Source organism: Myotis myotis, unplaced genomic scaffold, assembly GCF_014108235.1.
Source record: "Myotis myotis isolate mMyoMyo1 unplaced genomic scaffold, mMyoMyo1.p scaffold_m19_p_10, whole genome shotgun sequence".
Classification (NCBI taxonomy): Eukaryota; Metazoa; Chordata; class Mammalia; order Chiroptera; family Vespertilionidae; genus Myotis; species Myotis myotis.
The window spans coordinates 3,692,446-3,762,443 of record NW_023416314.1 but is presented as its reverse complement, the minus strand read 5'-3'; the positions used below and the strand labels follow the sequence as shown (position 1 = coordinate 3,762,443).

At 52.0% G+C, this 69,998-nt stretch overlaps 1 protein-coding gene, 1 long non-coding RNA gene and 1 other non-coding gene across 9 annotated transcripts; all 3 read right to left on the bottom strand.

The window, feature by feature from the left end:
- Positions 1 to 8,843: 8,843 nt before the first annotated feature.
- LOC118662614 lies at positions 8,844 to 18,005 on the bottom strand. Its single transcript, XR_004969809.1, has 3 exons — positions 17,628 to 18,005; positions 12,266 to 12,424; positions 8,844 to 9,931 (listed from the first exon to the last, which is right to left on the bottom strand). It is a non-coding gene; the product is annotated as an uncharacterized LOC118662614 (long non-coding RNA).
- Positions 18,006 to 26,863: 8,858 nt separating this feature from the next.
- LOC118664294 lies at positions 26,864 to 65,674 on the bottom strand. 7 transcript variants are annotated; one of them, XR_004970288.1, is made up of 4 exons: positions 65,450 to 65,674; positions 57,729 to 58,136; positions 55,301 to 57,232; positions 54,348 to 55,129 (listed from the first exon to the last, which is right to left on the bottom strand). XR_004970288.1 is itself a non-coding variant. In XM_036324265.1 (3 exons), exons 1-3 carry the CDS (start codon positions 65,474 to 65,476, stop codon positions 54,767 to 54,769), a joined length of 798 nt encoding a protein of 265 aa, XP_036180158.1. In that variant the 5' UTR covers positions 65,477 to 65,674; the 3' UTR covers positions 54,348 to 54,766. The 7 variants fall into 7 exon arrangements, 3 of the variants coding, with proteins under 3 accessions (XP_036180158.1, XP_036180157.1, XP_036180159.1); XR_004970287.1 differs by having other exon boundaries at positions 55,301 to 55,414; XR_004970289.1 differs by lacking the exons at positions 54,348 to 55,129; positions 55,301 to 57,232 and adding an exon at positions 26,864 to 30,365.
- On the bottom strand, positions 53,652 to 53,792 carry LOC118665552. The gene has a single exon (XR_004970661.1). It is a non-coding gene; the product is annotated as a small nucleolar RNA SNORA67 (small nucleolar RNA).
- Positions 65,675 to 69,998: the final 4,324 nt, after the last annotated feature.

The window sequence follows — 69,998 nt, the reverse complement described above, 5'->3', positions numbered from 1 at the left end:
TATTAGTGAACAAATTAAGCATGATGCAAAATTTGCATTGCTTATGTGTGATTCCACTTTCAGAAACGCTGGGAGAGCACAGAGCACCCAGCCCAGGGGACTGAGCTGCATGGGACACAGGAAGTGAGGGCGCTGGGGGAGGAGCAGCACTTTCCTTTGGGCATGACAGAGACGTGGGCATTTTTACAACCGGCCTCCTGTTCTTTCCTTCCTTTGCCCAGTAGATGGGGACAGAGAGGACTGGAGCTCATTGGAGGCGGGAGACTGGGTGGAGTTGAGTTTGAGGATAGAAAGTCTCTGGATTGTTAGGGGCCCAGAGTAAAGTGACGGAGGAGATGGTAGGTAGTAAAAATAGATGATTTGAACCAAAGGGTGGAAGTGATACAGAAGACAGTTAAGTCCACCTGGGAAGGATTTTCTAACCATTAGGGCAACAATGGAATGGACGGCTTGGGATGGAATGAGTTCCTCATTCCTGGATGAATTCAGAGGGCGAGTGTTGTAGAAAGGAGAACAGCAAGTAGGAATGTTGACGCAAAGACCCCCAGGGTTTCTCCTGACTTTAAGATTCCACATCTTGTGAAAGGTGCTGCAGGTAATGGGAACTGAACAGAGTGAGTTCCTGGAACTGGTGTCTTAGGAAGAGGAGTTTGGAAGGTCTGAGAGGTCCTTTAGCAAGAGGAGCCAGCAGGGTTTGGGGATTGACCTGATTTGGGGCAACTGTAGAGAAGATGGACAAACAATAGGCAAGCCCCCCAACTGTTATAAACATGGATGACTAAAATGATTGTCAGCCATGGGGGGAGAAGATGGCAGGGTTGTATGCTGTGCTATGCTTGATGATGGGTGGTAGCAGTCATCATTGTATCTCAAGAAGCATTGGCACAGTGATAGGCACAGAGCGGGCACCAAATGAGGATTTGTTGACTCTTAGTTGAAAGGTGCTGGTATTAAAATGTAGGTCCTGCTAACCCTCTATAGATATAGGTATACAGAAACATCTGTATAGCTAGACATAGATATATGGATCTCCATCTCAGCTGATGCATTTGGTGGGATAAGCAAGCTCATGTGACTTTCTGATAGAGAGCAGGCTACTTGGGGGTGTGAAAAATGCAAGAGGTATTTAATAGTTTTTCGTGCTATTTACAGCTCATATTATACAAAAGGAGCAGTCAGGGGGTCGAGAATGAATGCTACGTTACAGCGAGGTGTCCAAGTAGAATGTCCAGAGGCGGTTGGAAACACTCAACTGCAGCTAAGGAAAGAAGTCGGGCTGGAGCTTGAGATACAGGAGACAAGGTGGAGTGTGAAGGCTGGAGAGTCCAGGGCCACACCTGAGCTTCAGGCAGGCCCAGGGGAGAGAGGGGTGGGGGAGGGGGGAAAGGGAAGGAAAGGTACACCATTTAGGAAGCCACAGGAGGGAAGTGAGAGTATCTAGGACAGTCATTCTCAACCTTCCTAATGCCGCGACCCTTTAATACAGTTCCTCATGTTGTGGTGACCCCCAACCATAAAATTATTTTTGTTGCTACTTCATAACTGTAATGTTGCTACTGTTATGAATCATAATGTAAATATCTGATATGCAGGATGTATTTTCATTGTTATAAATTGAACATAATGAAAGCATAGTGATTAATCACAAAAACAATATGTAATTATATATGTGTTTTCTGATGGTCTTAGGCGACCCCTGTGAAAGGGTCGTTAGACCCCCAAAGGGGCCGCGACCCACAGGTTGAGAACCGCTGGTCTAGGAGGACAGAGTCAGTGCTGTCAAGTGCCAAATGCTGTGGAGGATGCGGGAATGGCGCTCCCAAAGATGTACTTGCCCTGGCCCAGAGGTAGGGCTGCAGTAACGCCAGAGAATAGAAGGCTAATGGAGAGGCGAGGATTGCAGGATGTCAGAAACTCAGTGGGCAGTAAGGAGATGGAAGCAGGGGGAGACACCGACAATTTTGTCTGTGAGTGGAAGGCAAAATGTAGAGGCGTGCGGTTAAAATAAAGAGTCCCGAATATAAGGCTTCGAAGATTACAGAAACGGGCTGTTGAAGAGGATGCCTTACAGGAGCCCGGATTTATGTTGGTTCTAGAAGTGAGACGTGGCTGGGCGCAGAGCAGTGGGTGGAAACTAGGGTGTGCACAGTTGCCTCGGCAAAACCTGAAGCCCCCAGGTTAGTAACTTGGTTTGAAAAGCAAAGCACTCTGAGCACAGGCAGGGCCAGTCAGGAAGCTGTTCTTAGAGTGGGACCTAGTGCTTTGTGCCTCCAGTTTCCTTTGAAAGTTGAAAGAAACTTAAACACTGCAATTAGTAGCAATATCAGCTCACACATGCACATTGCTGAGATGATTGACAGCTAGGCTCTGGGGGGCGGTGGTGTCAGAGAGACAGACAGAGCCTTGAGCTCCCTCACCTGTGGACTGCGCAATGATACGCTTGCGGAGGGCTGGCGTAGGGCTAGGCTAATGTCTGTAAAATCATTCAGCACTAGTGACCAGCACAAGGTGACCACTCTGCTACTGTCTTTAATACAACGATCAAACCACCGGCTGCGTATTCCCTTTTGGGAGGGAGAAAACTAAAGTAATTACCCAAGGCTGCCCAGTCAGAATGGAGAGGATGAGATTCCAAACTAGTTCTTCAGGTGCCACAGTCTGTCTTCTTCACTGGTTTTCCCTCCTCCCTCCTTTTAGTGGGGAATGTTAAATGTTCCCTCCCACCTTTGTTAACGACTACTTATGGGTTGGCCAGTAAGCCCTGCATAGTCCTAGCTCTCTCTCTCTCTCTCTCTCTCTCTCTCTCTCTCTCTCCCTCTCTCTGCACTTGTTCAGTGGCATCAGTGGGAGTGGGGTGGAGAGAAGGGTATGAAGATGAATAAGGCATAGATTCTGTCCCCAAAGTGTCCACGGCCCAGGATAGTGGGGAAGTACTCTGTCGACAGGTAATTAAAGTAAAATGTGATAAGCACCAGAATAGACTATGAACAGAATGTGGTGGCAGCCTAGCTGAGGGAGAAACTCCCTCTGGAAAAGCTGGGCACGGCTTCACAAGAAGAGGTGACGTTCACCTTGGATCCTGAATGCCGGGGTCCAACCCCAGCGGGTCCAGGGGTCCCCAAAGGTGTGGACGGAGTCGGCGAAGAAGGAAGGACACGGAGACAGCGTTCAGTTGATCAGCAGCCTAGCCAGGATCTCTAGCCAGGATCTCCAGCCAAGTTCTGGTCTGGATCTCCAGCGAAGTTCTGCTGCTTATTGTCTTGTTACATCCGTATTTATACCAGTTGATTTTAATCCTGTCAATTTCTATTACAAAGGTTAGGGCGTTTCTTATCTCCATTCCAGGGAGTAAAGATTATGTAGCTTAAGCATGATTGTTTGTAGTGATTAACTACCCGCCTGGCACTTAGTTAAGGAGTTTCATCCCCTCCCTGACTTCAGGGAAAAATTCCTACCTGGGGAAACAACCTTTCTAGGAGAGGCATCCCCTCCCTGACTTCAGGGAAAAATTCCTACCTGGGGAAACAACCTTTCTTGGAGAGGTGACCTTGGTTAAAACACACAGCGTTAAGGGGAGCAAACATATTAAGAACAGTATGCTATATACGCCAGGTCCCTTGAAACATATGCTGTGCAGATGTTTCTTTCCTGCAGCGACTGTGTCAAGCAGCAAGGATGGACCGGCTTCCGGCACCTGAAGAAGAACCAACAGTAGTCAGGTGGACTCAGAGAGCAGGCACTGGGGCAGCGACAGGACGCTGAGCCAGGTCCTGCGGCAGCAGCATGATGCTCCAGGGCCGGAGCAGCCTCGGGGCTTGGGCTCAGCTGCTCGGCAAGGAAAGTGCAAAGTGAGGCTGAAAACCAGGGCAGAACCAAGTCGTCACAGTGGCGTTTCTGTGGTGGCCAGGGCTGGGCTTCACTGATGGGTGATGGAAACCAGCAGATGTCTTTGTTGGGGATAGGAGCAGATTTAAAATAATTTTCCTCTATTTTTTGGTAACAGGTCTATTGAGATATAATTCACATACCATGCAATTCATCTATTTAAAGTGTACAATGCAATATTTAAAAAACATATATACTTTCCCATTGATTTCAGAGAGGAAGGGAGAGGGAGAGACAGAAACATCGATGATGAGAGCGAACCATGGATTGGCTGCCTCCTCCATGCCCCACACTGGTTACTGAGCCTGCAACCCGGGCCTGGTCCCCAACCTGGAATTAAACCATGACCCCCTGGTTCGTGGGTCGATGCTAAACCACTGAGCCATGCCAGCCGCGCCTGCAATGTTTTTTTGTGTACTCCCCAAGTTGCTCAACCAACCATCCCACAATCAGTTTTAGAACATTTTCATCACCCCCAAAAGAAGTCTCATGCCCTTTAGCACTAACATCCACCCGGGCCCCCACATTCTGCCAATGTCCCCCCAGCCCTAGGTTACCACTAATCTGCTTGTTGTGTTTATAGCTTTGCCTATTCTGAACATTTCATATAAATGGACTTATTTACTATGTAGCCTTTTGTGACTGGCTTCTTTCATTACCATAATGCTTTCAAGATCCCTCCACGTTGCTGAATAATAGTCTATTGCGTGGATATACTACATTTTATTTATTTATTCATACTTTAATAGACATTTGGGCTGTTTCTACCTTTTGGCTATTATGAACAATGCTGCTTTGTGCAGGTCTTAGTGTGAGCATATGTTTTCATATTTCTTGGGTATACACCTAGGAGTAAAATAGTTGGGTCATATGGTAACTCTACATTTCACCTTTGAGCCTTTTCCAAAACAGCCGCACTATTTTACGTCCCCTCCAGTAATGTACAAGGGTTTCCGTTCCTCCACGTCCTCCCCACACTGGCTACTCCCTGCCAGCTGTGTTTTTCGGGAGGCTTACTGGGGAGCAGTTGAGAAGGCAGCGCAGGGAGAGAGCGTTAGGAGGACTTGACCATGGCCCGCATGAAAGACGATGGCAGAATCGGCTGCCTGTCTTGCTAATATCGTTACCGACTATGAACTTCTTGACTTAGTCTCTTATCAATCTGCAAACGGGGAGGTGACCATCCTGCTTATGAAGAAGTCTCCACTACCCTTCCATGGTTGGCGACATGTGCCTTCGGGGGCCCTGGTAAGCCAACAGGAATGGCTTTCAATCTAAGACCAGCATTGGTGATGACCTTGGTAGTCTCCGGGGCCAGATGGCTGGGCGAGAACTTCCCTAGGTCATTAGGTGGCCAGCGGTTACCTTGTCTTGTCCTTGCCGGGAGGGGCTCCACGGGGACAGCAAGCTCTGGGCAGAGAGGGAGGAGAAGGCTCCGAGCAAGGTGCTGTCTGACCTGAATGTGAAGAAGGTCGCTCCCCAGTTCAGTCCTTGCTGCCTCCAAGGCTCTGGGTTAGCGGGTCCGGCCCGCAGCAGGGTCCAAGTGGGGGCTTTCTTCCTCCACAAGGGCTGAAGCTCACCCACAGTCCTTTCTCTGCGCTCAGCCGGGCTCGGGACAGGGCGCCACCACTGAGTCTCAGCTGGGCGTCCGCTCATTCGCCCAACACTGACTGGTCCCAGCCACGCGCTGGGCCTGTGCTAAGCCTCCAGGGTGCACAGAAGGGGCAGAGCTCCCGCCCCCGGGGAGCCGCATTGCATGGAACCTCCGTGAGGGAGGGAGGGTGCGAGCGAGCGCCTGTGAGTGTGTGTGTGTGAGTGTGTGGCTGCCGCTGTGAGTACAGCGAGGTGCTTGCTGTTGAGTCAGGTAGAGCTGTGCTCTTGATAACCTGCGCTCTTATCCACATCAGAGGGCAGAGAGCACTTTCCTCCCTGAAACAAAACGGAAGGGAGTGTGCGATTCCTCCAGACACAAAACCCCTGGGGTCTGAAGCCATCTTCCTTCTATCTCCATCCCCCCAGATACCTCCTCTGCTACACGACAAAGGGAACGGAAATTGTGGGTCAGCAAAACCCGAAGTTTAGACAAATAAAACACACAGCCGTGCAATAAAGTCTTTGTGTAAGACGAAGACCCGCCGCCAAAGCAGGAGGCAGAGAGGGCCAGATCACACAGCAGGGAAGCGGTGCTCTCACCCAATTACAGCGCGCTCTGCGGTTTGTGTTGACCTCGCTGATTTTGTCAGCTTCAGCACATCTGCCTCACCGCCAGGAATCAACACCCTGCGGCTCTGTGCTCCCTGCGCAGAGACCCCCTGATAAGGCTGTTGCGGGTGCGAGGCCCAGCGGGTTGGGCTGGGGGCTTTCTTGGGCTGGCATGGATGCAAAGCGGTGAGGAAGCGATGGAGCCACGCACAGGGTCGGCAGAGGGGCCCTGAGGGGTGGGGTATGACTTGGGGAGACTTGGACACTCGCCCCTGTTTGTCGCGCGCACGCTGTGACACAAGGGTAGCTGCTGGGAGGACAGACAGCAGGTCCGCCTCGCGGAGCTTCTCCTGTGAAGCTCCGCGGGGACTGAGGTTTCCCTGAGGGAGGCCCTGGCCGATGGCTCTGCCACTCCTGGTCTCTTGGGCAGAACGGAATCTGCATGAGAGCAGGTGGCTTTTCTCTGCTGTGTTCACTGGTCTGTTCTCATGTCTAGAAATGTGCCTGGTACAGAAGGGACACAATACCTGTTTTTAGAATGAATAAAGCCAGGCACCCTCTTTTTCAGAGGTTCCGCCCTGTTGGGGGTGCACAGAGTGTTAGGCCATCTCTTCCTGGCGCGGGTGATATGAGGGACTATTCTGGGCTCCCGGCTGCCCTAATAGCTGGGGGTGGGGGAGTGGTGGGGGTGTGAGTGGGAAGACAGATGGTGGAGGAGCATCAGGTGGGTCAATTAGCTTGTACCGGAAAATGCAGATGCTCGTATACACTTCACCCCGTAACCCTCCACTGTTCCCAGGGGCAGGAATGGAACCCTCCCTTTGCAGTTTCTTCCATGGGTGAGCTCGCAGGTATGAGTCTTAAATGCCTTTCCTTCTTTGAGGAGGCTACCCATAACACTTCTTTATTCCTATCTAGATGCTGGCGATTTGTAAAATTCTTGGTTTTAATCTCTAATATATCAGTTTCCTCATTTGCAAAATGGGGCTCATACAGTTGCTCTCATAAAGAAGATGGGAAGAATGAATGGCATATGTGCATAGAGTCACCAGCACATGGGACATGCTCTATGGATGTCACTGTCACCACTCCCACAGCTACAGCTGCAGCTGCGGCGCTGGAACTGATTACTGCTTCTAAGTACAAACACGAGTCTAGCTTCGCCCTTTGCGACTCAGGCCTGAGGCCTGAGGAGGCAGTTGAAAGGGCGGGTAGTCGTTGCCCATGGCTGGGACCAGGACGCGTCCTGCGCTGGGCTGGCACCTCCTGATAACAGAGAGGTTCCCTTCCAATCCCTCGGCAGGCCCAGATCCAGCCGCGGGTCTCCTTAGGTGGCGGTGCCATAGCCTGGGCTGTTCTCAGTCCCCTGCCGTGAAATTGCTTCTCCTTGGAAACCAGGTTCCACCACCTTACTGCTTCCTCAACTTGCGTGGGGTCGGTCCCCTTGTAGAGAGGCAGTGGAATGAGGCGGGGAAACGCAGGCTGTGCTGGGCAGGGTCTGGCAGGCAGTGACAGAGTTAGGTTGCCTGGGTTATCATTCCCGTCAATCCCTCACTAGCTGTGTGATGTAGGACGTGCTCTGAAATATCCCTCCGTGTTATATTTCTAGTCTAGAAAACAGTGTGGTGATTCATTCGATAAATATTTATTGATCAGCTCTGTGCCAGGTACTGTTAATATAGCACCTACATCCTGGGTATTTGCAAGGATTAGATGAGCTAGTGGCTGGGTCAACCTTAGAATTTGCTCATACAGAGCATGAAACAATATTAGCTATTGTTGTTGTTTTAAATGGTTCAGATGCCAAAAGTATGAAACTTCTAGTACCTGTCACTGATTCTCTTTTGTTAAAGAGAATATTTAGAATTGGAATTGTCCAGAACAGTCTAAGCTATTGGGTCAGTGGATCTGTCTACATTAGTTTAGCACCCAGCAACTTGAAGGTCCTCAGTAATGACTTGTGGCTTGGGGCTTCCATTGTTCCGTCCCTAATGTATTCCTAATGCCTCTCAACCGAGTCATCACCTCTGCATTTTTAGGTAAAACCTCGCTATTTCAGCTGCAGTATTGATGACACCACCTTGTAAGTATGCTGTGCTGAAATCTCACCATTTTTAAAATGCTTTTGAGATACTGTACCACTCTTGCTCCATGGCGGGGGGCTCGGGCCTGCTGGGAGTGTGTCTAACGGTGATGCTAAACCCCTGCGACTTTATATAACCATGTTCTGTTTCAAAATTTGGAGGGTGATCATCTAGCCCATGTCTCTGACAGTCGGATCTGGGCTCTTTGCCCAGAAGAGCTGTTAAAAACTCACCCAGCCACCCACCCACTGCAGACTGTGAATGAATTTGGGGATTCCAGGTCTACCACTTGAAAGGGAAAAGGCCAAGTAGATGACTGACTTCAGTTTTTTCTGAGAGAAAAAGTGGCAACAACATATATTCCAAAGAGAAGCATGAGGGTGGCACAAGTGCCTAGTGAAATATGTGAGCGTCTCAATAAATACCAGTACAGGCGCAGGCAAAAGTAGGCTTACAGTTGTTCGTATGGAAAAAGACACGCAGACTACAATGATTACAAGAGCTTTATTAACTCGGAAGAATGTCATGCACAACTGTAAACCTATTTTTGCCCACCCCGGCATTACTTCTCTTCCTTCTCACCTTCACCCTCCCCATCACACTGCCTTCCCTGGGCGCCCGCTCATGCTCCCTGGGCTGGATCATTACCCGCCACCGGGCCTGAGCTGTGTGTGTGTGTGTGTGTGTGTGTGTGCGCGCGTGTTAGCGGAAGGGAGTGTGTAGGGACGACATGGAGCCCAGCTCCTCTCTGATGTGTCCTGCGGGAGGAGCCCGGCCCGCAGCCCACCTGGCTCACAGGGCACCACGAGTGAAACACAAACAAAGCAGAGGCTGTTCTGCTTGTCAGCCTCCGGGACCTCACGGAGCTGGGACGGGACTGCGTTGCCGCTGCTGGGCCGCAGTCGGGCTCAACGGAACAGCCACAGGGAACTACGCTGGGCGGTCCCCAGGCTCCGCACACGGAGCACAAGCAGATCAACAGGAGGGTGGCTGCTCTGCTTGTTTTTAAAAGGAAGGAGCAGCAGAGAGAAACGAGGGAGGGAGGGTGGGAAAAATGGAGGCAAAAGAAAAAGGAAAAAGAGAACGGGAGAGAGAGGAGAGAGCCACGGTGCAGGGCCGCTTCGGTGGAACGGCCGCCGCGGCCGGGCTTTGGTTCTGAAAGGGCTCGTGCCCTTTGGGGATCCATGGCTTCCCCAGGTGGAGGTAAAAGCCAGCGGTAATTGGCTCTTCACGGTGTGTGCCTATGTTTGTGAGGGAGCTAGGCGTCCCAAGGAGGACATGCAAAATGGCACGCGGGGCTACGTGGAGCAGCTTCAATTCCCTCATCACACCTCTCTTCTCTCCCCCTCATGCCTCTCACCCTCACGATTCCAGTCCAACAGGCTGATGAGACCCATGTCTTCTGACACTGACCAGGACTTTCTCCTCCTCACACGGCTGGGGCAAAGTGCTCAGGGAGTCTGTGTGTGTGTGACAGCACAGGAGTGAAGTAGGTGGGTGCAGGGGTACATGGTTCAGATAGAACAGCGGTTCTCAACGACCCTTTCACAGGGGTCGCTTAAGAACATCCTGCTTATCAGATATTTACATGACGATTCATAACAGTAGCAACATTACAGTGATGAAGTAGCAATGAAAATAATTTTATGGTTGGGTCACAACATGAGGACCTGTATTTAAAGGGCCAGAAGGTTGAGAACCACTGAGATAGAAGCTCCATTGCTTGGGCAGGCTGTAGGCACACTGGAAGTCTTCCAAGACTAAGGGGAGAAAGGTAGAGAAAATAAATAAATCACAGAAGAAAACCACCCACACCCACCAGATGTTGCTTCTGAGCAAAGCCTCACAGGAGGGAGGAAGGATGCCCGGAGTGGCAAAGGAGGCATGTCTGCGAGGCTGTTTGAGGTTAAAGATAACTCCCTGCGTGCATGCTGTGTTCCAGGTGTGAAGAGCAGAGCCAACACTCACACTCGGAGAAGTGTCGTCTGTTTGGAAAGTGTGTGCAAGTGTAGAGTTCAAACGCAATTCGACCATCAGCAGTAACTACCAGGCAGCAGCTTCCTCCTGCTCAGATTCATAGCGACTCTCTGGAATGCCTACTTACAGAAGCCGTGTGGCACGGCAGCGGTGGTGGTGGTGGTGGTGGTGGTGGGGGTGGCGTTTGAGGCCTGACCCCTGCTGGGGGCCTTTGGGAATCCAGTCTAGGAAGATGGCCAAAGCAAAGTTCTGGGGCAGCAGCGCTGCCCCTGGCTGGAGGGGGAAAGCCCAGATGGGCGTGGCGGGCTGGAGGATTACTGATCAGTATAAATATTTGGAAAACTTTTGCTGGGTGACCCAACAGTTGGAACATTTGTAGGGGGGAGAGAAAGAGTAGTTGGTTCATTTAAAACAGCATTTTTTAAAAATCATGTGTGCATAAACTCCAGGAAAACAACATGTTATGGTACAGTGCCTGCTCAGCTGGGAACGGTACTTATGAAGAGCACTCCAAACTGCCTAAAAGAACTTAGCAGAGGACCTGCTCCGGGCAGGGAGCTCCCATGGCAGACCGCCATAGTTTAATCTGAACTAGTGACTGTCAGGAAGGAGCCCAGCGAAGGCCATGTGATGAAAGTCCTCCCATGCCCAGTGTTGGAGATGGCCCAGCAAACATTTAGTTCCCAAGCGTTTGCACCCATCTCCATACGAATTGCCTTCTGTCCTGGAAGTCCTAAACCACTCCCTCCTCCTCCCTTCTCCTCAGCTCGAGATGGTGGATAAGCCTCAACTGCCGGATCTGTCCTCTGGCCCCATACTCTTATGGACCCCCATATGTACCTACGTGACACATTTGGTTATTTTTCTCCTGTTCATTGGGCTCTTGTCAATTTGATTCTTCGAGCAGCCAGAAGAACTCTGAGGGGAAAAGTGTTCCTCCCTCCCATACTCAGAGTCTATCACAGACTGTTACTTTCACCGCAGATACTTACACTGGGAGGATGGGGAGAGGTAGCAGGGAGAAGGTGGCAGTGTAGCAGAGAGCAAAACCCTCAGCTGCAATCATGGGGATTTAGTAGAAACTGTCTGACACTGAAAGCGCGGGAAACAGCAGCACGACCGTGCTCTTTAAGAGTGGAGGGAAAAGCCAGTGGGAAGTACTAAGAGTTGCGAGAGGTTCCCTCTGTGGGACTGACGAGGTGAGGAGGGTGAATCGGGGGCTGCTGTTGCTGGATGTGAGTCTGTTAGTACAGTTTATTTTTTAAAACTGGTGCACAGATTACTTTGATAAATGATTAGTAAGTGTTAGCTATCATTATAGAACTGGAATGGGTATGAAAGGTTTATCTTGTCTGTTCTCTTGCCTCTAGCCAGCATAGTATCTAAACTCCCACCCAGGGTTGGCCATATCACAGGGCGAACCCGGTGACTCTGCGGTCCCAGGAGCTGTGTGACACTGGCCAAGGCAGTCTCCCCTATTCCACAATGACCACAGCGATGGCGAATGTCAGGGCCAATCCTGGATACAACTGTCAATAGGAAAAGTGGCTGTAATAGTCTTTCTATCCCCGTGAAAGGCTGAATAGTGCCTCCCAAATAGGTCCAGGTGCGAAGCCCTGAAACCTGGAAGTCCTATATAAAAAAGAGCTAGTATGCTAATTAGACCGAACAGCAGATGACTGTCCAGACGACCTTCCAGACGAAGCCAGGGCTGCGAGGGCCAAGCCCCTTGCACAAATTTCGTGCATCGGGCCTCTAGTGTTGTATAACAGAAGGATTTCACAGATGTGATTAAATTCAGGTTCTTGAGATGGAGAGAGTATCTTGAGGGGCCAGATGTAATCACAACAGTCCTTATAAGAGGGAAATGGGATGTGTCAGAGTCAGAGATAGGAGATGTGATAACAGAAGGAGGGGACTGTAATGACGAACTTTGATGATGGAGGAAGGGGCTACAAGCCAAGGAATGCTAGCAGCCACTGGAATGTGAAAACGTTAAGGAAAAGGATTCTCCCCTTGGAACCTACGGAAGAAATCAGTCCTACTAACGTCTTGACTTTAGCCCAGTGTAACTGGCTTTAGCCCTCTCGCCCCCAGGAGGGTAAGATAATGCATACCTGTTGTTTTAAGCCACTTGAAGTTTGTGGTAATTCGTTACAGCAGCAATAGGAAACCAGTGGGATCCTAAAGCATAAACATTTCTGTAGTAGTCTGGGTTCCCAGGCCTTGCTCTTCAGCCTCTACCACGTAAATCAAGTCTGGTAACCAGGGCCTCCCTGGGAAATGTAAAAATGTATTTGCATTAAGGTGTTATAAACTGTTATATATTTTTCCAAGAAATTTTGCATCTTGAAAAGAGATTCCAGGAAGAAGGTCTCAAGGGCAGAGTTATTTCTTCCTCATATTTATATTTCTAGGACCTAGCACAGGGCCTGGTAGATAAACAAATGCTGAAAGAATAAGTGGTTAAACGCATAAACAAATAAATGACTGAGTAGATAGAGACCCTAGATACAAAGGAAGACTCCATCACCCTTTATTTGTCAAATATATTTAATACTCTGTCCTGTTAAGAGAGGCTTCTTGTTGCCTAATAGAAGTCCCCCAAGATGAATCTTTTATCCTTGGTGGATTTAGTGAACATTTGGTCATCAAACAAAATCTATTAAGTTACTCTTAGATTTTTTGTTTTGTTTTGTTTTTTGTTTTTTCAGGCTTAATAATCCCAATTCAATGAACTGTTCATATAAGTGTTCTCTCTGTCATGGTCAGAGCAAGCCAGTTTCCTTGATGGGCTTTGCTTGGGCTCCCACCACATGGGCCTGTGTTGGGGCAGAGCTTCTGCTATATCTAGTTCTCTAATCTGTGGAAATTTGCTTCGGGACTGTGGACAGTGGGACCCCTGGCTTTGCTGTCAGGGGTGTGCTGGGAGAGACTGAAACCTGAGCCTGGTGGGGATGGGCCTGCGGCCTTGGCCTGTCTCTGTGACCTGTGGAGACTACACAGTGCACCGTTCAAAGCATGGGTTTTAGCCTCTGATGAACCTGCACGCTAAGCCTGGGTCTCTCACTGACTACGTCTGTCACCAAACCTCTCTAAACTTTACTGTCGTGATTTCTAACTCAAGGCCATAGATCAGTAGTTCTCAACCTTGGCTGCACATTAGAATCACCTTGGAATCTTTAAAATCCTGATTTCTGGGCCTCATCCTCCAAAAATTCTGTTTCTTTGTGACTAATGTTGTGGCCCCACCCCATAACAAAGAAACATCCTCCGAGGATGAGGCCCAGACATCAGGATTTTAAAAAGATTCCCAGGTGATTCTAATGTGCAGCCAAGGTTGAGAACCACTGCCGTAGACTATTGCTTGGAGGATTCAATCAGGTGATGTAAATAGCATCCTTAATTGTGCCTGGTACAGGTTAATGCTTGCCGCACGGCCACTATTATAGTGCAGACGCTGGGAAGGGTGTGGCAAAACTTGTTTTTCTCCTTCCATGACATCCAGAGCCATTTGTGAGGTGGGGGATCAGGTCAGGCCGTCTTGGGCAAGGAGTTGCAGCATTCATTCATTCATTCATTCATTCATTCATTCATTCAGCCTAGAGGCACTAATCTCGTTCCTCTAAAGGAGTTCTCAGTGTAGCAGGAAAGCATATAGATAATTCCAGCATTTATCTTCGAGATGGGGAGGTATTTGAATGATGAATAGCCTCTCTCTGGGAAGAGATAATGGCATTCCAAGCAGAAGAAACAGACTGTACAAAGCCACTAAATGTGAACAGCATGATGGGTCCAAGGAAGGGGGAGCCATGTGTTACTTCTGTTCTCCGCATTCTAAACATGCGGTTTGATTGCTTTTCTTGAGCTCCGTAGAGTTGGGTGTGACTGTGTGACCATGTGACAATGAGTTGGGAGCAGAAGTCATGAGAGCCACTCCTAAGCCAGAGCATTTCATATTGATGCCAAACACTCCCAAACTGTCTTTTCCTTTATTACAGTGACTGGTAATATTTGAAATGGTGGCTGCTCTGTTAGTCCAAATTCTAAGGTGAGGAAAAACAGAACAAAGTCCCCAGCTCTATTCTATATTCTTTTATTGTTCTCAGAATAATAGTCTTTGTTGTTCTAAGTCACTAGGACCTTAAGGTTGTTTGTTACTGAAGCGTAACCTAGCCTATCCTGGTTGATAGAATAAATAGAGTCTGGGGAAATACCTTTTCCTCCTCTTCTCCAAAGACTCTCCAAAGACACAGAGATAGAGTTGAAGAGATAAGAGATAAGGTTAAATAAATTTCAAGGGTGGCTTTGAATGGGAAATAGAAAAAATGAAGCCTATTGATGTGTGTAAAGTCACAGTTTCCATACAACTCTTTGCCTTTGGGGTCGGAAGGCATTGTTCAGGCTTTGGCTTTAAGTATAGGTGCCTGTGTTTCCCTTGAATCGCTGCCTCTCTGAGTCATTGCCCAGCACCAGTAGTCTGGATTCCCAGGACTGAGGTTCAAGGTCATTCTTTATAATAAGGTGGTCTCCCCTCTTTGCACGGTTCTCTGCCCAGGGTGACGTGCTTTCACATATCTTATTTCTTTGATACATCACAACAACCCGGTGAGGCTGGTGCTATGATTAGTCTCATTTTACAAATGATGAAATGGGAGGTCAAGGTCAGAAAGGTCACATGACTTGTGAAGGATCACACAATCAGTGCATTTTAGACACAGGTTTCAATGTGGTGTGTGCTCACACCAACTTATGAATTCTTTCTGCTCAACTGCTTGCCTCCACCTCCTCCTTTTCTCACCCAGGGGTTGGTTTAGTCTGCCATTCTAAATACACTCAGAAACACAGAGTTTTCAATTCATAATAGTGATGGCTTCAGGAACAAAGCTTGAAAAATACCAATTCATAGGAAGTTTTCCCCAGCCATCAGCCAGAATGTGTGGAGTATTGTTATAACCATCAAAATGGTTATATATCCATTTTTAATATATCCACATCTACTGCTTCATACCCACACAGACCTGGACTTTAGCTTTGATGAACTTAGTCTTTTCTACTCTAGAGCTTTCACTCATCCTGGAATACCCTGGACTGTAGCATACTTGCACCACATCTCTTTGGTCCAGCTCAAATGCCTCCTTTTCCATGAAGCCTTCCCTGATTACCTGGAATCTCCATGTCCCTGCAGCACATACTTCTGCTTTGGTTCTTATCTGACAGTGCTCTCTATTGTGGTTAGTTGTGTACATGTCTAACTTCCTCACTAAAATGTAAGCTCTTGGATAATAGAGAGTGTGGCTTACTCATTTTCTTGGTGTAGCAGGTAAAAGGCACTGGGTTCTAGTCTGGGTTACCACGAGCTAAACTCTGTAGCCTTTGACAAATCGTATAACTTCTCTGGGCCTAAACCTTCTCTTCTGGAAAATATGAGAGTTGAGATACAGATTTCAAAAAAGGTCTATGACCTCCCCCTCCCCCAATATATGCAAACATTTATATCTATAGGAAATACCTTTAGAGAGAGATGGACCACAATATTCATCAGATTCTTAAAGGGCTCTGTTATCCAAGAAAGATTACAAACTGATACATTAAGGACTTTCTAAGTTTCCTTCAAAATCTAACATTTTAAGAATTTGTTTTTAAAAATCCATCAATTCGTAGAGCAGAACAGAGAGCCCAAAACAGACCTACACCGACAGTCATTGGATTTTTGACAAAATTGCAAAAGCCACCTAACGAAGAAAATAAAGTCTTTCAACAACTTTTTTTTTTCCTGAGACAACTGGTTACTTATATAAAAAAATAATCTATCTTGACCCCTGACTCATACCACACACAAAAATTAATTTGAGATTGACCACAGACATGCATGTAAAAGCTAAAACTCAAAAGCGTCTAGAAGAAAACCCAGGACAGCTTCATGCCTTGGGAGTGGGTAAAGGCATCTTAGAGCACTGACAACAATGACCATAGGAAATAATTATTATAAGTTAGAATTTGTCAAAATCAAAACATTTTGCTCAACAAAAGACATAATTATGAAAACAAGCCACCCACAGACTGAAAGAAAATATTTACAAAACATAATCTGACAAAGAACTAGATCCAGGATCTATAAAGAATTGCTACAACTCAATCATGAAAAACAAACAGGATAACCAAAACACTGGGAAAATATCTGACAATTTCACTAAGGAAAGTTCACAAATGGCCAATAAGCACATTTAAAAAAAAAAGGCTTGAGATACAAGTCCACGTCCATTAGAATGACTAAAATTAAAAAGGCTGAAAACATCAAATGTTGGCAAAGACGGGGAGTAACTGTAATTCTTGTACATTGTTGGTGGCAGAGTGTAACCACTTTGAAGAAAGACCTGTTAGTTTGTGTGTGTGTTTTTTTTTTTTCAAAAACTAAAGATAAATCTATTTTATGATCAGCAATACGACGCTTGGTTATTTATCCAAGAGAAGTAAAAGCATATATCTACAAAGCATCTTGTAGAGGAATTCATAGCAGCTTTATTGATTACAGACCCCAACCTGGAGACAGGCCAAGATGTCCATCAACAGCAGGAGCATGGACACACAGAGAGCTAGCGCTCAGCAACAAAAAGGAACAATCCGCTGAGACGGGCGTCAACATGGATGAATCTCAAAAGCGTTCGCCTTGCACTGTGAAAGAAGCCTTATACAGAAGGTACATCCTGTACCGGTCCATGTAGATGAACTTCTGTAACAGGCAAAACTAATACACAGTGAGAAAAATCACAACCGTGGTTGTTTCTGTACGATGGTGGATTACACAGGTGTAGGAACTTATAGAACTCATTGAATGATACCCTTAAGATTTGTGCATTTCGTGGCATGTAAATCTTACTTCTCCCCCAAAATGAGCCAACCATGAACAAATATTGCACTCTAATGATATGCATGCTAAAGTGTTTGAGGGTGAAGTGCACTGATGTCGGAAATGCATCCGAAAACATCAGATAGATTGATGGAGGGTGTAAGAGAAGGCTGTATGGACAGGTACATAATAAACGAATACAGCAAAATATTGTAGAATCTAAGTGGTGGCATCTGGGTATTTGCTATGCAATTATTTCAACTTTTCTGCTATGTTTGAAAATTTTCTTAATGAAATATTGGGGGAAAAATTCTATCAGTAACAAAGCCACCAACCAACCAACCAACCAACTAACCAACTAACCAATCAATTAGTAAATTAGCTAATACAGTGCTTCCCAAACTTTACTCATTTGGATACTCCCTGTACCATTACTTTCAAAAACAATTTACCTAAACTTGACTCACTTTAAAATTTATAGTCTACCTTCACCTCATTGTGAGTAATAATATCTGTGAAATGATGTATAATGTATTAGTTATATTTTTTACTATATACATTCATATAAATATCTAAACATTAACTTTAAATGTTCACTAATCCACCCATTGTAAAGGTTTTGCACTCACCCCAAAGTGTGGATTTCACACGTTAGAAGCTCGGATCTCGTCATGTGCTGGGGGGACTTGAAGCAGAACGGTGGTCCCTGGTCTGGAGGAGCCTTGGTGGCAGCCCCATAAATCTGCAGAAGATGGGAGGACGGACTGGGCCACGGGAGCAGCAGCCCCAGTGGGACACGAGAGCTGCGAGATGTCAGCAGCAGGCCTGGCCCCGTGAAAAGCAAGGACAGGAATCACGGGTGACCCCCAGGCCAGTGGCCCGTCTCCTTGCTCTAGACAAGTGGGGAAGAGGCTCTTCGAAGCCTCAGGAGCTCAGTTGGATAGGCCCTCGGATTTGAAGCTTAGCCACAAGCTTTTGAAGAGGAGAAAACACACCAGCCACCTATTCACAGGCCCCCCCGTGGCGCCCACCCACCCTCCACCCTCCACCTATTCCACTCCTCTTGATTGTCAATTAAAATAAACAGCCTGGTGTTCTGAGGCCCGGCTTCAATCTCTCTTCTCTGGGAGGAACGCACAGATCCCTGCCAGCGCCCGAAAGTCCTTGCTCAACCTTTTTAATATCTGCACAAAGCAATCAAACCCGATAAGATCTCGCAAAGGCGAGATCACTCTTCTGTCCCTGGGATGAAGCTTATTAGTCTGTGGCCCCGTCATCAGAGTTATTGTGCCATGTTAAATTTATTGGTACTATCTCACCTCATTAAATACTTAAATAGACCTGACAGGACAGAAAAACGGGCTTTTTAATTTTTTCCCCTGGCCAGAGGGAGCTGTGTTTCCCGCGTCCCAGTTCACCTCTGCTACAGCTGCTGGCCAAGAAACAAGACAGGCCCCCAGCTCCTCCCCCAGGCCGGGCTCAGGCTGCAGGTGAGAGCAGCACCCTGAGGTGTCACAGCTCTGTTCACGCTCTTGCTGTGTCCCCCACCCTGTCTGACCACATTTCCTAGGAGGAGCTTGTGGGCCAATGAGCCAGGACACTGGCTAGAAATAAAGGTCAGGGTGACTCTGGAGAGGGTATGAAGGGTATGTGCTTGTATGTGTGTTGGGGGGCACGTGAGCAGCAAAACAGCCCATCCTCAGAGCCAGGCCTGGGGCCTTTGGTTAGCAGGTAGCCCCGGTGTCCAGGGCTGGACAGTGGCCAAGGTGAGGATTCCCCAGATCAGAGCCGGAGAACTTGGCAGGCGGGCCGCGCCCTGTGGGGACCCTCTAGCCTGAAGGCCTCAAGCAAGTAAACGTGATGAGAGGGGGCTGACTCGGTCCCATGCCTCCCCCAGCCGCCAGTTGCTTGTATGTGTATGGTTTGGGGATAAGGCGGATGTTGGAATGGAAATGAAGGACCTGCAACCTAGAAAATGTTCCTTAAAGAGTTCCATCAAGAGGCTGATGATTTTATCTCATTCATCAACCAGTTTCCTCCCCAGCCAAGGTGATTTGGGACACAGCCTCACGGCATCCCAGCTCGCCTCATAGCTCCACCTGCAGAGCAGGCCTCTCCTCCAGCTGTTTCCCTCGCCCAGCACAGGTCCTTGTTTGCACCTTGTTAATAAGGTGGGCAAGGGGCCAGGCAGCCGCTCTCGGGCGCCTTCCGTTCCTAATGCCCTAAATGGCCATGACAGCGCACTTAATTTCCGTTTTAGTGCAGCTGCTGGGGAGACATGGCAGGCCGAGACCAGGGTCCTGTGCTGGTATCTTCAGCTGTGGCCATCAGCCTCCCTGCAATTAGACACGACCTGGAGCCTGTGGTCCCGCAGTGCCAAAGCTCCTCGGACTTACATAACTGTCCCCCATTCAGAGCTCCAGGCTCTTTACAAGCTCTGTGTCTCCCAGCGTTAAAACAGCGACAATCCCGGGCCCACCTGGGAGGGAAGGCCGGCCCAGAAGGGCTGGGTAATCTGTGTTATCAGCCTAGACCAGTGTGGGACACCAAACACCCAGGGCGTGTGCAGAAAACGTAGGTGATTGACTTTTCCCCCCTGGGAGCATGGCCCTTCGTCTCATTTGGAATGTCCCCTAGTAGACAGGGAAGTGAGGTGGTCCTCAGCCTCAGACGGACGGGGCTTCTGCTGCCTGCGGTGCACGCGGGAGCCATGTGGGATGCTAAGTGGGCCGAACTGTGGCTGGGCTGTGGTGGAGTTAGAGAATGTCACCTGGGAGGAGGTTTGGAGGGGGCGGGGAGTCTGCTGTGGATGGGATATAAAGGCCCGGTTTGGTCTGAAGCACATGCTGGTGGGGGAGAGGAGGGCAGAGAGGTGATTAATTGCCGCCTGGGTGGTAGCAAGTCTTCTTTTGGAAGCTGCAGCCTCAATATCTTTAGTGGCTCCTCCCATGGCCTTAAATCAAGGGCGAGCACAGAATGGGGGTCAGCAGCTGAGGGACCAGCCCTAGGTGGGCTGGCCGAAGACGGGTGAGGGTTGGAGAGTCATCTGGGCATGCGTGGTGCCGGTTCAGATCAGCCTTTCTTCAAAGCCTGAATGATGAACGGATGATCATTCAAATAGGAATCAATGATAGAGCGCCTTCAGAGGAGCCCCGCCTTTTCTGACCCATTGACTTGGTTAGTCACTGGCTCATGGGGAGGGTGGAAGCCCATAGCGGGGACTCTTTCCCATGGTACAGGCCAGCGGCACTCAGCCCTACACCCCCGTGTGCCTGTGGGAGGTGAGCTTCCCTGATTCTCCCCTGATTGGTCTGTCATGCTCTCCTGCAGCGAGGGGCTGCAAGCCCAGTGGCTAGGACTCGCCTGAGGTGTGGGGAAACCGCAGGTTCCTACAGAGGTGTGGAGTCAGAGCTTCAGGGCAAGTTACCTGCACTTTTGCCAGGCTCTCCAGGTGCTCCTCAGGTGACCTGCGTTTGGGAACCCTCCCCAGGCTTACTGTCCTTCTAAGTGGGGCCTGCTCAGCCCTTGCCCGCCCCGCCCCCCCACCCCCCCCCAGTCCCCGCCTTCCAGTTTTCAAACTTCCAGGGTTGGTGACTGCATATTCAAGTTCCAGAACTTGTTGGGAAGGTGGTAGAAAAAAAGCAGAAAATGGTCTGAGGTGTGTTGTGTTTTACTGGGACATCAGTCACTCCTTTGGGGAGGATGGCATGCAGGTAGGAGTCACGGAGTTCTGTGGGAGACGAGGGGTTTCAGGCAAATAGAGCCTCCCCTCCCTAAGTAGGAGTCTCCTCACCTGCCAGGGAGGGGCCGGGGGAGAGGATGATTCATATCCCTTCCCTCCTTGACACTCAGGGATTCTTTCATCTTCAGGGCAACTGTCTCCACCCCACATGGCCTGACACCAGGGAAGGTATTTCTGCTTCTAGGCAAGGGGTCACGCTCACATGTGTAGCCTGTGGCTTCTCTCTCTCCCAATGAGCCAGAGGTAGAGTCTTGAAGCAGGTCACCTCCCCTCTGCCCAGGGAAGCCACAACAAAGGTCTGCTCTGGGCTGCTGGGGCCTCTGGCTCGCTTTCATGTGGTCTTTTCTTGTCAGGCTGGAGAACTTCTTTGGCTTCCTGCTCCATGGCTGACCCCCAGGTGGTCCTTCTCAACTTATTGATTATAAGTCTTGCTCTCAGAGGCAAATATTTCTACCCCTTTTATTCCTTATGATCTTATTGCCCTCAGATCAAAGTACAGGACATGCTACCTTTTAAAAATATATATTTTTATTAATTTCAGAGAGGAAGGGAAAGGAAGAGAGAGATAGAAACATCAATGATGAGAGGGATTCATCGATTGGCTGCCTCCTGCATGCCCCCCACTGGGGATCAAGCCGACAACCTGGGCATGTGCCCTTGACCAGAATAGACCCAGGGACCCTTCAGTCCGCAGGCCAATGCTCTATCAACTGAGCCAAACCAGCCAGGGCAGGGCACTCTCTTAACAGATCTTATGTGCCTGAGTTCTCAGCTACTGTAAGGTATTAGGAAGAGCTGATCGCCAAGTTTCTGTGTCTTACGCTGGTTCCCAGGGCCAGTGGGTTTATGAGTGACATCTCACTGAGAAGTCCAGGATGCCTCAGGGTAATTGCCCTTAAACAACAAATTGCTATTTACAAATGACCATGGACGATGACATCTGTCATTGTCTAAGAAACATGGTCTTCGGGAGAAAAGCTGAAACTCTGGACATGACCACACTGAGTCCAATTCCAGAATCATCTGCCGATGGGCACCGTGCTCCCGCCATGGTGCTGGCACTGGGGATGCTGGGAGACACCCAGAGGAAGGAGATCTAGATCTGTCCCCAGAGGAGTTCGCCTTGAAGAAGGGCAGGCCCCATCCATCAGTCAGCCATGGGAGGCTGGAAGGGAGTCGTACCTGAAACCGGCTAAGGAGGGAAGCGTACTTAAAAGAACCTTCAAAACTTGGACTCTAAAATCTAACCCTGTGCGCCCTGGCCTGGTGGCTCGGTGGGTTGGAGCATCCTCCTACACATCAAAGGGTTGGAGGTTCAATTCTGGTCAGAGCACATACCTAGGTTTCCGGTTCAACCCCTGGTTGGAGCAAGTACAGGAGGCATGGACAGGAGGCAATGTTTCTCTCTCACATTGATGTTTCTCTCCCTCTCCCTCTCCCTTCCTCTCTTTCTAAAAATCAATAAAAACATATCCTCGGTGAGGATAAGAAGTTAACTCTGCCCTGTGGCTGAGTGAGGCTACAGGTTTGAGCTCAGTATATTGGAAACTATTTGCTTCCCTTCCTTTAAAAATGTTGTTTCTATCACCTAGTACTTATGTACAAAGGGTAGGGGTCTTTTCAGTATTTTTATGAGGACATAGCTTGATGCAAGCCTTGCATGGCACAGGCCTTTGATGGTGGTAAATTCCATGGCTTTTGTTTGTTTGGGGTGTTTTGTTTGTTTGTTTGTTTTTAATATCAACTTTGTCAATAGCCAAAAATAAAGAGGTTTGTATTTGGGCGCAGGAGGTTAAAAAATCTGAGTGTTTATGCCAAATTTGCTGATCCCCTAAATCATTCCTTGAGTCAAGTATTGGTACTTTGATATAGTGGCTGATAGACTAATGATTAATTCATTTATTTATTCAATAAACACTAAATGGATTTCCTTATCTAAATTCTTAATTCAAAAAAAATCAAGATGGATGTTTTTCTTCCTTCTAGTTCCTCTTTTCTTGGTTTCCTTCCAATGTAATTAAGAGGAGGCAGAGAGAGCCGGGGGAGCGAGGTCTGGCGGGCCTCCCCTGGGACGCATGCTCTTCCCAAGGCCGCTCCCCAGGGACGAGGCCTTGAACGTGGGGAGAGAGGGCAGCGGCCTCTTGGAATCCGACTTTCTCTCCGTTTTTGTCCTCTTCCTCTCTGCTCCTTTGGTCTCCCCTGGCTTCTTTGTTCTCTGAGGCGTTCAGCCTGGGGTGGGTGGCAGGTGGGTTCCCCGACCTGGTATCTGAGCCGCCTCCTCCCCCGTAACCCAGGGAGCTGAGAGCTTCTGCTACTCCCGTCTCCTGAGATCCCTTTTAATATTATTTCATTTCTTTTAACCTTTATTAAGACAAACATTGAGCAGAGAATAGTCTACACTCCCCCCAGAGACACTCTCCATTTTGATATTAAAAAACAACACAAAAGAAAACCTAAACCCACCAACCTGAGGCCCGGAGGAGAGAGAGAGGAGAGGAAAAAAAGAAAAAGGAGAAGAATATCCTAGAGATATTTTTACCTTCAAAGATCCATCACTCCTTATTGCATATCACAGACATGCCTGCAATCTCATCTTCCTACAATTCTCCGTGAAATAAGTGTAAATGGAAAATAATACCCATTTTGAAAGTTCAACAAAATGTCTTTATCCACCAAATGTAGCCCCAGCTGTCTCATTTTCAGAAACAAAGCGAGGTTTTAAATAGCAGCTCACTACCCAAATAAACAGCGGCAGCTCCACCCAGCCCGCATCGAGCTGCTGGGGACCCTTGTGATGGCCCTTCTCTCAGGACAGAGTTCTGTGGAGGCCAGCACCCCAGCCCAGCAGCCCATGGGGAGGGAGAAATGGCGGAAGTCTGCAAACATTTAAAGCACCACCCGCGCCCCGCCCGCCCCCCCCCCCCCCCACCTGGGAGAGTCATCTGGGAGAGCCACCTGGGTTACCAGCTCCCTCTGGACCAAGCCGGCAACACTGTCCCCCTCGTCCAGCACCTCATTCCCCTGTGAAGTACAGATGGTGTGACAGTGGCCTGGCTCCCCGACCCCCCATCCCCCCTTCCCCACCCCGAGAATGGAAATGTGCTGAGCAGGGCAAAGATGGGGGAAAGCTCATGAGTGAACGGTTTAACCCTTTCACTAATTAGCTCCATGACACTGAGCAAATCCTTGAGACTCAGTTTCTGCCAGGCTCATCTCTCCTACATCTCGATGTCTGATAGGAACCCCGCGGAGCATGGCCCCTGCCCCTGCTTGACCTCCTCCTTCCAGTTTCTCTGCCTCAGTTAAAAGCAACTCCATCTGTCCAGCTGCTCACGTGAAAACAAAAGTGTGACTCCTCTCTTTGCTTCCACCCACAGCTCATCCGACAATAATACCCGTTGGTTCCACCTTCAGATACAGCCAGAATGGGGTCCGCTCTCCCCGCAACACCATCACCCCCGTGCTGACGCAGGCCGGGGAAATGACCGAACCGGGAGCCACCTGCCTGCACTCACAACCTGGCTCTGTACTTGCGAGCTGCGTGCACTAGGCGAGTTCCTTATCAGGCCTCTGTGCCTTGGTTTTTCAGCAGGAAAGTGGGAGCAGTAATAGACTGGACTTTGTCGGGCTCTTGTGAAGACTAGTCTAGATGGACAAGGAACTTAAAATGGTGCCTGGCCCATCGTAAGTGCTATGTAAGCACACATTGTTATTGTTGGTATTATTCTCAATACAGCACCAGAACGATCCTGTTAAAATCCAGATCACACCACATCACTCCTCTGTTCACGATCTCCTCGCGGCTCCCTCAGGAGACAATCCCAAGCGCTTTCCTGCAGGAGCTGCTCGTGGGTCTCCGCACCTCTCCCAGCCACACGGAACCTGCACTTCCCGTGCACACGGGGACATTCCTGCCTCGGGGTCTGCCCCGTTTCCTCTGCCGGAACCCACTTTCCCCAGGGAGCCTCGCGGCTTGCTCCCTCGCTTCACTCAAATATCATCTTCTCCGTCTTCAAATATCACGTTCTCCATGAGGTCATCCCTAACTACCCTACTTAAAGTTAAGTCCAAATTTTCTCCATTCCTTTCTTTCTGCTTTGTTTTGCTCCCTAGCACTTATCACACCTAATATGCTATATATTGTACTTATTTATTTTGTTTACTATCTGTCTCTTTCCATTAGACTGTAAGCCCCAGGAGTATAGATTTTTTTTTTTTTTTGGTCTGTTTGCTCACTGATATATTCCCCAACACTAGCACATAATGGACGTTCAATAAATATTTGTTCAATGGATGAATATAAATACAGTTAAACCTGACGATCTTGAAAACCTCCCTCCCCTTTTCGGTTAACATTCTCTGATTGTTTAATGTGTCTTCTTACCGGTGGACAGAGATGTCTGCAGTTACAGCATCAAAAAGAGGTTCGGTGCCTCTTTAAGAGCCGCAGGAAGGTTGGTGGAGGGCCAGCCTGGGACGCAGGCCTCTGACAGGGACTTCAGAGCTCCTCCTCCCCTTGTCTCGGCCAGCAGCACTCATGTCTGGCCATGAGTCACCCTGGTGATCAGGAGCTGGGAGGCATCTAGGGAATGTGGGATGGAATTGATGTATCCAGGTGTCACTCTCTCCGAGTTGTTTATCGGAAGTGACACTGGGGGAGATTGACAGGTTGTCATTGGCCAAATAGGCAAATCACAGGTTCACAGACGCATGGCAGCCCCTGCTGCGTGGAGACTGGAGGAGAGCCTCTGAGGAGGCCTCCACAGAGCTAGTCCGACATGTGACCGCCAGGCAAGCGGAGCGCTGGGACACGTAGTGACCCCTTCTCAGCCTCATGGGTCACTTAAGTTGGGGGTGTTCCTCATTTTTCTCAGATCTATCTATCATCTATCTATCTATCATCTATATCTATTATCTATATCTGTTTATATCGATCTATCTATCATCTATCTATCTATCTATCTATCTATCTATCTATCTATCTATCATCTATCTATCATCATCTATCTTGCTCTTATGCCTTTTCAGAGAACCAACTGCACCACCCGGGTCAGCCCTTATGAAGTCCCCATGAGCAGAGCCCATAAGCTATTCAGAGAGCATGGATTGGCCAGAACCCAGCCTGCCATTGGACCAAGGATGTGGGGACCATTACATCTTCTTAGACCCGCACCAACCTCTCTTTACCTCCTTTCAGCATAAGAATGATGCCTAATCGTTACTGAGCATTTACTTCTGCTGAGCCCTTAACACACTTTAGCTTATTGTATCTTCACAGCAGTTGGAGAAATGAGACTCTAAAGGTCAAATCACCTGTTTGGGTCCTGAGGCCAGAGCTGGTGGCCAAACCAGATTGCAATCCAGGCATCTGTGACCCAAGCACTCATCCCTGGACTGATGTCACTCCAGGGCGGTCAGAACCAGCCCGTCTCCTTACCACTTAGCCAGGTCTTCGAAGGCCGTCACTCAGGCACTTCTCCACTACTTCACATTCTCCCAGCACAGATGCTCTGCTGAACCCAAAGCCACGTCCCTTCTAATTCCATTCTGATGAGTGTCTCAAAGATCTTGTCTTTATACCTCAGAGCTGAGCACAGTGCCTGTCCCAGTCATGGTTAACAACTGTTCATTGAATAAAGGAATGACTTGTTTAGACTCCATCTTAGTGCCGCATACTTGCTTTCCTCCTGCAAAGCTGTCTCCATGCCTAGTGTTCAATCCACATTTCTCTCTACTTTCAAAGCCGAATCTAACACTTGATAATTTTTCTGTTGGTTATGAGTGTACTTTGGTGCAAAATGTAAGAGGGGATAAATGCCTTAGAAACATGTTAACCCCTAAACTCAGTAATTTTTTTCTAGGAGTTTAGCCTAAAGCCACAATCACATGTACATAAAAAGGCGACTGCCAGGGTGCCACACAGCAATGTTTGAGGTGGCACAGAGCCGGCGCTCTCTGGATGTCCAATATTAGAGGACCAGAAACAAAATGACACATTTTCTTTTATATTTGTATAGTAGAATACTTTCTAGTCATTAAAAATAATGAAGATATATATATAAATAAAATTAAGTTTAAAAAGTAGGTTATAAAATAATACTCCAAGAATAATTTGATTTTTATTAGAATTGCATGAATATAAATACATGCATCAAAAACGTCTCCAAGGACATATATCAACCTGTAGACAGTGGTTATCTTCAGATAGAAATTATAGGTAATTTTTTCTTCTTCATTTCACTTATCAATTTTCTTATTTTCTGCAAAACACAGGTTTTAAAAAAAATTGACACTCTCTAAGAAATATTCACTGATTCCGTTAATCGTCTCCCGATTTGAGGCCCGTCTGCGTGGCTCTGTTTTAGCACGAGCTGGACAGGAGTGTAGGGTCTAGCATTGTTCCCATGGGTGAGCGTTTCCATTCTTAACAGCTCCTTCAAGGCGGGAGACCTCTCTTCAATCTATAGTAGTTTTTAACTGCAGAATTTAGTATACAGCACAGTATAGCAGTGCTGCAATTTGTTCTCCCTCCCCATCATTTATTCCTGTGAGGTAGAAAAGGAAGAGTCCCGGGGGAGAAGAGGTGAAGCCATTTGCCCAGGGCTGGGCAAAGGCCCAAATGAGCCCATGACGCCAGAGGCAGTAAATAACTCAGGGAGCTCTGAGGTCGGGCCGGGCCTCCTCCCCTGACACCCTGACCTGCATGATGGGCCACACGCCGTTAGGGTTCATGCAGCCACTGATGGGGCTCCCGCCAGCCCATCCAGAAGGGGCTCCACAGTTGGGACTGGATAGGCCTGAAAGTATGGCCCCTGAGGGGCAGCCCAGGCCACCCCAGGGGAGCTGGGTGGGCCAGAGCCCTGTGGGCTCTGAGAATCAAGAATGAAGACACGTGGCTGCCTCAGCCTCCTCTGTGCAACTGCAGCCCCAGGGAGAAATCTACAGCATCGCCCAACCAGGCAGAGTGAAAGGGGATGAGTCAAAAACACCAGAAGGAGGACTTAGATAATAACATGGTGAATGGCTTGGACAGCAACTGTTGCAGTGATGTTACCTCCCATTTGTACAGGGCTTTCCTGTGTAAAAATGCTTTCATGGCTCTGGCTGGCGTGGCTCAGTGGATAGAGCGTTGGCGGTGGACTGAAGGGCCCCAGCTTCAATTCCCATCAAGGGTACATGCTTAGGTTGTGGGCTCGATCCCCAGTGGGGGCATGCAGGAGGCAGCCAATCAATGATTCTCTCTCATCATGGATGTTTCTGTCTCTCCCTCTTCCTTCCTTTCTGAAATCAATAAAAATATATTTTAAAAGAATGCTTTCATGTATATTATAGTATTTGACCCGACAGCAGCCTTGTGAAATAGACAGGGAGAAAGCTGGGCCTCAGAGAGAGCCATCAATTGGCCAGAACCACACTGCCAGTAAGAGGCCGGTCTTCTGACGCCACTGTGCTAAGAGGATCCGCCCGAGTGAGCGGGGCACACGGCTCCGTGTTGAAGGAAGCTCACAGGTGTGTTTCAGGCATAGAGGGCTCCGCACCAGGTTTGGCTGAAGTTTAGACAGAATCCGGCTTGGGGTGGGGGTGGGGGATGAAAGGATCACAAGGGCCCCACACCGTGCCAGGGCAGCGGGGAAGGCAGAAAGGCCATCGCCATGAGCCCGGGAGTGTGCCCTCCGGCCTCAGACGCACACCCGGCGGCACAGGGATAACGGAGACCCTGCTTCCACTTTCAGCCGCCAGTGGATGGGATGAGGCCAGCAACAGAACTCTCTGCCCAGGCTTCAGGCAGGACCCCACGGAGCAGCGGGTGAGCTCAGTGGGTATAAAGCAGGGATACAAGGAGCCAGTGTGGGGGAGTCAGACTGGCACTTGAGAGATCTCTGGAAATTAGAAAGAAAAAATCTCTGAGTGTGTCCCTGTGAGTGCCACAGTGTGTGTGTGTGTGTGTGTGGGGGGGTGACAGCTGGGAAAAGCCAGCAAGGAAAACAGCTGCTCTGTCCGTTCTATAAACAAAGATACATTCCAGTGGCCATTTCCTTGTCCCCAAGGGCTCCAAGAGCAAAGGACTGACTGGATTTATCCCTGCCACATCTTAAAGGTGCAGGCCATGCCCTCCTGAGTGCGGTGTGAGGCTCTGCAGTCCTCTCAGCCACCGCCCTCACAGTTCCTCCCTGGCATGGCTCCATGGGACTCTCCTGGGTTCTGTGAGCCTCAGGAATGCAGCCCAGCCACTCCCCAGCGCCATCTTTGCTTCCGGATGAAGGAGAATGGAGCCCGCTGCTCAGAACAACTTTGTTTCAAGGAACATATACTGTTTGGGGTCCAGGCATTGCTTCTGAGATGATTTTATACCAGGGATTGGTTCAGCAGAAGCCAGCAGCTATTACCTAGATCTGGATGAACAAAGGCAGGACCCTGAAGAGCTGGGATCCAGTCCTGAATGGGGCAGCGCTGCTGACACCCCGGAGCTGGAAGGCAGGGCCCCAAGCTCAGTGCTTTGAGCTGACTGCGCCCCGCCCACTCCTGTCTCAGGAGGTGAGAGTCACTCAGGGCTCCGCAGAGCTGGGACTCCGCCTTCCCAGGGGACCCTGCCTGGCTGGTGCTGGGACCTCGGGCTGCAGTGAGGTTGGTACTGTGAGAGCCAAAGGAAGTTGGTGCCCGGAAGCCACTGCTGCCGCTGGGCAAGGGCACCTGTGCTGGGGCAGCAGAGGCAGAAACAGCAGGTGGATAGGAAGGAACAAATCCTTTCTCCCCTCCCCCAGCTTTCAGGTCTCGCTCTAGCTCCTCCTATTGGCAAAACCAAACAGGAGCCCAGTGGCCAAGGAGAAATGCAATTTGCAGAGTCCCAGCCCAGCACCCCAGAGCAAACCATAGAAAGGTGGGTTTGGAGCTTAGTGTCTGGCATGGAGCCTTATTCCCAGAGGGTGCCCTCATGAGGGAGTGTTTCACAGACACACCTAGGGAATGGCAGAAGGTGGGTTGGGCTTGCTTACAGCACGTGGCCTTGGCCAGCTCCTCGGGTCCCCACGTCTGAGCTCCCATGGCTTAGCTTCCTAGGAGAGGTCTGAGTGCTTTCACGCATTGCATGGAAAAAGTCTGGGGTGGTGGGCACGTCTCCCGCTTACCCCTTTTGGATCATCCTGACCCTTTGCCCCTTGCCCCAGACTGAACAAAGCCTGCTTCCAAGTCATAAGAAAAAGGGAGATTCAAGTGTCAAACAATAATAGCAAGATATTATCAATACAGGCCTGTGATTGTGTCGTATGAAAATAAAATACACACCAGTTAATCAAAGCACTACAGACACTTTTAAGTAATCCCACGTTGGCTTCGCATAGCTCCATATACCGCCGGCAGCGCTCTTGTCTTCCACCAGAGACCATAATGTACATCAAAAATTCTCCTTTAAATTTATTTTCAGTAAAGATTGGTCTTTTGAACTTCGGCTGTCGAGGCTTAAGGGTACAAAATCTCCTCTTGCCTTTTTCTCTTTCTTTTTCTGTCTCCCCGGTCTTTCTCTTTGGCGGGGCGGCGGCTCCGGGGCGGGGGAGGAGAGCAGCAGTGGCTGCCACACGTCTTGTCAAACCTTCTGTCCTTTGCATGGATCAGTTCCTCTCATCTGCCACTTGATTAAGACATTAAAGCGGGAAGGTGAAGGAAGGTTGCGCTGCAGCAAGAGGGAGTGAGAAGCAATTCCTCCCGGTGCGCAGCCTCGGCGCGTCCTCAGAGCCCAGGTGTGTGGGCAGGACGCCAGGTGCCGAGGGGGCCCGCGGACACCCCGGCGCCGAGCCTGCTCCCTGCCCTCACCGAGGGCATGTCACACAGGACAGCCTTCCCCTCCCACAGAGCAACGGCGGCAGTTTGTCAGGGGAAACAGCCCATTTTAGTGGCGAAAGCCTAGTCCTAGGTTCGGATAGGAATTTATTGCTTAGTAGCCGTGTGTCCTGATGTCAGTTTCCGTTCTCGTTTTTACTGCGGTGAAATAGACATGACATAAAGTTTACCACTTTAAGTGGACAGTTTAGCGGCATCAAGTACATTCACATGTCTGGCTACCGTCACCACTTCCTTATGTTCCCAACCTGGGCTTCTGTCCGCACTGCGCACTAACCCCCTCCGGCGCCTGGAAGCCGTCACTCCGCTGTCTCCCTAGACTTGACTGCTGAGGTGTTTTGTGTAGGCGGAACCCTATAGTATTTCTCTTTTGTTGGCCGGCTTAATCCGCTCAGCACAATGTCCCTCCACGCGGTGGCCCTGGGTCAGCTTTTTTTTAAAAAATATGTTACTGATTTTTCACAGAGAGGAAGGGAGAGGGATAGAGAGCTAGAAACATCGATGAGAGAGAAACATCCATCAGCTGCCTCCTGCACAACCCCTACTGGGGATGTGCTGGCAACCCAGGTACATGCCCTTGGCCGGAATTGAACCCGGGACCTTTCAGTCCACAGGCCGACGCTCTGTCCACTGAGCCAAACCGGTCAGGGCCCTGGGTCAGCTTTTATTCTAAGTGTCCGGAGAGCTGCCGGCTCACACACGCTGCGTCCTTGCCTTGCTCGAAGGAAGAGTGGGTTGAGTGAAGTTCATTGGCGGAAAGATGAAACTATAACATAGACTCTTTGAAGTGGAAGGGATCTTCAGTATCACCTAGCTCTCCCTCCCGGCACAGGGACACCTTCCTTGTCCCCTCTGAGTGGGAAGGTGAGCTGATGAAAGCAGTATTTCTCCATATTTTACAAGTAAAATCACATATTTCCTAAGATGCTGTTCATAACAACACTTCTTTTTAAAACATATAAATATATTTTATTGATTTCAGAGTGGAAGGAAGAGGGAGAGAGAGATAGAAACATCAGATGAGAGAGAATCATTGATTGGCTGCCTCCTGTACACCCCACACTGGGGATCAAGCCCGCAACCCGGGCGTGTGCCCAGACGGGGAATCGAACAATGACCTCCTGGTTCATAGGTCGACGCTCAACCACTGAGCCACGCCGGCCGGGCCATCACAGCACCTCCAATGCAGGCCCAGCCGGGGCTCGCTTCCCCATTTCACCGAGGGTGAAACCAAAGCCCAGAGGGCTGAGCTGACTGTCCCTGGCCCCTGTGCGGAGGCTCTGGTGTCCAGCCTCCTGGCCGCCCCAGCACGCCCCTCACGCTGCCAAGTCTGTGCAGAGCGGTTTCATTTCAGCCCTTCTCCCGGCTGCACTCGCCTCTTTCCTGTCTTGGAGTTGTTACCTCAGGGTCTCAGGTCTCAGCAAAGGAAAAGGGCTGGGGCGGCGTTCGGACAGGAGCGGGTGTGGGGGAGCTCCCAGCAAAGGGCCCACTCCACTCAGACTCCACAGCGGCGCCCGCACCGCCTCCCTGTGAGTCGGGAGGTTCTTTCCAGCCTTTGGCCCAAGTCCTCCCCTCTTGCCCTGAGGTCAGCGGGAACAGATAAGAACTGCAACTGTCCTTCATGCTGGGAGGCACATTCCTCGCTCACCCTCCCCTGTCCTTGAGTCTCCCAATCCTGAGCTCCCCGGGGAAGAGAGGACATGGGCAGGGAGTCTCCTCGTCACCCCTGGCAGCTGGCTGGAGGGGGGGGCGGTGTTCTGGAGGCCACCGAGGTCATCCCAAGGGCTTGCTCCCCAGGGAGCTCCCAAGTGGTGGGTGAGATTTAAGAACCACGGGTTGCCTTCCATCTGCCAGCTCCAGGGTCAGGCGCCCTCAGATGGTGCAGGACGTGGGGGGCAGAGGGCCAGGGGAAGAATGTGGCCTGGAACACCAGATGAGTGTAAATAAGGAGTGTTCTGTTGGCTGTTCTTGTCTTTCTTTTGATCTCCTGAAAGGAACATATCCCTGCGATGAACACCCCGGACTTATCTGCAGCCCTGCCTCTGGATTCTCAGGAATGAAATCCCAGGCAGACTCCCAGAAAGAGTGTCCTGGCCACAGGTGAGCAGTGAGATGGGTGGGTGGGTGGGAAACGGGGTACGTAGCAGAGCCTCGGCTTCTCTGGGGACCGGGTCCTTTAGGACCAGCGCTGGTGCAGGTGGGGAGAGGGGAGAGGATCTCAGTTGGGCTGGAGCAGCAAAAGGCTCTCTGGAGGCCCAGGCCCGACCCTCTGGAGCATCCTCAGCGGCCGCAGCTGTGCTCCTGAAAGCCAGCAGCTGTGACACACCTTCCGACCCAGACAGGAGCCACGCCCACGTTTTAAGGGCTGATCTCGTCCCGGGAAGGTGCTGGAAGGTGACCACGGACCTGGGCCACGGCAAACGGGCCCTGCAGCCCCAGACACCTTCTTCCCGAAGCCCCCGTGAGCGAGGCAGGACCAGGGTCCTCACTCACACCCTCACCCGGTGGAGAGCAGGCTGCCAGGTGCCAACTGAGAGGCCAGGGAAGGCGGGGGAGGGGCATCCGGTAGGGGCAGGAGGTTCCGATTTCCCCTCTGTCTGGGGTTCTGGCTTTGTTTTTGTTTGTTTTTTAAAATCCTCATCCGAAGATATTTTTTCCAATGATTTTTAGATAGAGTGGAAGGGAGATTGGGGCTGGGGTGGGGTGCAGAGAGAGAGAGAGAGAGAGAGTGAGAGAGAGGGAGTGAGAGGGAGTGAGAAAGGTGAGAGAGAGACTCGCACATGCCTGAACCGGCTGGGGGTGGAGCCCATAACCGAGGTATGTGCCCTTGACCAGGAATCGAACCCATGACCCTTTGGTCCATGGGCCTATGCTCTAACCACTGAGCAACTGGCCAGGCCTGGCTTGTTTTGAAGCCCACACCCAGTTGTCCTGAGGGGCCGCTGCAGTTCTGGGGATACCTGGACCGAGGAGCACGGCGCCCATGCTCAGTCACCGAGTGCGTTTTTCCGGTTAATTCACGTCCCAGCTCCACGAGCAGCGCTGCTGGAGGGACCGGCGTCCTCACAGTCTCGCCGGCCTCGGAGTCGGGCACCGGCGCTGCTGGAGGGACCGCCGCTCCGGCCAGCAGCCAGGGAAGCCCGGCGCCCTCAGTGCCGGAGCCGCACCTGAGGGGACAGGGCTTTCCCTCAGCCGTCGGAAAGCCCTTGACATCACGTTAATAGTGTCACGTCTTATTGGCTCTCTCATTTAACATGATATTAAACTTCTCAGACTCTGTCTCGGCTGAGGTACAAGGTTGTTGGGATGCAGACAGATTGGAGCAGTGGGAGATGGGCCGACAGGAGCTGCCCGCTGGGGGGGGGGGGGGGGGGGGGGGGGGGGGTTGTGTGTGGGGGAGAGGCCGAAGGCGTGGGCCACGGGCTCCGCAGACAAGCTTTGCCCCAAGGAACCCCATGCCCCTCCCGGTGCTGTGCTTTCTGACATTGAGGGGCACCTCAGGGCAGGCGGGGGCTCCAAGCTGGCATCGGGCACTCCTGGTCCTCACACGTCTACTTCTCAATGGAGTAATGGAGTAAGGGAAACACTGACGCTGACACACATCACGGAGTCTGAGAAGCACAGCTGGGGTGCTGCACGGCTCGGCCTGGGACAGGACGCCGCCTGGTCTTCCCATGGTGACATCACACAGCGATAGCAGCGAACATTACTGGTGCTGCCGTCCGGCGACTCTGTTCTAACTGCTTGACCACGTGACGCCTCTGGGCTCCTCACAACAACCGCTAAGCTAGACGCTATGGTTGTCCCCGCTGCCCCCATTTTCAAGATACAAAACGGAAGGAAGAGTTGCCCAAAACTCCTGGCTAGTAAGCAATGCAGCCAGCACCCGGGCTGTGGCTATGCTCTGTTCTCTGCCTGGAGCGCGGCGTGTCACAGCTGCAGAGGCTGAGGACCGGCCTGGCCTGGGCCGCCCCTCTCTCTCTCCCCGCCATTCTCACGGGCAGGAGTTTCTGGCAGGCAGGCAGGCAGGCAGGCAGGCAGCGGCACCCCACCTGTCAGACGCAAAACCATAAATAACATATTTTAAGCAAATAACACCGCAGCAATCCAATAACGCATGTCTAAAGCCATTCCCATGTTGGAGAGATACAGGAACACTTTCATGCTTTGTTTAAAGAAATTGTTTCCAGCATATTTGTAGTGAATCACTCCAAAGAGTTGATTTTGGATGATTGATTTATAGGAATCCAGCTTGCACGCCAAAGGATGACACTTAAATCATATCTTCTTTTCATTTACAGCGAGGAACAAAATGATCATATTTTGACAAGTCTGATCATTTTGGGGGCTGAGCAGATTCCCTCCGTGGGCTCCATCTGTAGCTCGTGAAACGGAGAGAATGTTATTTCCTCTCATTAAAACCGGCGGCTGCTTCGGTGGCTGCCCCAGAGAACGCAAAGGCCTGCGCTTTGTTCTGCAGCCGCCTCCCTCTGACTTTACGAAGGGGCGTACTTTTAGTTGTGATCATCAAGGCCCATCTTCCGTGGGTGTGAACTTAGAGCACCCCTAAAAGAGGCCCCTGTCCCCCCACAAAGGAGTGACTTGCCCACACAGTCCTGTGTCCTCCACCCCTGATGCTCTGCAGGCTCTGACCTTCTGACCTCGGACCCCACAGGGGCCTCCTCGCAGTGCCAGGCCTGGGGCTCTGACTGCCTCAGTGGGAGGGAGGGTGACCTTCGCCCTTTGGTGCCTGGCCTCTCACTAAACCCAGCAGGGGGTCTGTGGCCTCATCCATTCCAGTTCCCCGCTGGCTCAGAAGCTGCCGCCTCACACCCCGAAATCCCCGCCGTGGCTGTGCCCATGCTGGGTCCTGCCCAGGTCCTGCCGGTCTGTGAGGGCGGGCCCTCCTCTCAGCCTCCTGTGCCATGGCCTCCGCTCTGCTCTCCCTCAGCAGGGCCGCCGCCCGCGCCACTGCCACTTCGTGGAGGAGAGTTCCGTCTGAGAGCCTCGCAGGGGAAGTTCTCGGGAACAAGCCTCGCAGGCTGGGGTCTGCGAAAGAGCATCCAGCAAAAGATCTTCCTCCTCTCATCTCCCTCTTTCATCCTCTCCCTCCCCTCCCCTTACCCTCCTTTTCCTCCCCCATCCCTTCTCCTTTCTAGTCACCATCAAGAACAGCGGCTGCAGCGGGTGGCCTGAAGCTCGAAGAAGTCCCAGGACCAGCGGCTGCAGGGAACGGCACAGCCCGAAGGGAATCAAAGATGGAGCGAGCCTTTGGGTCCCTCTGACACTGGAGCAGACACCCCCCGTGTGCCCTCAAGGGCAGCCACCCCTCTCTACCTCTCCCCGAGCTACGGCCCCCCTCATCCTCCTGGCTGAGAAATGCTTTGCACTGTGATGCTGACCTGCCCCAGGCCTGCCAGCAGCCCAGCACGGCCGCGGGTCACCTGGCTCAGGTGTGGCTGCAGGCCAGCTAGGCAGACACTTCAGGCAGCAGGTGACGTCTCCCTTGGTGTCCGGCGCTCAATACCCGAACCACGTGTTCATATTCCTGCACAAGCAATTGGCCTCGATCTGATCGGTGTGAAATGTGAGTTATTGACCTGGGCAAGTGACAGTCCGTAGCTGTGGCTTCCTCACAGGGACGCTGTCTGAGACCCGCACTGGCTCATCCGTGTAAGGGATTTGTAAGCGGGAATGTGCTGGATGGACATAAGGCAGCGAAGAAAGGCTGAAGCGCACTGAGTTCACGGGGCTGCCCCTTAGGGTGCGTGCATTGCTCAGAGACCGCTGTGAGGCGGCCCCATCAGCACCCCCTTGCTTACGGATGAGGGCTTGAGGGCTCTGGGAGGCGAAGGAAAGCCCGCCACGCCTCCAGAGCCCCCCTTTCCTCCACCATACGGGTCGTTATTATTGCCAGTATTATTATCATAAATATCATCTTCCGCCCAGCCCGCGGCACCCATTCCAGACTGAGAAGCAGTTTATCTCCCAGCTTTGCACACAAACACAAATATTGATTTTCCACCACATCAAATATTGTTCCCTCCCCAGAACGGCCCTGAGCTGCAGACAATTACATATCCAGGGACTGTGTGCTCCTCCGTCTGTACAGGTTCTCCACGGGCATGAGTGAGCGGGCCAGCAGCTATTCGCGAGGCTGGCTATAGCCGGGCTTCCCGGAACAAAGGCGCGTTGGACCTGTACCGCCTCCCCTCGCCCTGTGGACCCCAGCGCCAATCTTTTACCCATTCTCCTTGGACTACATTGTGGGAATGACCCATGGGCAGGAGTAAGCCCCCGTCTCCACGAGCGAGTAGAGAACATCAGGAGAGTTAGGTGGAGGGAAGAGGAGAGGCCATGTGTGCAATCCCTTTGATGGGGCCAACGGCAGGACACTTAGCCTCCCTCTCCGCACGGCACGAGTTTGGAGTATTTACCCAGGCAGGCTCACTCAAAGGGACAGTGAGCTGGCTCAGGCTCTTAGAAGGCAGCCTGATGACATCGTGATGTACCCGTCCCAGGCTCAGGACACGGCAGGACCCGGCATTAGCTGATTATCTGACTGTCAGCAGAGAGCTTTCGGCGCCTCTGAAGAGCCAGCCCCAGCTTTCCGTGGGGGAACGCTAAGCTCAGACGCCCTCGGAGGGGCCCTCAAGTGGAATCCTGCCCCTGGCACTGGCCCCGGGGACTCTGTTTCCATTCAGAGGTGGCAGCGAAGTGCAGCACGTCTTCCAAGCCCCACATGGCACCAGGTTCCGGCACAAGGTTCCGGCAGGCTGGAGGCGGACTCTGGCTTCCTTCCCTCTTCAGCTGGGCCCAGAGTCCCCCTCCTGTGAGGACCTTCAGCCTGTCCCCAGTCGGACCCTGGTTTCTGCCGTTAAAGTGCCCCCCTGCAGCCTTGCTGGGGCTGCAGAAGGAGGTGGTGATGGCTGGTAGGAGGGAGAGAGGGCGAGCCAGGCTGTAACCGCGCAGGGCCCAGGAGGATGTGCAGGTGGACACGCGGGCCTGTGCTTTCCAATCCGGAGGCCTGGGGGGCAGCAGGAGGGACCAACCTCAGCTGTGAAGAACTTACTTGGCTTTGAAGGCAACCAGGATGCCTCTGACAACTGCATGGCAATAACTGCATTTTATCATTTACGATATTTACTGTTCTAAGAACGTCTCATATCATTTCATCTTTCTACCCTATGAGAGACGCATGATCATTAGATTTCCATTTAGTAGCAGAGGAAGCTGAGGTTCTGGTAAGTTAAATAGCGAACCCAAGGTCAGCAGCTAGAAAGGGGTGGAGCCAGAAGTTAGGCCCACGCAGTCGGAGGCCCCAGCCCAGGCTCCTGACTCCTGCCCCCAGCCGCCTCCCTGGAGAGAGGAAAGGCCTGCGGGAGCTGCTCCATCGTCGGGCTGGCTGGGCCGCTCCCAGGAGGCAGGGAGCTGGGTGGGGACTCAGTGGGCCTGTGGGCCTTGGGAGAGTGTGGGGATTCTCCTTCCCACAGTTTCCCCGCGAGGAGGCATCCTGTTGCGGCTAAGCTGAGCCGGGCCTAGGATGCCTCTGCCCATCTGCCCTCTCGCCGCAGCTGCCTGACCTGCACCTGTTGCATTCAGTCATCAGCTGCCAAGTGGGCCAAGCGTCCGCCCCCTTTTCCATTGTCCCCGGTCCTGACCTGAGCGACCGCGCACAGGGCTGCCGCTGGCCCTCCTGGTCTCCTTGGCGGCCCAGCAGGTTTTTATCTGGCCCAGGAGGACTTGTCAGTTTCAAGAGCCTCCCCCTGATCTTTTAATAAACATTTCCTATGTTATCAGAATGTTCCTTAATTCATTCCCTCCTGTCCCCGAAAGTCTAAATCCTATTTAAGTTAATGCCCTCCATTTTCATATATAAAGACAGATACAAAATAATTATTTCCTCTCTCCGTGGCTTCCTTATCTCTAGTCCTAATAAGCCTTCGGCAGACGAACGTTCCCGTCGAAACAGAGTGTTTGTTTTTTGTTCTTTAAAGAAGAAAAATAAAATGCATTCATGGGCTTTGTCTCATTGCTCTTTTCTCTTTCAGCCTTTCTGGGCCCTGTCCTGCCCCCGTCTGCCTGCCTGCCTGGATAGGAGCCCCCCCCCCCCCCCCCCCCGCCTCCCCGCCAACCTCCGCCCCGTCCCGTCCCGTCCCGCTGCCTGGCCCTGGCAGCCCAGCGGCTCCTCTCGGTTTGGTTGGTGCTACAATCACTCTGCAGCCTCACATCTGAATTTCATCGGCCCTGAGCCGCCTTGGAGCTCAGCCCCCAGCTGGTGAAACGGGTCTGGGCGCGCAGATGCAGTCTCAAAGAGAAACACTCTTTGGTTTCCTCTCATGAAAACTAGTGAGCAGAGAATTCACAGTTCTCTTCTCCAGGCGTCTCTTTGAAGTGTCTGATTGAAAGGAGAAGGGATGAAAGGGATGGGGGTAGGGGTGGGCATAAGGCTTCCAGGTTTAAGTAGTACCTCCGAAACCTGGGACCCAGACTCCCGGGGACCCTCTCTGTTCCTTGCTATTTGGGTCGGGGCAACATGGACTGTTATTTTTGGCTGTTCTAGGCCCGATCCATTCTTTTACCTTCCTCTCCATTATTTTGAGATAAAATTTACCACACAATTTAAAGCTGGAGTTTGGGAGGAAGTCATTGATGGAAGCAGGGTTTTAAGGGGATCAGTTCAGTTCTCAGCAAAGAGTTGTTCAAACCCACAGTCGGAGCTCGCCAAGTGCCTTCTCAGTGTCAGCTGCAAAAATGATCTCATTTATTGCTCTCAACACGCTGTACCTAGGAGCCAGCATTTCCTATTTTACCCATGACATGGCAGAGGCTTAGGGGGGCTGACTTGCTCATGGCCCTCAGCCTGCAATGGTCCAATTGGGCTTAGAACCCCGTCCACCTAACTTCACCGCCTGCCTTCCTTCCTTCATACATGAGCCTTCCTTCCTGCCCCCATTCTCTCCCCTCACCTTGGCCTTCAAGAGGAAATCACTGCTGTCACTCTTCCAGCCCCACAGTCTTCGTCCGGGCAAAGAGGGGAGTGTGAGGGGCTCTTCTGTGAGGCACCTGACCGTTGACCCCTGGGCTCCGTTATCATTCGTAGGGAATGCGGGTTATGAGGCACAGAGGGAAAGCCCCAGGGAACAGCATCTGAGAGCGTGGTGCTAGGAGAGGTCAAGGACTGCGGGACGACACCTTGGACTGTCTCCAAATTAAACGCCTTCATTTTACAGTCAAGGACGCTGAGGCCTAGGAAGGGACGCGGCTAAGCCTTGCTTTCACTTGGCTCAGCAGCTAAAACCCACGGATCCAGCCCAGCCACAGAGGGCTCTGCTCCGTCACTGGAGGAACAAGTGGAGGCCACGTGGGGATCTGCTGGCAGAGGCCGGGGGTTTGGGCCCCTCCCTCTGTAAGACCCCGACGTGGGGCTTATGGAGGCGAGCAGCGGCCACAGGCCCACAGATAAAGAAGGGGCAATCGCGAGGCACACAGTCCTGAGTGGCCCGGAGGCCTCTGCCCTAAGCGGCGTGCGGTGTTCGGTTAGTGGCTAGGCCTGACCGCTCAGTGCTGCCCTTCTTCGGGCTCCCCGGAAAGGCCCAGGGGACCAGCTACCTGGTGGCCCAGAAGCCTTACAAAATATCATCAATACAGTCTCTGTGCGGTACAGGCCAGAGGGCAGAAGGGATAATGTCACCAAGGAGGTCCCATAGCTAAAGACTATTTCCAAAGCAGCCGAACAACCGTTCCCTGGAAGGGGCCACCTGAACGCCAGTCCTGGCCAGTGGTAACATCTTCCAGCGGCTGTTCCAAAGGTGATAAGCGGCCTTCCTGTGTCCTTGTCTCGTGATGCTCCCATTAGGACTACGCTCTTGCTCCTAGCAAGTACCTCTAAACATAGACATGTAACTAGCAAAGAGAAGCCCGCCACACCACTGGGCTCGTGTCATTGATTTGCAATGGGGCCACCAGCGTGGTTTGGTAGGTGTGTGGGCTGCTAGTGGTGGGAACGATGGATTTTGAAATGATCTGAGCATCATGTACCTCACTGGGGGCTCGGGACCTTGGAGCGGGGAGAATGGGAGAAGACTTGGGGAAGGGAGGGACAACCCCACAATGTGGCTTCCTAAATGCAAAGGGAACTGCCACTGGGTGCTGGTCCCAGGGGTGCCAGTCTGCACTTCAGTTTCTAGCCCCACAAAATGAGGGTGGTGGCCAGTAGTATTTCCCAAACTTCAGTTCCTTCAAGTACTATTTTTATGAGTTTTGTCAGATCTTCAAATGTTTTTCTTTCAATTGCTTACTTTTCAAATTGCCCTCACTCTAAACATACTATGCATAATACATGGGTTTGGTGTGCATGCTGCATTTTTTCTAATGTATATTAAAATAAACAGAGCTGTTAATTTTCCCCAAAGCTTATGTGCGTATCACCTGAAGTTAGTACCTTTCGCACTCCCTCTGAGGACCTCTGGGCTGAGTGAGGCAGCCCCGGGCTGTGTGACGCCACCGAGTCGGGGATGCCTTCCTTTTCCCTTTCTAAATGGAGGCTAAGCTTTGCAGAAGATCCGAGTCCCTGTTGGGAAGGAGAGCAGGATCTGTGTGCCTCACGGATGCTGGAGACAGATTCTGAGAGGAATGACAAAGTCAACGCTAATTGCAGCCAATTACTCTATCGGTTTGTGCCAGTAAGGAAATGACTTCAAGTCTGGAGTTGCCTGGGAAAGAATTACCATACTGGTAAATAATTTTTGCTGGAATAATTTGTAATGCTAAAATTTACTACAAGTACTTAGATAATAAAAAAACAACAACACCAATGCCTCTACTAGAGCTTAATAAGGCAGTTTTGTAGTGAATAACACACCAGTCACACCTGTAATTTTGTGTATGAAGAAGGAGAAACATTAACTATGTGTTTTTTCTCTTTCTGAAGGAAAGAATTATTTTCTCTCAGTGCTCTTGGGTTTGAGAGCACCCACTGCAAGTTGTCCTAGGTTTTTCCAATCCATCCCTTATAAGAGGAACAAAAATCCATCAAGGTTGACTGCGCGGTGTATCTTCAGCAAGGCCTCAGATTCCTTCTGTGCCTTTTCCTGGCCATGAGGTGAGTGGTTTCTGTTCTTTTCTCTGCACCTCAGTTTTATCATCTGTTAAATGAATATGAAGTGAAATGAGAACTGTTATGCTTAAGCAGTGTGTGTGTGTGTGTGTGTGTGTGTGCGTGTGTGTGTGTATGCTAAATCACTGCTGCATGTTTGAGCAAATGCTGACACTAAATTGCTTGGAATAATTTTATTAATTTATCATTGTATTTATTCTAATTCATTAAGTACCTATTAAACGCTGTCATTCATCATCTGGTCCATCCACCTATTGATCTACATTTCCAACAGTATTTATACAGTATCACGTATATGCTATACCCTGAAGGAGGTACAAAAGCACGTAAGAAAGAATTCCCATGCTCTAAGACCTTGGAATCTGTTTATCAAGAAAATATTGGCAAATGATAGTTAATAACAATACCCCTCAGCAGGAGCCAATAATGTTATGAGTGAACTGAGGGTAAACAATCTAAGAAGTCAATGTTTTAAGAATTCAGAGAAAGAGAGATCTTTGTAGGGTGGTAGATTAAAACATGTATTTGAGGAGGAGGGGAGACTTGGGCAGGGTATTAAAGGATGAATTGCATTTGGGTTGGCAGACAAGATAGGAAAGGGTAAGAATCGAGCATTTTAGAGAAATAGCCCTGCCATCTGCATCCGGTCCTCAGTGTTTACCTCTGTAAAATGGGGGATTGGACTGGTTGCTCTAAAATTTTATGCTGTCATGAAAATCTAGATAGGGGGAAGAGCATGAGTGATTTCAGGATGGAGGCAGGGGGATAGCTTAATGGCCTTTGAAAGACCTTGTTTGATTTGCCCAGTGTGACTGTTCTGCATCAGGAAGAATGGGCTCTGTTTGAACTGAGAGCCATAGCCTGGAGGTCTGATCTGAATTCCCTTTCCCCTGACTGGAAGAAACATCCTCTCACTATCTTGCCAACAACCGCCTGTGGCAAATTTACTACCCTGCTTGATGCAGCATTTGGAGGAACTTTTTCCATGAAAACAAAAGTTTTTGCTTAGTTATTCAGCACACTCATGCATTTAAAAATGATGTCCTCTCTCTAACTAGCTGTCTTTTTAATAAAGCTTTGTGGCTGCCTAGGAGCCTGGCCTTCATTGTCTAAAGCTTCCTTATAAAGAAGTTGAGCCAGGCACAATCCCAGCTAACCCTGGGCTTAGAGAGAAGCTTCCTCAGGCAGAATGAGGCATCTACAGTGCCTTTCCGCAGAGATATGAGAAAGGCACATCCAAGCTCCCTAGGGACTGGTATAGGCAGAGTATGGATCGTGGTGAGACAATAAGCCAAGGTCATTTGGTCCACGTGTAGATGTTGAGTTTTAGGGGGTTAGAGAAGTCTTTCTCCACACTGTCTCTTGATCCGGTTTTATTTACCTAGTCATCTAACACCCATTCATCCATCTAACATATATTCATTGCCTCCTCTGAGCCCTACCTATACTGCTCTAGCTCCCAAGACCCCTGTGTATAGAGAAGAATCAGTGCAGATAATGTTCATGGGAAATTGGGAATTTTTCTAGTGGCCTAGAGGAGACCTTGTAACTTTTGCCTTGTCCAAATTTAATATCATTGATTTCTTTCTTTCTAGTTTTATGGCATTTAGGGGGTTTTGTTCAACCGATGGAGGTTATCCACCTTGAGGAGGGGTCAGACTCAGCTCCCAGAGGGCAGAACCATGTCTGTGTCACTCACTTCACACACAGCTCAGCTCAGCACTGGACCAGCAGAAGACCAATGACTAAAGGATTCAGATGATGAAAATGCTGTTCATCAAAACAGCAGCCCACTTAGATGCCAGAGCTACAGCGTTTAATGCAGGCACCAGCCCACATATGTCCCCTTAATATTCTAGCCTGCTTCTCCAGCCCCCGTGCTAAAGATGCCAGGAACAGCAACATCAGAAGAAAGAGAAGATGCCTGAAGTCGGAATCGTGAGTCACTCTAGAGGATGGGTGGGATTGGCCCAGGCCTGTGATCCTATTGCAGGGTCTTTCCACCACCACTCATATTTTTGGGGAGCTGCCTGCCTCCCATTGTGGCGGAGGCATGGATTGAATGGTGGTGGGAGAGGGTAGGTATGAGGCAGAAGGCAGTGGTAAGAAATGGGATCAGCAGCCATCTCCAACCTTGGGCCACAGAAGGTAGCTCAAGCTTACCAATCATTTACCAATCATTGGGTTTCCAGAGCTGGAAAAGGAAAGCACTTCGGTAGCCCTGTTTGGACTCCCTGACCATTAAGGTCCCCAGTTAGCATGAGATGTTATTAAAGTAGCCATGACCTTTGGTTTCCTCTGCTGTTAAATTGGGATATGAATACCTACCTTGAAGGCACTTATGGCGATGGGACTTGAAGAGATCATGCATATGAAGGCAACTAGCCTAGTGGTTGGTACATAATATTCATTTAATATTTGCTGCTGGAATCGGAGTCTGAACCTGAGAGAGGAGAGGAAGGTTCGCAAAGAAGGTGGTCTCTAAGTTTCACTATGTAAACTCTTAAGAATATTCTGGTAGTTCATGTTGCAGATGGCTCTTCTGATATTGACTTTAAAAATGAAATGATTATCTTGAGCCCCTTTTGCTCATGCCAGGAGCCAGGAGGCCTCATGGGCCCACAGACACTGAGCCCTGAACATGAGCATAGCTCCTGCTCAGGCCAGAGAACAGAAAAGCCCAGTGTTTTGTCAAAAAGTGTCTCCATGTTCAGCTGATTCTTTATAATTCCTCTTTCCTTTCTTACACCAAAAGGTATGAGGGCAGAGATTCTCACTAAGGTAAGGACAAAACAGTAGAGAATAGGCTGACACTACAAAAGGGAAGCTGTAAGATAGACAAGGGCAAGAACTTCCAAAGAAAAGAAGCAATTAAATGAGACTGGATCGCCAGGGTCAGATCCTTTTTCAGACATCTTCAGGAATGGAAGAGTCTCCCAGCTATAGTGAGCTGTGACTTAACTTCGTCCATGGGTTCTGCGACTTTCAGGGAGATAAACAAGGGAACCAATTTTACGATGTGCTAGTTGATACACACAAGTAAGTTCCTATTCATCAACTTCATAAGGACGTTGAAGGAAACGTTATTTGAGTATCTACTATACTGCCTCCCCAGTTCAGGAATGGCATAAGCTCACCCTGTAAGATTTCTTCCTGATTCTCCAGAGACGAAGCTGGGAAGTAGCTGCACACTGAACTTTCGAAGCTGCTGAGTGTGGTCGGGGGCAGAGGCAGTCTCTTAAAAGGGCTGGAGATTCACTTGACAAGTGGGGTCAGGAAAATGGCAGCTGTTGCTCCCAGGTGGCCAGAAAGGCTCCCAGTGAAGGTAAACAAAGTGGAGATAGATGGAGAGGGGAGGGGTCACTCCATCAGGAGGCCTTCAAGGCCAGCTGTCTCCTGGAGTGTCTGGAGAGAGGGATGCAGATGTGATTGGTGAAGGGGGAGGAGGGGGCCAAAGGACAAGAGCAGCAGGTGGGAGGAAGGGGACCCCAGCGAGGGTGAGAAAGGGGCATCTCTCGCCCAGGCAGTTTCTGCTTGAAGCATGGATACTGCGAGCTTTGGGCAGGTATGCCTAGTGCTGTTATTGTGCCGAACGGAGTTGAGTGGTTAGCTAAATAAAACTCCACTCACTCATTTGCATATGGCTTTGCATTTCATCTGCATACTATTTACTTAATGTCATATGCATACAACTTCCAGGCTCCTGCTTATTCCCCTCCCAACCTCCCACCAAGCTCCTTCCTCTCCTTCCTTTCTCAACACTTCTGCCCCCATATATTTCTCCACAGTTTCTGCTTTTCTTCCTCCAAAGTAGTAGAAAGAGCAGGGCTTTGGGTGCTGGGTAGATCTGCTTTCCAATCTAACATCCTCTGTTTATCTATCTTGTGAGCTTCAGCAAATCTGAAATCTTTCTTAGTCTCATCTATAAAATGGGAGCAGCAATACCCACGTCTCGGAGTGGCTGGAAGAAGAGATTAAGTCAGCAAAAAAGCGCCTGGCCCTACAGTAGGAATTCCACAAGAGACACCAAACTGGTCCGACTCTCTCTCGATGCCTTCCACTTCGATTTGGGGAAACGTTAAGGCTCTGGAGTCCCTACTTGGTGCTTTCCTTGGAATTTATGAATACACTGGATGCATCTTCAAATTGTCCTTCTTCTCGGGCACGTGTCCAGGCTGCTTTGAGAGCCAGGGCGCATGGCGGAGTAGCCCTGTCGGCACCAGCCTCCTCCGGTGTTTTCCAGGTCCTCTAACCGAGGGCTTTTCTCGCTCATCTTCCCCAGCGACCGGAGCCTGAGGGTGCCCTGCTGGCTACTCTCCAGGCGGGCTGGCTTCCGCTGCAGCCTCTCCCAGGCCTCAGCTCAGCCTGATCCCCAAATCCCCGCTCCACTGCTGCCCCAGACTGTGGAAGATGCTGGCGTCAGCTTCTGAGAACCCCATGACTTCTTCTCTAAACAGCCCCCTGGCTTCTCTCCAGGCCTAGGATTCAGAGTTTATATTTTGAGAGATGCATAGTGAGAAGAAAACTATTAAATCTCCACTCCGCATCCTGACGAGTCACTTCTGTGAAACTCTCCTATTTCCTCGTCACTCTCAGTCAATCCTCTTTGTTTTCTCCTCTTCTCTGAAGCACGGGCAAAGGATTCCTTTGTAAAAGAATAAGAATAGCTAACCCCCAAAGAGCATTTGCTATGTGCTAAGCACTGTTCCAAGCACTTTATGTATATCTTCTCATTTAATCCCATGACAACCCTGTGGAGTAGCTATCACTGTTGTGGCCATTTCACAGATGTGGCACAGAAATTAACTTGTCCAGCTGGGGACAGTGGAGCAGGATTTTAACCTGGGCAGCCAGCTCCCCAGTCCATTCTCTTGACTATTTGTCATTGTGGATCAATGCATGGGAGGTGTGAGGAGGATGAAAAGCAATTCTTCTTGATGCTTCCCACATTTGGGATAAAACAAACAAACACAGACTTTGGTTGTAGTAAGTGGAATTACATTAGACATCAGGTCGAACTACCTGTTCCAAAGAATTAACAGCAGAGCTATCACTACTGTATGAATGGGACACAGTGGTACAAATGGTGGCTCTCTTGGGTCTGTAAAAACCACGTATCTTTAAGCATGGAGGAGGGGTGGTATTTGTTGAGTAGGGATAGGATTAAGAACTTCTGAAAGATGACCAGTGACTCAATCAGTCAGTCAATGGAATAATCAATATTTGCTGGCTCTTCTGTAGAAGGTACTTTAATAAGAATTTGCTGGGCACAGAGGGAGGGTGGGCGGGGCAACCTCCTTTGGTTTTTTCCAGGTTCAGAGTTTGGGCAGACAGACAGCAGGCTCCATAGCCTTTACTTTGTCTTCTTGTTTCAGCCATCACAGGGGCAGGTCTCTGCGCATATCTGCTCAGGTCTGGGAGCCCCTGCCTCTGGGCCGGGGTAGCCCCACACTTCTGGACTCACTCTACACTCACTCCCAATGCATTTGCCTGGAACCATGTCCCTGGTCAGCAGGCCTATGAAGAATTATTCCTGCAAGTTTCCTCCGTGGGCCTCTGAACCTGGTCTAGTTGGTTCCTAGGAGGGTTGAGTGTCAGTTCTTTCTGATCCTATCACTTGGGATTATAAGTTTACAAGGAAAACATTCATTCACTCAGCCATTGGTTCACGTACTCTGCAGACACTTGTTTAGTAGACTCACATCAACCAACCCTGTGCTGGAGCCCAGGGACAGGGATCACACAGCTCTGTGCGCCTGCTCCCAAGAGCCTACTGTTAGTGGGGGAGACAGACACCTCTGGAAGAAGGGGCACCGTGTCCCAGATCCGTCCTGGCTCAGGGGGACAAGCTGGAGAATTTGTCCCTTGATCAGGGTCCCTCATGGGTCCTGTGTTTTCAGTATGGTTGCATTTGCCATCCATCATACCAATTAATTAATTAATTGCATTTTATTTTATATTCTGGGAGTTTGGCTGTTTTGAAGGCAAAAATGCAAATGCATGCAAATCAGCACACAAATTTATGCAAAGACAACATGGAAATGTGTCCCCAGATTTCCTGGGGAGGAAATCTGGAAGCCTCACCAGTCCCTCAGCAGGCTGCCTGTCCCCAGGCCTGTCCTGTCTTCCCTTTTGTTTGGGTTCTTAATCTGTGCTGGGCTCCCCACCTGACCCCTCTGAGGTCAGCGATGCAGGTGGGTGGCCGGCAGGCTGGTTATCTATTATCCCAAACCTCTCAGCTTCCTGAGCCACCAGAAACCTCCCTCCCTCCCTGTAATCGGCTTTCATTGGGAACAATCAGAGATTTCCTACCACCTTCCCATCTGACCAGGTCTCGCAAAACACCCAGATGCCGAGTTTCAGGCTTGGGGCTTGGCTTGACTAAGGAACTTGATAGAGGAGGTTGGCAATGTCTGCTTGTTATTGAACAATAAATCCAAACCGTTTTAGTGACCCTCTTCTGGGGCAATAGCCTGGCTTCCCCGAGAGCTGGGCGACAGCGGCTGGGGCTGGGTGGAGAGCAGAGATCTGTGGCTTTGCACAGCGAGGCTGCCCAGCAGGAGTCACAGTGATACACAGCCCGGCTCCTGCTCTGGGCGGGGCCTCCCGGAAGCAGCTTGGCGGGAGCAGGGGCTCAGGGCAGAGGCTGGCAGACTGCAGGAGAGGAGAGTCAGCCATCAACGGGCAGAGCGTCATAGGTACGGCCCTGCAGTGTCGGAGGGCAGCACCAGCCTGGCCAGGCAGGCTCCGCATCGGGGTTGGGAAGGACAGAGAGAGAGGGAGAGAGGGCTGGGCTGAGGGCGAGCTGGCTGCCGGCTCCTGTACACACCTCCTCCTGAGAGCGAGGACATGGCGCTATGGCCCGGTCTTGGCTTAGGCGCACACAGGCCCACGTGCCATCAACTTATCAAGCATGTCCAGGCCCTGTGAAAGACTGATTTGGGCTGAAGAATGTCCAGAGGTGGGCGTGGTGGCACTAGAGCAGGTGACGAGGAGAGGACGTGCCCGCTCCTTCCCTCGAGCCTTGGGGACATTTGCAACCCGCTTGCGGTGTGGGAGCAGAGGCGCAGTTCTGTCTGGGGGCCGGGCCACGGGCTAGATGGACTGGCGGTCCCGGGGCCCGACGGGTAGATCTTCCCAGCAGGTGACGGACAGCACTGACGTGCCTTCCCGAGTGGCCATTCCCACGGGCGCAGACTGGAGTCGTTCTCTCTCGCTCCCTCCTTCTGAGGAGCATCTGTCTCGCAGGTCAGCAGGTCACCGCCCCCCAGTCCCAATTGGAGCTCCGTCCTGTGCTGTCACACACGCCCTCTCCCTTCCTGTGGGCGGAGGTGGAGCTTCTCCCATCTCAGCGGGCTGCGTTCCCTTGGGCCAGCCGCGCCGGGCAGCCTGGTTGCCATTCCCGCCAGCGCCTGGAGGGGCACAGGGCAGCCTTGCGGCAGGCAAGCATGTCAGAGCGGCCCTGGCGTCTCCCCAGAACAATTCAAATTGCTTTTTTTACACCTCACTGCACTATGCCAACCCTGATCCACATTATTTGTGCTCTCGCTAAGTGCACATTATCTGATCCGTCACCCTGTGAAACGTGGCAAGAGGAATCCGGGCTCCTGTCGGCTGCTGACTGGGGGTCAGGCACGAAAGCCTCTGTACAAATATTTTTGCAAAATGGAGAGGAAGGAATCAGCCTGATGCCACCACCACCACCAGCCCACCGTGGCCGGGGGCTGGCAGAGGAGGCCATGCCTCCTGCCTAGTGAGTCAGACGCTCCTGGAAAGACAGCTCGACCGGAAAGCCCAGCACCGTCGCCTCCATGGCCTCCTTTCTGTGTCACCTTATTTAACAGGAGGCGACAAGCAGGAGGGGAGGGGAGTCTCTGAACCCAGCCATGCAGATTTCCTTGGACTGGAGCTGACGGGCCTGGAGAGAGCTGCAGGCAAGAGGCAGAGTAGGGGTGGCTGTGCCAGGCGACAGGCTGTGATGGTCTCAGCTCCTACCCCCCAGGGGATAGGGCTCCCTGACCTGCTCAGCCCAAGGTGCTCTCACACTGAGAATCCTCCCTGGAATCCTCCCATGCTGGGTGGCCTGGGAGCTCCGCTGCCTGCCCGCCAGGTTCTCCCATCGCCCCTGGGAGATGCTTATCTCAGGAAGCCTGGGGCTCTTGAAAATGGGACCCTGCTCTGGACCAGATAGTCTGCCTTTCGTTTCTCTCCCCCACCATCTGAGTAAATGGGATGCGTTTTTGTCCTTGGAGATCTTGCTCTGTCCCCAAAAGACCTCGGCAATCACCCACCAAAGATCAGGTCTTATTTCTCGATAGGAACAGCCAGGATGGTCTGGAGATTGGCCCAGAGCCCTGAGTGGAACCCTTTCTCTGCAGGAAGAACTACAGGTTCATTTTCACCTTCAAGACAGATGACTGTTCTGCGAGAGTCCAGGTTTCCTGCAGCCTCTGGGCTCTGAGTTTCATTCCCTGCAGTTAATACACAAGGACAGCACCCAGGTGCCCCGAGAGCTGGTCCCAGGGCCTGCTGCCCGGAGGGAGCAGCTCTAGGGACGGGTCCCTGCGCTGGGCTGGTTTCCGACCTGCGGGACGACAGTGGCTGTCTTTCCAGCTGTCCCTGATGTGGATCCAGCCCCAGGCACTGCGGGGCGCTGGCGGCAGCGAAGTCCGAGGTCGCTGGCCAAGAACCACATCTCCTCTCTGTGGGCAGAGCCAGCAGCTTCGCGTGGGAGGTCACATCCTCGGAAAACAAGGACTCTGAGGCCTCACCGACGACTCATTTTCTCAACCCTCCTCCTGGGGAAAGGCGACTTTGTGTTCCAGCTGCCATATTGGAGCTGCAAGCCCTGATGCACCATCAATTAAAAGCAGCAACCATCATGCACGAGAAAAAGCCACAGATCATAGGCTTCCATTAGAGTAAGTAGTTATAGGGATAAAAAAATAAAACCTATACTTCGGCTAATTAAACCCACTCACCATCTGATTAAGATGTGTTGTGAGGCCATGGAAAGTTCCAACCACTAACTGTAAGGAATCTGGCACAGATGGGAATGAATCACGTATTCCTTGGCATAGAGATAATGGAACTTCGTAGAGGTTAATCAGAATCATTAATAAGCATTGAAAGATGGACAATACCAAATGGTTGGCACCTGATGTCGGGGTCAGGGCAGGCCACGCTCCTAATAAAAATGGCTTTTCAATCCATCCACCCACTGAGGTCAGCTGCTGAGGAGGGAGAGGAGTCTGACCTCTTGAGCTGCCGTCAGATGGAAGGTTCTAGACCTGCCGCCTGGGCTCAAGTGTGCGGAGGAGAGCATGGAGACAGGACCCCACTGCCCTGCCTTGTAGGGGTCTCTGTGCCGACCCTAGTGCCCCAACGGTAAGTAGGAACCAAAGCAGTGGGTGCCCTGGGAAGGTGGCATGCCCATGATGGAGAGCGGCACTCTTCCGGGGGTGGGGCTCGGGTTACCATGGGAACCAGACATACATCAGGGCTTAGGGCCAGAATAGGGGCTCAGTGACAGCCCAAGGCTGAGAATCAAGGGCAAAGCCGAGAAGTAAGTGCTGGGAGAAGCAGCTGTGGGAGAGCCGAGCATGCCCACGGCCTGGGGAGTGAGAGGAGGATCTGGGACGGGAGCTGGCTGGTCAGAGCTCTCAGCGTGTGTCCGAGGCCCATTTACAGCTTCTCTCCAGCCAGCCCTGTCCTCCAGCAGCTCTGAGGAGAGCACCAGGCCTTGCCTCCTAATTACCACTAATTGGGTAAATGCTGAGACGACCGCTCTCTCCCTTCCCTCCTCCCTCCCCCCACAAAGCCCTCTGAGAGACAGAGAGGTCAAAAAGAGACCTTCCCAAATGGAGTCAGGCAGGGTGCCGCGTGCATACCAAGCAGCCACTGCCCACGGAGAGGGAGAGGGACAGGCAGGAGGGAGGCTGCTGAGAGGGTGGCAGCTGCCAGGAGTTGCTGAGCGAGGAGAAGGAAGAAATGGGGAAAGGTGGGGACTGCGTTCGGGGCCCAGGCCACCGCACAGGCGGGCCTCCTCTGTCCCCCTTGGAGCAGCAGGGATGTCTTGCTTAGGGGGAAGTGAGGGCCTCGGGCGTCTGGGGCTTGTCCTCTAACCGTCCTCAGATCTGCACCCTGGAGCTCCTGGGCCGTTTCTGGGGCAGGTTCCTCTGGCCCCTGGGAGGGTAGAGGCCAGCGGGCTCGGGCTCTGTGGGGGTCAAACGTGTGAACACCAGTGGAGCGCCTCCTGGCAAAGACAAACGTCTCTTTTCCTTCCCCTTGGGCTTGGTGGGAGCACAGGCAGGAAGGTTTGAGCTAATAAATTAGTTGCGAAAAAGGTTTTGTTTCTCTTTATTTTTATTTTGTGAAGCTGGGAGGTGAAAGGGAATGGACATCCCAATTTACACATGGAAAATCGGAGGCCATGCGTGAAGTGGCCTGGTCCCTGCTCATTTCTATTTATTTTATTACTAGAGGCCCAGTGCACAAAAATTTGTGCACTCGGCGGGGGGGGGGGGGTCCCTCAGCCCGGCCTGTGCCCTCTTGCAGTCTGGGACCCCTCGGGGAGATAACGACCTGCTGGCTTAGGCCTAATCCCTAGGTGCAGCCCCTGGTCGGGCTCAGAGCAGGGCTGATTGGGGAATTGGGGCACCGCCCCCTGTCATGCACAGAGCAGGGCGGATTGGGAGGTTGCGGTGCCACCCTCAGTCACGCTCAGGGTAGGGCCGATTGGGGGGTTGGGGCTCCGCCCGCTGTCACACTCAAGGCAGGGTCGATGGAGAGGTTGTGACGCCACCCCCTGTCACTCACAGAGCAGGGCCCATCAGGGGGTTGGGGAGCTCCCCCCTGTCATGCACAGAGCAGGGCCCATCAGGGGGTTGGGGAGCTCCCCCCTGTCACCCACAGAGCAGGGCCGATCAGGGGGTTGGGGCACCGCCACTGTCACACTCAGGGCAGGGCCGATGGGGAGGTTATGGCTCTACCCTGTCACACACAGAGCAGGACCCATTGGGTGGGGGGGTTGGGACGCCACACCCTGTCACACACAGAGCTGAGGGCGATCAGGAGGTTGGGGAGCTCCCCCCTATCAGGCACAGAGCAGGGCCGATCAGGGGGTTGGGGCGCCTTCCCCTGTCAGGAACAGAGCAGGGCAGATAGGGAGGTTGTGGCCCCACCCCCTGTCATACACAGAGCCACAGGGTGATCAGGGGGTTTGGTCGCTGCCTCCTGTCATGCTGATCCCGGTGCTGGGAGACCTCGCGGCTCCGCTGATCCCGGTGCTGGGAGGCATATTACCCTTTTACTATATAGGATAGAGGCCTGGTGCATGGGTGGGGGCTGGCTGGTTTGCCCTGAAGGGTGTCCTGGATCAGGGTGAGGGTTCCCACTGGGGTGCCTGGCCAGCCTGGATGAGGGGATGAGGGCTGTTTGCAGCTGGTCACACCCCCTTCAGGGTGGGGGTCCCCACTGGGGTGCCTGGCCAGTCTGGGTGAGGGGCTGAGGCTGTTTTCAGGCTGGGACTGAAGCTCCCAACCGCTCCTTTTTTTCTTTTTTTATTCTGAGCCAGCTTTAGCTCTGAGGCTCCAGCTCTTAGGCCTCCGCTCCTGAAAGCAGGTATCTGGTTTGTTTAGGTTCTACAATCGAAACTCTGTATCAACTCCAGGTCTGAGATCCCAGCTCACTGAAAGCTGGTTTCTGGGGTTTTGTTTAGCTTCTATTTTTGTAACTATGTTTCAAACTGCCAGCTCAGAGGCTGGCAAGGGAGGCGGGGAATGTTGGAGTCCTCCGTCACTAAAGCAAGCAAGCCTCATGTTAGTTTCAAGCTGCCTGGCTGCCGGCCGCCATCTTGGCTGGCAGTTAATTTGCATATCGCCCTGATTAGCCAATGGGAAGGGTAGCGGTCGTACGCCAATTACCATGTTTCTCTTTTATTAGATAGGATTATTTTTTATAGGCAGGCAGCCAAAGGAAGGCAAAGGGACTTATGATCATGGTCTCCCTGGAGAGCTGGAGGCTTGCCAGGTGTTATTCCCAGCAGCTACCTTCCTAAGAGGGCACTGCCTGCCCCGGGGAGAGAGAATCACCTTAGTTCGTTCATTTCTATTTCAGAGCCAGGACAAGAGTCCAAAGTAGCTCAGGTCTTGGCAATCTACTACTATCCATAATGTCTAGAACAATATTGCTTTGGTTTTAAGTTATGTGAGGAAAACATACTTGTTTTAAAAAAATCATTTAAATCGCACGGAAGGGTTTAAAGTGAAAAGTAACAGTGCCCAAGCCCACTGTCTCATTTCCTGGCCCTGCTCGTGAGGACGCTGTGAGAAATGCCCCCTGGCTGTACCAGCATGCACGGCTATGCTGATGTCCCTCAGGGAAAAATGCTTTGGCACTGTATTTCGACTTTATTTTTTCTTTCTTTTTTTTTTTTTAAATATATTTTATTGATTTTTTACAGAGAGGAAGGGAGAGAGATAGAGAGTTAGAAACATCGATGAGAGAGAATCATCGATCAGCTGCCTCCTGCACATCTCCTACTGGGGATGTGCCCGCAACCCAGGTACATGCCCTTGACCGGAATCGAACCTGGGACCTCTCAGTCCGCAAGCCGATGCTCTATCCACTGAGCCAAACCGGTTTCGGCGACTTTATTTTTTCATTTATCTCTTATAATTTTATTGTTCTTTACAGTTTACAAAGTGCTTTTACTCTCCCATTAAGCCGTCAGGGGACGTGGGGTGGGTGTTACTGTCCCAGTCATCAGGTTCAGGGAGGTTAGGTCAGCTGCCCACATACTGTTAGGCATCTGCTTGTTATGGAGCCAGAACTCAAACCTGGGTGGTCTGTATTCAAACCCAGTGCCCTGGCCACAGTGTCCTCCAGGTTCATCCATGTTGTCACATGTCAGAATTCCCGCCCCTTTTGAGACTGAGTTATATTCCATTGTGTGTATAGGCCATATGTTGTTTTCCATTCACGTGCCGATGGACACACACGTGAGGTTTTCAGCTCCTTGGCGGCGCGGTGTTTTCCCCTTGCCACATGCAGGCAGCCACTCACACATGCCCTCACCTGTTAGGCACTCCGGCCGCGCCCTGGAATGCGTACAGTGTACCCCACCCGGGTTTTTTTGGCCTCGTGGATGACGAGAGAAGTTGAGCAGTGGCCCTCTCTTCCAGCAACCGCCGCCTGGCAGCAGCTGGCCCTTTAACTGGGGCACCGTGAGCGTTGCGCCCTGGCTCCAGGGACACAGATGTGGCTGAGAAATCCCCGCACGCGGGGTGTCGGTAGCAGAAATAGACGCGGAGACTGCGGGGAATGTCCTGGTGATGAAGCCTGGACCGCCGCCTCAGGAGGGTGGCTGTCTGGGAACCGGCTCTGGGCAGAGCAGCAGAGGGCAGAGGCCGCTGAGAGGGGCCGTGCCAGGCAGCCTGGGGACAGACACAGGCCTGAGTGCAGAGGAAAGCTGTGCCCAGCCTGGCGCCCCCGCGGCCCGCACCCCCCTCCGCGCAGGGCTCCCCGGCGATTTGCCCTGCCTGGTGGGCATCGAGTGTGGACGTGCTGTTTAAACTCGAGGCCTGAGGAAACGCCGTCCCACTCACAGCTAAGAGATGGTGCTCCTTCCTGAAACATGGCAGCCTTTCTCACCAACCCCGGCCCGGGCCGCCATCCGTCTGTCCGCGCACTGCGCTTGCCAGCCTCGCTGCCCAGGCCGCCTGTAAGGGCGAAGGCCAGGCTAGAAAACCGCAGGCGGTTTCACGCGTCACTTTCCTGCCTTCCTTCCCAGGGGCCCGCCATGGTGCTATGAATCCCACCTGCGTCTGCGTGGGCTCTGAGTGTGGCGGGGGTGGGGTGGAGAGAGGGGGTTGGGGGTGGAGGGCAGGTGGTGTGGGGCAGGTGGGACTGAGCGGTGGCTGCGCGGGGGAGTTGGAGCCAGGACTGCATGGCCTCCAGGGGGCTTTGGCTCCAGGCCCTTGCTGACTCTCCTGCCACTTTGGCTCGTTGGGCCTGTTGGTCTGGCCCAAGAGACAGGAAGAAAGAAGAGAAGGCGAGGGAGAAACAGGTGTAGGGGGCAATGCAAAAGTTTGCAGTCAAACTGGGCCCCTCCCACCTCCTCCATCTCTGGTTGTGTGACTCTCGGGCCACGGAACCTCTCTGAGCAGTGATTTGTCACCTGCAAAGTGGGGATAATTACAGTACTACCCTCAGAGGGCCGCTCCAGTGAATGACAACGGCGAAGTGCTCAGCGAGATGCCTGCAACGAGTGCTCAGTATATGCTAAACATTATTAGTTTTTGCACAGAGTTTAGTAAGTCATTAGTGTCCAATAAATACTCTCTGAGCGAATAGTGACTGTGTGAATAAACAAATACACAACGTGAAATAGTTCGAGAAAGAAGAGGATAAGAGAGAGAAATCCGAGCTCCAACGTCACCTCCTCCGTGAAGCCCCTCTCCTCCGCGCTGGCACATCAGCCTGAAATGCCGCTCCCCAGTCCCCAGCGATGCCTCCGTTCCCCCAGACCGAGGGATTGGGTTCTTTATCTTCAAGGCCCCTCCCAACTCTCAGACTGCAAGCTTCTTGACTCACTACTAATTCATTCCTTCGCCACTGTTCAGTGCGCGTCTATTTGTGCTAAGCAGTGCTCTGTTTACTGCGATCAGAATGCTCGGGCCCCTTGCCTGCCGGACTCTTGCTTTCTAATGGGGCAGAGGTGAACACACATGCTGGATAAGGAAGTTACAGAAAAGCTAGAAGTCATACGTTCTGTGGAGACCGGGAAAGCAGGGTGAGGGGATGGTGAAATGTGGGAGAAAGGTCTTACAGTTTTAAGTACGGAGGTGCTCTTGGGGACAAGGGGGTGGAGAAGGGAGTCATGCTGATATCTGGGGAAGTCAGACAACGTATTATCGGTCATGGCAAAGGAAGAGCAAGGGGTCCGGCCCTAGCGCACTGCAAAAGAGAGCGGAATGTGAAGTGCATGCCCTCCAGCTGCGGTCCATCACCCCTCTCCCTGACCCGTGTGCCCGGCCCCCCGCCGCCCGTCTCCCTACGTCCTGTCCTGGCCAAGGTTGCCTCGCCTGGGAATAGAGGGCGCTGAGGACGTTTCTTTTTAAATGGAACCATTGAAATGTTATCAATCACTCTCTTGGGTGGAAGCAAAATCCCCGACCTGTGTTTGGGGGGGAAGGACTGAGGAGCATCCTCCCCAGAAGAGAGGCAGGTGGTGACAGTGGCCAGGGCGGAGGAGGAAAGAAGGGCAGGTGACATCTGGCTCCCACCAGTTCTGCCTGGTGGTGGGAAGACCCTGGACGGGGAGCAGAACCCTGCTTTGGCCATGACCCTGACAGCAGCATGCTGTGAAACCCTGCTCCAGGCACTCCGCTCTCAGCCCCGCCCCCTCTTCTCTGTAGTTTGGGGGTTGACCTGGGAGATATGTAATGTTCTCCAAGCCCATCGGGGCCATGTCCACGTTTCCATAAGTCTATCAACTCCTAGAAGGGTACTCCAGCTTCATCTCCAATTCTCAGCATCTGCATCACAGAGACCATGTTGATGAATGAACGGAGGGCGTGGCCTTAGGGAAGAGGCTTCCCTGTGGCCTGGAGCCTCTGTCAGGCGGCCCTTTATTGGGAGGCCACCCTCAGCACCAGCCCTTTGCCTGCTCTGGCCTCCGATAACCTGCTCCGGGGAGGGGTCCACTGGAACCTCTTAGCCCAGGGACCACCCATCAAGGGGAGTTGATGGGAGAAATCAGTGTGAACTTTCCATTAAAGTTCCTCTCGGGTGGGTAGGGAGAGGGGATGCCGGGCGCTGGTCGGGTGGGTGATGGGCTGGGTCAGCCTCTCCCTGCGAGAGGCCCTCTTCGGCCCGTTTACCTCTGCTTATCCTACTGCTCGCCTCCAGAGGCCTCTGGCCCTCCGTCCTGGGAGCCCCAGCCTTACTTACTCTGGTCTCCCCTGGAAGCCTTTGCCCTAATGAAGGGAACCTGTGTTCCCGCAGGCGAGGCCCGCAATGCCGGCTACTGACCTGCAGATGGGAATTCTGAAGCGGCACAGGTGCGCTGCGGGGGGCTCCGGAGGAGCGGCCTCCACTGCCGGAGAGTCCCGGTGAGGTCGCAGCGGCTGTCACTTGGCACGGCACTGCCACAGCTCTCGGCTCTCGGGGATGGGGCCCTGGGCCCCTCCTCCCTAGCTGTGGCAGCAGAGGGGGTGCAGAATGAGCTGAAGGGTCTTGCTCCTTGTCCCGACGGGTTGACCCGGTGGGTGGGGGCGTCAGAGAGTGGACCTTCGTCCGGGACCTGCCCGTGTCTCCTCCCATCAAGGAGTCAGGCCGGCTGGTGACCTGAAAGGGACACTTCAGGCTGGTGTGCAAGTGCAGGCCTTCCCGCGGGAAAACCGCTCCATGCGGCCGGTCACCTCCAAGCTCAGCTGTTGACTTAAAAAAATAATGTGTGTAAAGGAGATAATAAGCCTAGTTTCAGCACCGTCAGAGAAATGCCTCAACCCCACCGGCTCCCCAAAAAGGCTGGGAGACCCTGGGGCAGGGAGAGGCTGGGCCGGGAGCGTAGCTGTTCCGGTGAGAACCTGGAGGCCTCTGGGGAATCCCTCACGTCTTCCGAGTCTGGGGTAGCGTCTTCGAAAATGGGAATTCCAGCAGAACAGGGGAGGTGAGAGAATTATGTGAGAAAGCAGATGCGAAAATGCTTTGTAAACGCTACAGCACTAAGGTAAGTTCGTGTCTCAGTTTTGTTCGCTTTTAGCAGCTGCCAATAAGTAGCATTTCAAATCGAGATGTAGAATGCAAGCAAGGCTTTTCTCCCTCCACCTCAGCAGCCACCATCATCTCTGTCCAAAGCGCAATGAGCGTTCAGAGGGTTTGATTCGCTCCCCAGCCCCTCCCAACGCCAGCCCAGCCTCATCCCCACCCCTTCCAGCTCTCACAGAATTCACTGGAATATGCATCTTGCTACCTTCCGCCTCCTCTCTCCTCCATTTCTTCCCCAGCCCGACCTAAACTTTCTCTTCTCTCTGTGGCCCTGCATTGGCCGCCCTGAGCCCCCTCTTTGCTGCCTTTATAGCCACACCCCCTTTCTATATATTCTTCCAGGCCAGAGAGATCTGGGTCTTAGCCTCCAGAGATGCTCCTCCGAGTTCTTCAAGCCGATGGGAGGGGGAAAGGACCTTCTATAGGTCTGGTTACAGAGGTCATCAGATAATTGTGCGATTAGCAGTAACTTTATCACTCCTGCCATTTCCTTTTGACCAGAGCCCCCATAAAAGAATAAGCAGACTTTCTTCCTTCCCCCCTGCCCCCCCCCCCTTGTTGTTTTGCCTGGAGTGTCTGTCTCAGGAATTTGGTCCCACTCCCACTCGCATCCTGAAGAACGAGGGGTGGGAGATGTGGAGCAGTCCTCCCGGGGAGGGAACCTGCCCAGCGGGGGGCTCTCCGCAGCTCCCTGCACAGATGGTGGAGGCCTGGAGCGCATGGGGCTGCTCTGGTCCCCAGGGACCGGCTCCTGCTTCTAATAGCGACTCCCCAGACTGCCAGCAACTGGTGCCGGGCCCTGGGGAGGGGCACTCGGAAAAGACAGCAGAGGCTGGGAGGGTGCAGCTGGGCTCACTGGGACTTAGTGACCGGGAGGGAGGCCTCCTGTTCCCCGCAGCAGCTGGGGTGCAGGGGGCCATGCTCGGGCTTCCCGGGCCCAGGGTCAGAGCTGGGCACTGCTCATGCCCCCACCCCTGCCACCTGGGCTGTGGCACCAAGGGGGCAAACAACCCCAAGGCCTTGGGCAAATTCTCGAGATTTCCTCTCCCTCCCACCCCCCACGGGCGGCAAAGTCTGATTTGATTTGCCAGGTTGTGCAACCAAGACTAGGTGAACTGCTCCGAGCAGCCTGGGGCTTTGCAAGGTAAGCACACCAGCACAGCACCCGGCGCCCGCCTGCCCCCACCGTGCTAGGTGTCCGGATCTGCAGAAATGTGTGTGTGTGTGTGTGTGTGTGCGCGCGCGTGTGTGTGTGTGTGTGTGTGTGTGTGTTTGGGGGGGCGGGGCTATGCCTTGCCAAGTGGGGCGAGTCCCACTCCGTGCTGCTGAGACAGCCACGCTGCCCTAATGGGACTGGGTGGGAGGGGAAACTGGTGGAGACATGAGCGACTTGTGGCAGGAGAAGGGCCACCACGCCATGGCCCCGGGGCAGAGGGCCTCAGGGTACATGGGATCCTCCTGTCCCTTTCTTCGGGTGGAGAGGCGCCTCGTTGATGAGCCTTGTCATCATCCTTCAAGTGTAATTTTTTTAAATTGCAAAAATCTTACAGAGCTATTAACCTCAAAAGAGTTTAACATACGGCAGACCGAGTCTCCCTCTCACCCTAATTATAAGGCTTGCAGTAATGGGGCTGTCTTTTAAGTCACAGCTGCTGCGCTTTTGGCTTTCGCTAACAGTACATCCTATTAAAGAGCTACATTAAATGCATGCAAATTGCCTGAGCGACCATGCTCTCCCGACCAATGAGGGGACCGGCTGCAGCCCAGGCTGCGCTACTGAGGGTCAGACTCACCCCGCTGCGAGCGCCATATGATCTATCAATCAAACTCCTCTCATTAATTAACGAATTCATTAAATATCTTTATATATGAAGGCCCGGCCAGGCGGAACATTGTGTTGACAGGGACGGCCCGTCAGCACTTAGCTCTGCGAGCTCCCTTCCCCTCCCACACAAATAACCTGATGACTAAGAGGTCGACTTCCCAGGGTCTGCAGGGAACAGAAGCTGCCACCGTCTGTGCCCATCTCTGGGGGCGCCCTCCTTGGGTCTCCAGTGCACAACCTCACCCCCTCCCCAACCCCTTCTGGCTCCTCCTTGTAAGATCATAAGGAGCTGCATATGGTCTGGTGTCTGGGTCCCTGGTAGCCGTAAGGGGCAGGGACTGGACTGGACCTGGCTCCTCTGGTAGCCCCGATGGCTAGCACAGGGCCCGGCATGTGGCAGATGCCCTAAACATTTGGGATTTAGGAAGACAGACTCTCTCTATGGCAGCGAGGGCCTCTCTCCAGTGACCTCAGCACCGAGGAGGCCTTCCTTTGCAATGCTCTCCCGGAAAACTGGTAGTGACCAGCTCAGCCAGTGAGCAGCGGGCAACCTGGCAGCCAGAGGAGGAGGGATGGAGGAAGAGGAGAAGCAGGAGGAGGAGGAGGAATAAGGAGGAGGGGTGCCGCAGTGGTGGTTCTGGGGGAGGGACAGGGGTGGGGAGGAAGGAACTTTTTATTTTTAGAGATTTTAATATATTTTTTAAATTTGCTTCAGAGGGGAAGGGAGAGGGAGCAAGAGATAGAAACATCAATGATGAGAGAGAATCATTGATTGGCTGCCTCCTGCACGTCCCCCACTGGGGACTGAGCCCATAACCCGGGCATATGCCCTTGACCAGAATCGAACCTGGGACCTTTCAGTCCACAGGCCAGTACTCTATTCACTGAGCAAAACAGGCCAGGACGAGAAAGGAACTTTTGAAGTTCAGAGTCAGTAGACCACACAGCCACAAGACTCAGACACCAAAGCAAACTCTTATAAGAGGAATGACGCTGTATCATTCTGTGATCAAAAGAGACATGTGTTAGAATGGATGGTGGGCTTCCTTAGTTGTTTATATGCATGGATTTGTTGTCTATACTTCCACATATACATCTACAAAGTGGGGGAAAAGGTTTATAGTTGTTCATATGGGAAATAACACAATAAATAATAATATAAGAACAAACTCTGTTTCATGTACTCACAACTGTAAACCTGCTTTTGCCCAACCCTATGTATATATTCACTGAGGAACTGTAATGTAATCACTCCCTTCCTACATTATCTCATTTAATGCTGATATCAACTTTGCCCGGTGGTTATTTTTACTTCTAGGCTATAGAAGAAACAGAGGCGCAGAAAGAGTAAGTAACTTCTCCAAGGTCCAGAGGCAGAGCCAGGATTCAGACTTGCTGGATCCAGGACTAGCATGTAAACAGTGATGCGCGAGAGATCAGCGATGTGCTGCTCCGCTCCGTCGCCTGCTGCTCCCTTTGTTCACATGATTGTCTTCCCTTGTTTTGCAGCAGCCACTGTCACTGTCCTCTCTACTGGGCTGGTGGGTCTGGCCTCTGCCTGGGGAGATGGAGACCACAGCACGCCCTGGGATCCAGGCTGCGGCTCCTGACTGTGCTTAGAATGGCTGAGAGTGATTTCCATATAGAGCACCTCTGGCCAACAAAACCAGCTGCCTCAGAGCAGTGTGTCTGCCGGGACCTGGGCCTGGAGCGGCCAGGTACCAGGAATGGGGGGTGGAATGGGCACCTCCAAGCCAGCTCCTGAAGAGCATTCCTCAGCAGGCTCTGGCCCTGACTAGGGAGGGCAGTCACAGTGAGAGCCGCAGGCCAACATAAGGAGGGTTTCAGCCATATTAGCTGTGGTGCCGGTTCCTCAGCTTATGCAAGTTTCCAATCCACCGGGATGAAGCGAGGTGCGCAGGCCACCGCCAAGGCCTCAGAATTCCTGGGAAACACATGCCCAGATCCTTTTATCCCCCTTTCTCCCTGCTCTCCATCTCACTCACTCGCCTGCCCTCTGAGACATGGGTTAATGGACTCTGGCTGTTGGCACCTGTGATGTCGGGCACCAACCTCACCATGGGCCTCTATAGCTTCCTCTGGCCACCTCGGTTCCCAAGAATAGCTGTGGAATGGGGCGTGCTGTGCTAATGGGGGTTAATGGTAACCTCGGAATCAATTTTCCCTCCCAGAAGAAAATCCTCCCGGCTGAGGCTGCACAGACTATAATAGTGAAAATGGCTCTAGATTTGAAAAATTGGCACGTTGTAGTCCAACAAGGCAATTTTTGAATTGTTCCCCGCAGCCGCGCGCCCCTGGATGCTCTGTGGCTTGTGTCCTGCGGCGACAGGGTGGAGAGCACTGTGCGCCCAAAGCAGGCCTGAGGTGGCTGTTTCTTCTCCCACTCCAGCCGGAATTTGTCTGTTTGTTCACCTGCCCCCAGTCCTTGGAACTTTGGCCTCTACCTTAGCAGCTGCCAGAGCTATTGGACGAGGAGAGAGTGTTCTGGATTCCTGCAGAACCTCAATCCTGAGGGCAAAGGGCCAGACAAAGAGGGTTTTCTGAAGGCCATAGGCCTACGTCATGGGTGCAAGGCACGGCCGGGAGAGCCCAGGACTACCACTCCCAACCGGCTTTTCCTGGCCAGTGTCAACGCTGGGCCTTTCTTGATTAGAAACCATAAGAGGACAGGTACATGGCCATTGTGCAAGGCACCCGATTTTGATGGGCTGTGATTTCTCTATTATAAAAGGCAAATGATGTTGCCTTGTTTTTGTAAGCACCCAAGTGCAAAGCAAGGAAGGCGTCCTGGTATGATATGTGTTTCCAGTACTACAAGCACAGAATGAGGAGCTGCAGGCAGGTCACCGGTGACTCAGTAAATGCCCTCACTGTTCAGTTGGGGAAATGGAGGTTGCTCAAAGTCACACATCTGGCTGGTGGAAAAGAGCGTGCTGCTGCTCTACTGTGCCCCAGGCTTGTTGGGTAATGATGGAAGGGCCTGTGGTTTGATTCCTCTGTTCCCTGAGGCCACAGCTCTCTTTTTCCAGCTTATCCCCCTTCCATCTGCTGACTCAAGATTGGGGCCTGGTGATGTGCTCAAATAGAACGTGGAGCAAGTGCTAGCCTAGGGCTTGGCCTGCAAACCAGACTCCCTGTGGCCCACCTTGCTCCCCTCTAATCCATTCCCTTCAACACATCCTGTGATCTCTACCATGCACATGGACCAGCTCATTCCCCTACTTCTCCGGACACAGTACCAGCTCCTTTCTGTGGCTTACATGTGATTCATCATATGACTTGTGTGTCTGCTTCTCCCACCTCATGTCTCACAACCACTTGCCTTCCTTCTTGCACACCTTACTTCCCTCATTATCCCTGTTTTCCTGCTGAGCCGATACGTCTTCATTTCCTTAAATGCATCTTGCCTTGTTCCCCTTTGTGTTCCTCAGCTGCCTTTGCACATTCAGTTATAAATCCTCCCAGAAGTCTCTCTACCCCAACCTGCCCCCTCATTCCCACCTCCCTTCACCTGGAGAGCTCCCACAGTCTGGGTTAGGGGCGCCTCCTGTGCCCCGCTGTGGCCTCCTCTACTTCCCTAAGCTATCCCTTACCACTGTGCATTGCAATCGCCTATTGACCAATGTGGGTCTTCCATTGGAATGTCAGCTCCAGGCGGCAGGGTCACATTATGTTGACTGTTTTACATGCAGCACCCTGAAGACTGCCTGGCTCCCGACAAGCACTCCGTGAGGAGTTGAATGGCGTATCCAAGTGCTGCTCCCGCTACAACAGATGAAGCAGCTGATATTTAGAGAGTGCTTTCATCGCCAGCCAGTGTGTTCGGCACTTGATGTGGGTCATCTAATGGACAGCAGCTCTTGTATGACCCGAACGAGCCAGGACAAGGGTTCTCATCCTGTCTCTGCTGCCCGCCGACTGGGCGACTTTCAATAATATCGCGGTTTCCTCATCGTTAGAAGGAAAAGGGGGGCAGGCCGGACTTAGTTTCTCCTTCTTTTTTCTCAGCAAAGAGGAAGCCAAGAGTCAGCCCACGTGGCCCAGGGAAATCAGCCCTCGGGCCTGAGAGAGGCAGCAGACGCGAGGGTCAACCTTCTAGTCTGGGAGCAGGAGGAGAGGGTACGGCGAGAGGCTGGGAAGGGCAGCGGGTTGCTGTCCCATGCTGCGGCGGAGCTTCAGAACAGAGGAGCCGCTGCTGGCGGAGTCATTAATGCTGGTCCCCTCGCCGTCACCTCGCATTGTCTGATCTAAGTGGAATCGCATGTTTGGTGGATTTTGCCTTCTATAGAAATCCCCCCGAGAGTGAAGTGCTGCATTCAGCCCACAGAGCACAGGCCTTTGTGTGCTGATGGCTGGGCCCGGCCCAGCGTGTTTGGAGTTGGTTATCAAAGGGCCGATAAATTAGAGTGCAGGGCTGGCGAGAGAGGAAGAGGGGGCTTTTCATCAGCAGGGCTGAGCACTTAGGCAGCTGACTTGGGTCTGGGAAGCCCCAAGACTGGCCTCCTTGCCTTTTGGCAGTGGTACTGGGACGAGCATGCCTGGCTGTTCCCTGGCAGAGCCCAAACTCTGCGATCCGACCAGGCCCTGGGGCAGGAGGAGGGGTGGCAGATGATGCTTCGAACAGAATGGCCTCCAGTGCCTGGAGGAGGCCGCTGGGAAGCTGGGAGCGCAGCCACGCCCTCCTTGTCCACTCTCTCTGGCAGCTGGTTTAGATGGTTGTATGAGCCTTATCCCCGCCCCTTGGATTTATTGAAACCACGCCCTGATGGTGGTGAAGGCTCTGAGGGGCCTCTTCTGTCTTGTGAATGCTATTCAGGGGCTTGGACCTTTTTCTTTACTGACCCAACCCCACCCGCCTCCCTCCAGCCCCCTGCACACACCTACCGGCTGGATCTGGGGACAGCTTTATGAGCGCTCCGGCCAGGCGGGTCCTGGGCACTTGCCCTTCTCCATGGACTTGGCTTCTGATGTCCAGAGTCAGAGGCCAAGCTGGGCACGGCTGCCAGCTGAGCCACGGGCAGGGCCGCTTAAATAATAAGCTGTGCCGAGTGCCCGGGTTTTTCCTGCAAGAACACCTCCCTTACTCAGAGGGCCCGCTACCCCCCATGTCCCTGGGCCCCTCATTGACAGCTCTTACCTGTGGGATCTGGATCAACAAGGTCATTCCTCCAGGAACCAGCCATCTGCCTTTCGTTTGCCCGTTAGTGATGAAGCTTCAACAACATCCTGAGAGCATATCATTTTCCATCTGGAAGGAACCTGAGACACCAAGCTGGAGGCCTGTTATTAAAACCTGTTTGGAGTTGCAGATACTCTAAAGAATTGTCTGGAAGTTATGACCCCTCACCCAGCAAAGCAAACATATCCTCATGCACACAAAATGTACCTGCTACTTCAAGGAGCTCACGCCCTTCAAATCTATGTGCACATCTCACTCTGACTCACACCTGAATCACCTGAGAGTTTCTATAACATTCCACAGGCCTACCCGGCCGGCATGGCTCAGTGGTTGAGCATTGACCTATGAACCAGGAGGTCACGGTTCAATTCCCGGTCAGGGCACATACCTGGGTTGCAGGCTTGATCCCCAGTGTGGGGTGTGCAGGAGGCAGCCTATCAATGATTCCCTCTCATCATTGATGTTTCTATCTCTCTCTCCCTCTCCCTTCTTCTCTGAAATCAATAAAAATATATTTTAAAAAAGAGATTCCAGAGGCCTGGGCCTTACATACAAAGTCTCTGATTTAATGGGTTTATAGTGGGTCTGGTCACGGGTGCTTTTTTCTAAACCACTCACTCTATGAGAGTCTAGTGTAACCAGGATTGAGAATCATTGCCCCAGGGCCTCTTAGACAACCCTCTCCAAGATTAAGAACCCCAGAACGACAGCCAGTGCCCACACAGAGAGGCTTATGGGAAGGCACATGCAGGGGCCGTGGCAGGAATGGGTTAGATGCCATGAGCAGATTTGTCCTTTTGCCCATGTGTTTTAGATCCGTTCCTTCTTTCCTCACCCCTGGAGGGCTGCCTTCTTGGTATTGACTTAAAAGAACGTAAGCTCACCGCAGTGGGGAGGGAGCCTGGTTGCCGTCGTGTGCGACTGTCATTTCAAGGAGCTCAATAAAAATGTAGTTTCGCTGTCCCAGCAACGCAACTTCCGCATAGAGGTCTTATGTTGCAAACCAGATTTCTCTTTCCATCTGGCCGCCCCTGGGGAAATTGTGTATTTGAAATTCAAACAATATTTGGGCAAAGAGAATTTCTCATTATATGTGGTGGGGAAGGCCAAACAAGAGAAAAGCACCAAGAAGTGATTGAGTGACATTTCTATTTGCTAGTTTGACTTTTCTGCCCGTGGCCCGCGTGCTTTGGGGCTGCCAGAGCACTCCTGCTCCCAGGTGTGGGCCGGGAATGCCAGACCCACACAAAGCATCTGGAGGAGGAAGTGGGAGTGGGCGGGAAGCAGGTCGAAGACTCAATGTGACTGCAAGCTGATGTCATGGCAGCAATGAGTATAAGCCAGGGAACAGCCGTAACCGGTTTGGCTCAGTGGATAGAGTGTTGGCCTGTGGACTGAAGGGTCCCAGGTTCGATTCCGGTCAAGGGCATGTACCTTGGTTGTGGGCACATCCCCAGTAGAGGGTGTGAAGGAGGCAGCTGATCGATTCTCATCAATGTTTCTAACTCTCTATCCCTCTTCCTTCCTCTCTGTAAAAAATCAATAAAATATATTAAAAAAAGAAAAAGACAGGGAACAAACTCTGTGTTTTGCACAGGTTCTCTCTAGGGAGCAGATTGCTCAAGTTCTAGACTCTCAAGGTTGAATGGAACTCAGAAATCATTGGGATCTACCTTCTTTGGTAGGTGAGTCCCGCTACAGCATCCTGACTCTGGTCAAGCATTGAAATTGAGTCGTACATCGATTGAGCACAGCACTAGGCAAGGGGTGTCGGGGAGTTCAGAGACTGACAGGCAATGACTGTCTTTAAGTAACGGACAGTTTCCTGGGGGCCTGAACAGGGGGGCCTGGTACATGCTGTGAAGGCAGGAAGCTGAGGGGAAGAGAGGTAACCTTGACTATGTCCAGTAGGAGCCAGGCACTCTCCCCAAAGCACTTCTGTTAATCATTATAACAACCCTTGGAAACGCATACTATTATCACCACCCCCTTACAGACAGGGAAACCGAGGCTCAGAGAGGTGGGTTTGTTTCTCAAGGTGGCGGAGCCAGTGACCAGCCAGGGCAGTTGCCACTCCGAAGAGGCTCTCCTAAGAGGAGTTGGGAGCTGAGGAGTTCGGATCGTGGTGGGATAGGTAGTGAGAAGCTCCTAGAAGCTTTTTAAAGAGGCAATGCAGTGTGATCATTGCTACTCTGGACTTCAGAGTAAGAGTGGAGATCCTGAATCCTGCTCTGTCATTTCCCAGCAGATTGCTTAAACTCTGTGTGCCTCAGCTCCCTCATCTCTCACGTGGGAATAATAAATAGTACTTACCTCATGGAGTCCAGGTAGAATCAGGTAAGTCATGTATGTGGAGTGCTTAGAGCAGCGGTTCTCAACCTGTGGGTCGCGACCCCTTTGGGGGTCAAACAGCTCTTTCACTGGGGTCGCCTAGGACCATCGGAAAACACATATATAATTACATATTGTTTTTGTGATTAATCACTATGCTTTAATTATGTTCAATTTGTAACAATGAAATTGGGAGTCACCACAACATGAGGAACTGTATTAAAGGGTCGCGGCATTAGGGAGGTTGACAACGACTGGCTTAGAGCAACGCCTGGCACATGGTAAGCTCTTCCTAAGTGTTGGGTGTAAGTTTTACCCTTTGGGGATTTAATTCCGATAATGGTGCATGTAGGAGGGGGTGAGGAGGGGAGATGGAAGGTGTGGGTGTTAGTTATGAGGCTGTTGTAATAGCCTGGGCAAGAGAGTCTGAGGGCTTCGCCTGGAGGGGCACCCATGGCCCGGTGCGGGGTGAGAAACACGGGAGGTGGAATCAGTGCTGTTGGCTCTGACTGGCGGTGGGTTCGGTCAGGACTCCGCCAGGATCACTCTCAACTGCGGGAAAAGTGGTGTCAGTCCCAGAGCTCAGGGCACGGTGAGAAGTTTGGTCTAAACCTGTGTTAAACCAGAGTGAGAAGCAACCACAGAGCTGAAAAAGGAAGGGAGGGCTGCATTCTATGTGGCTGCTCTGCTTCTTGGCATGCCCTGGGGCTGGGGAGCCTACCTCCAGGCTGCTCCTGTGCTCCTACCTCCGCAGAGCCTCTCCCAAGCCCCCACAGGCCCTTTGCAGCTGCCGCCCCAGTGGCAGGGCACGGGAGCCTGGGTGCCTTCTGCGCGGGCCCTGTGTGCTGCTGCTGCCTTGGCTGGGGGGTGGGAGGCATGAGTGGGCAGGGAGCCTAGGCTGTGTGGACGAGGAGGAGGGTGGTAGGGAGAGTAGAAAACGTGCTGTGCCTTGGAGGACGAAACCGATGAGTGACTAGCTCCGGGGCTTTGAAGGGCTTCCTGCTGCCACAAGAATCCCTTGATGCGGGCCCAGTGCCCGTCTGCACCCCCCAGGCCCGTCTGACGGTGTGCACCTGACACTGTGAGGGTGGGGGACACGGAGGGAGGCCGGAGGGCCGCTGGTGAGTAGGGGGCTCAGCCTGGAGCCCCAGCCCTCCCTCTTCTGTTTGATCTCGCCCTGCCCGTTGGCCACATTGCTGTTGCTGCCAACATTGCCATGGATTCAGAGGGTTCCCTGTTACGTGTCAAGGATTCAGACAAAAGAAGGCCTGAACTGAAAGGGGGGGTCTTCTGACAAGGGCACCAGCTTGCTGCCCCCCCCTCCCCTGCGCCTGCCTCTGCACAACCGACTGCGGGCAGGTTGCAGCATGTGGGGCTGGGCCGGGCTGGGCCTGGCGGGGTCCTGTGGGCAGACAGCACCAATTACCCAGGAAGATTCCACTTAACCTCTCCCGTTTGCAGACCTTGCCTGGCCTCTGCGGCTTCTCTGGCCTTGGCCAGTGCCCTGGCGGCTGCCCAGGGCCTGCCAAGCCTGGCCTCGGAAGGTCCGGTGCCCCTGGTTCCAGGGCCCAGCCTCCTGCCCTCCACTCTCAGCTCCCTGATCGAGCCCTTGGCCCGTGGACTGTGTCTCTCCCTGCAGACCTCACTGATCACTCAGTGGAGGCACGGCAAGAGGCTGCCCCTTCTCCAGGTTCCCTGGTGGAGGGCCTCCTGCCCCCCTGAGTCCCATGGTCTTGCTCCTTAGCCGCCTTCCGGGAACAGGGTAGCTACCATCTGAGCTCTGATGTCAGACCTGGGTTGAGCCTGGATGGGCACACACTGCTGTGTGACCTGGCCGTTAATGGAACATCTTTAAGCTCCAGTTTCACCAGTTGTAATATGAGAATAATACACAGGTGTGGACAAGAGGAGATTTACAGTTGTTCTTATGGAAAAATATATAATACAAGAGTAAATACTAATACAGGAATTAAGTCTGGTTCATGTATACACAACTGTGAGCCTACTGTGGCCCACCCTGTACATCTCAGGATTACTGTGAGGAGCAAAGATGACAGTGGGTGTAAGGACCTGAAGTGTCAGATCCTGGCTAAATGCCTAACATTTCTCCCTTCCTCCTCGCCTCTTGCCCCCTCCCCCTCCTGATCCTCCTTCCCCTCCTCCTTCGTTCCTCCTC

Bases quoted from the DNA above. Each gene is read 5' to 3' on its own strand.
- LOC118664294 (XM_036324264.1), bottom strand. From the start codon at position 65,495: ATGGCTGGTTCCTGGAGGAATGACCTTGTTGATCCAGATCCCACAG. The intron at 58,130-65,449 runs GTAAGAGCTGTC...TTAAGTCAACAG, and splicing joins TGTTGATCCAGATCCCACAG to CTGAGCTTGGAGGTGACCGG. The intron at 55,130-57,728 runs GTCAGTAGCCGG...GTCTGTCCCCAG, and splicing joins TTCAGAATTCCCATCTGCAG to GCTGCCTGGCACGGCCCCTC.